General features: G+C 46.2%; 2 protein-coding genes across 4 annotated transcripts in view; both read left to right on the forward strand.

The window, feature by feature from the left end:
• Nucleotides 1-2,044: 2,044 nt before the first annotated feature.
• Nucleotides 2,045-40,177, forward strand: LOC144670858 (transmembrane protease serine 13-like). 3 transcript variants are annotated; one of them, XM_078533038.1, is made up of 14 exons: nucleotides 2,045-2,298; nucleotides 19,528-19,606; nucleotides 19,640-19,798; nucleotides 23,264-23,374; nucleotides 24,500-24,604; nucleotides 24,706-24,835; nucleotides 27,232-27,330; nucleotides 28,064-28,107; nucleotides 32,513-32,678; nucleotides 33,190-33,368; nucleotides 34,639-34,737; nucleotides 35,744-35,886; nucleotides 36,407-36,559; nucleotides 37,993-40,177. In XM_078533038.1, exons 1-14 carry the CDS (start codon nucleotides 2,284-2,286, stop codon nucleotides 38,005-38,007), a joined length of 1,497 nt encoding a protein of 498 aa, XP_078389164.1. In that variant the 5' UTR covers nucleotides 2,045-2,283; the 3' UTR covers nucleotides 38,008-40,177. The 3 variants fall into 3 exon arrangements, with proteins under 3 accessions (XP_078389164.1, XP_078389163.1, XP_078389165.1); XM_078533037.1 differs by having other exon boundaries at nucleotides 19,528-19,798; XM_078533039.1 differs by lacking the exon at nucleotides 23,264-23,374 and having other exon boundaries at nucleotides 19,528-19,798.
• Nucleotides 40,178-45,962: 5,785 nt separating this feature from the next.
• Nucleotides 45,963-72,089, forward strand: part of fxyd6 (FXYD domain containing ion transport regulator 6) — a 63,274-nt gene continuing 37,147 nt past the window's right edge. The window contains exon 1 of the mRNA XM_078557171.1: nucleotides 45,963-46,168. The gene's annotated coding sequence lies outside the window, so the exon portion shown is untranslated. The remainder of the gene's footprint in view (nucleotides 46,169-72,089) is intronic.

Consider the following 72,089-nt stretch of genomic DNA (forward strand, 5'->3'; position numbering starts at 1 on the left):
AATCTAATATCCTCTTCATCATCAAGACTGCCAACATTCATCTCTGTAATAATGGGCCAAATCTTCCAGTCTCTGGATCTTCAGATGCCGGACTTACAACTGAGACGCACATCAGGATCCTGTGGAAGTTGTGATCTGCGAACCTCCATGGGAATTGCCCATGGGATGGTTCAAGTTCCAATGGGCAATTCCCCTGCTTCTTGGGACCCACTGAAAAAGTTCCCAACTCTGAGTTAGGGTCAGGGGCATTGGACAGTTCTGATTTACTTACCCAGATAGTTACCCAGGAAATGTTAGTCTAACTCTAGGGTAACTGCAGAAATTATTTCCCAATCACTCACGTTGACCCATCCTCCATCCCCACCCAACCATCGACTATCCTCCCAATACACCCAGCTACCCCCTCAAACACCCCCCTGCCCCCCCACCCCCATTACCCTCCCACCCGGTCAGCTACCCTCCTGACCCCCTCCCCAACAATTACCCTCCCGACCACCCAACTGCCCCCTCAAACACCACCCCCCCATTACCCTCCCATCCGGCCAGCTACCCTCCTGACCCCCTCCCCAACAATTACCCTCCCGACCACCCAACTACCCCCTCAAACACCCCCCTCCCCCCATTACCCTCCCATCCGGTCAGCTACCCTCCTGACCCCCTCCCCAACAATTAACCTCCCGACCACCCAACTGCCCCCTCAACTTCCCCAACGACTGGCTGTCCTGGCTGATTACCCCCCCCCACCCTGATCTGACTACCCACCACACCCACCTACCCCCATACTACTTACCCACTCACCCATTCACTCATCCACTCACTAACATTTAAACTTACCACATGCAGCTGCTGCCATAAAAGGGGGTCTTGCCCTGCCCCGACTCGACTATCATCCAAGGGACATCCTGACGGATTCAGAAAACCCTGGCAGGAATGCCGAACAGCATCGGGTCAGGGAGGTTTCCGGACGTCGTGGCAACCTGGTGATGATTGCTGCTGCTCGGATAATCCAGGCCATTACCCGACTCCGCTTAGGCCTCAGTCCAACTGCTGCTGAAACCCTCATCCATGATTTTGTTACAGGACTTGACTTTTCCAATGCTCTAGCTCCACGTCTCCCACTCACCATACACTTGAGCTCATCCAAACTTCCGCTGCTCATATCCTAACTCACACCAAGGGCGGGATTTTACGGCCCCGTTTCGGTGGGGACAGGGCTGTAAAATGCGGCGAGACGTTATAATCCCCATTGACGACAGCGGGAATGGTAAAATCCCACTGCTGTAAAATTCTGCCCCAGGCCCTATTCACTCATCGCCGCCAGGATCACAGACCAACCTTAGCTCTGACTTAGCAGTGCCTTGGATTTAAAATCGTTTTCCATGTGTTCAAATCCCTCCACGGCCTTGCCCCTCCCTTCATCACCCCCTCCCCTCCGCCACCCCTCACCCCCACTCCCTATCTCTGCAACTTCCTCCAGCCTCACAGCCCATCAAGAACTCGGGGTCTCTCCAATCCTGGCTTCTTGATCATCCTTAATTTCCTTCACCACCACCTTCCCCCCACTCCCCATTTGTGGCTGTGCTTTCAGCTGTTTGGGTCTTAAGCTCTTGAATTCCCTCCCTAAGCCTCTCCACCTCCCTACCCCCCTCTCCTCCTTTGAGATGCCCTTTAATACCTCCCTCTTCATCTGTCCTAATGTGGTCCACTGCCAGATTCTGTTAATAATCCTTCTGTGAAATGCCTCAGGACGTTTTTACTGCATTAAAGGTGTTACATAAATACAAGTTGTTGTTATCACCTTAAGTATGGGTTAAATCTTCAACGTGTAGGTTAATTATTTCTGTTGAAGAGTCATACGGACTCGAAACATTAACTGTGCTCCTCTCCGCAGACGCTGTCAGACCTGCTGAGTTTTTCCAGGTATTTTTGTTTTTGTTTTAGATTTCCAGCATCCGCAGTTTTTTGCTTTTCATTATTTCCTCTTTGGTGCTGCCATTCACAAGTGGATATCTAATAGGTGTGGCAGCATTGCACGTCACACAAAAGCAAACTTTTCATGTCAAACTAGTTCATCAACTTTGACTCAGCTGAAACCTAGGACACCAGTCAGTTTCTTACACAGTCTGCAGACATTCTCCTGCTTCTACAGTGTCCAACAGCTATTTGCAGTTCCTGAGTTTAAGGTGAAGCACTGAACGTGAAGCGAGATATTCCAGGTGTCGGGACTTCCTCTGAAACCGTATCTTCAGCTCTAAAAGCCAACGCAGACTCAGGACTTCAGGAATGACTTCATTCCCAGTAGGTGTCTGAACTTGATCCGGTGTCTAATCCAGGGCAAACTCAGGATTGCCCCTTTCCTGTTTTCTTTAAAAAAAAATATTGAAGTGATGCTTTTTTTTACCGCGAAATTCTGCGAGGTTTTGAAGTGTAGGATTTCTGTAGGTTCCTTCTTACGAGTGGCAACGGTCAGTCTGTCATTGCTCATGAAAACAGGGACTGTTGCGTTTGCACGGGACAGAGTTTGTACATGGGGCAGGGTCTGTGTACAGCGGAGAGATCGTGGACAGTCTGTACATGGAGCAGGGTCTGTGTACAGCGGAGGGATTGTGGACAGAGTCTGTACATGGGGCAGGGTCTGTGTACAGCAGAGAGATTGTGGACAGAGTTTGTACATGGGGCAGGGTTTCTGTGTACAGCGGAGAGATTGTACGCATGAGAGGGTCTGAACGCAGGAGAGAGATTGCCCACGAGTAACGGCCTGTGTGATTCGCCAAATTTGTATGTCGCTGCTCCCTCACTCAGATCTTAATTTACAACAGTAGACTGAGCCCCCCCTGGCTGTACATTTCACAGAATCACACAGTGCAGAAGAGGCCCTTCGGCCCATCGAGCCTGCACCGCCAAGGAGGAACCCATCGGCTTGAGGCCTGTGTCCAGGCTGACTGCAAATTAAAATTGAAGCCACAATAGATGAAGGCGGCTCACTCACCCCACTCCATTTAAACCCCTCCCTGAACCTCCCGCCTCAGTTTCTGACCGATTGGGATGGGGCAGAGGGGAGAGGAGTTAAAAACCCAGGCCGCAGGGCACAGTCCGAGTCCTGGCCGCTCAACCCCAGGGGATATAACAAAGAATAAAAGACACTTCCACGGGAAAAGGTGAAATTTCCCCCAAAATTTCCCCTTGCTTTAGGGAAATTTGTGACATTTCAGCAAAGAAACAAACGTGACCAGTCACAGGCCTCAGGCCTGGGTTGACTTCCTCACCCTGGCGGGGAACGTGACAATTTGTAAACCCCAAACCTTGTGGTAGAACAGCTGCCTTCCTGTTTGAGTCAGGTCTTTAATGAGCTGTCAGTCTAGTCTCCCTCCACGGCCAGGAAAAGTTTGATTCAAAAGAAAGAAAAGGAAGACTTGCCTCTATTTAGCACACTTCACAAGCCACCGCAAAGCACTTTATAGCTAATGAATGGCTGTTTTTGAAGTCTAGTCACTGTTGTAATGAAACACAGTGACAAACTCCATCAGCAATGTTATCATGGCCAGCTAACCTATTTGTGCAATGTTGAGCGAGGGATAAATATTGGCCAGAACACTGGCTCCCCTGCTCTTCTTTGAATTAGTGTCATGGGATCTTTTATGTCCACCTGAGAGGGCAGAAGAAGCCTCGTGTTAACATCCCATCCATAAGCCAGGACCTCCAACAGTGTAGCACTCCCTCAGCGCTGCACTGCGATGTCAGCCGCAAGTTTTGTGCTCTGCTCCTGAAGCGGGACTTGACCCCACGAGAATGACCTCTCCGTTGAAGTTGAGTTTGGCACATTGGAATAGGAGGCCACTCAGCCCCTCGAGCCTCTTCTGCCATTCAATGAAATCATGAAAGTACATGTGACCACGCATGAGGATCCCAAAATGAGATTGATTTTAATCGCTCCACCATTGGCGGCCACGCCTTCGGCTGCCTGGGCCCTAAGCTCTGACATTTCTCTCCCTAAACCTCTCAACCTCTCTTGTTCTCTCTCTCCTCTTTTAGGGTACTACTTAAAATCTACCTCTTTGACCAAACTTTGGCCACCTGCCCTTATGAGGCTTGGTGTCAAATCTTGTGTGATACTTGCTCCTGTGAAGCACCTTGAACCATTTTCCTACTATATTAATGCAGGAAAAGTTCTAGCACAGAAGGAGGCCATTCTGCCCTTCGGGTGGATTTTTCTGTGCCCACTGGCATTGAGCGTCATGGCGGGCATGGGCGGACAATGTGGCAGGAAGGCCAAAAATTGGTTTCGCAACATTGCAAAATCAGTTTGCAATTGTCCGCTCCACCCACCACTGCAATGCCGGGAACTCCATTGTAATACATCTGCATGTCATTTAAGCCCAGCTGGCCAGAATCACCCCCCCTCCCCCGCTCCCCGCAGGGTGGATCATCCGAGCACATCAGCATGGCTGCACGCCAACATGTTTTGCAACTGAACATAAACAAGGTGTAACTGGTGAGCTGCACCTTCTCCCAGGACTTCGAGGTTTGTTTGCCTACTTTGCTTCGGGCAGCACTCGCAGTCACCAGCACCAGGCTTCACAGGCAGCACCACATCACTTTTAGAGGGGCTCACGGGCAGGTCTCTACCTACCTGACCAACCGTAAGGCGGGGGTGGCTTTTCACTGGCACTTGCTTAGGGAAAGGGGGACAAGAGGCTTCAGGCAAGGGAAGAGGCTGCAGGGTGAGGGTTGTACTGGGGAAGGGGGGCATCCCAGGGTGTGGGTGTGTGTACATTTTGATCTGTGCGAGTGGCCTTAAGATGGTGAGGGCTGAGGAGGCAGTCTCCAGAGGCGTTGAGGCCAGATGGAGATGTGAGGGTTTGTGTGTGAGAGAGTGAGTGGTGATGTCCCTTGAGCTGGTAGTGAGTAAGATACCAGTGAATGTCTGATGGGCTTGTGAGTGTGAGTTTAGAGTGATGAGATGGTTGCCTTACCCTGGCGGCACGGATGAGAACATTCATCCTCTATCTGCACTGGATGGCCAACATCTGTCAGCGCCTCCCAAGCTGGAGTAGTGAGATAACTGGGCCTCCTGCGGCCAGAACTGGGACATCACAGCGGGCCTCTGAAAGACATTCCAGTGATGGGTCACTGAACTCGTCTTGGTTTTCAGGGCCTTGTAGTCACTGGAACAGTCCTGGGCTGCAAGCATTGAGAACTGTGTGGGCAGCTGCAGTTTAGATATGTCACCTGGAGTGAGGAAATGGTGAGGTAAGGGCGTGGCGGGCAATTCAGAGGGCACCTGCCAGCGAGATGTTTCCTGTGGCTGCAGAATTAACGAAGTGGGATTGAGACGATACAGCGTGAAAAGCCACCATTGTGGTCAGCGGGTAAAGCATCCTTTTTGCCATCTGCTACTGCAATTAGTGAAAATCTGGGACGATTCTGCCCATCGTGTCTGCACTGGCCGCAAATGAAAAAATAAAAAACTAGTCACCCATTCTAATCTCACCTTCCAGCATCTGCTCCGCAGCCTGGCAGGTTACAGCACAGGTGCAGATCCAGGTTCCTTTTCAATGAGCTGAGGGTTTCTGCCTCCACCACCAAACCTGGCAGCGAATTCCAGACACCCACCACCCGCTGGGTGAAGAAGTTTTTCCTCATGTCCCCTCTGATCCTTCAACCAATCACCTTAAATCCATGTCCCCTGGTAATTGACCTCTCAGCTGGGGAAACAGGGTCTTTCCTGTCTACTCTGTCTCGGCCCCTCATCATCTTGTACACCTCAATTAAGTCACCCCTCAGCTTCCTCTGTCCTAAGGTAAAAAAACCCTAGCCTATCCAAATCTTTCTTCATAGCTGCAATTTTAAAGCCCTGGCAACATTCTTGTAAATCTCCTCTGCATTCTCTCCAGAGCAATTATGTCCGTCCTGTAATGTGGTGACTAGAACTGTACACAAAATTCCAGCTGCAGTTTCAATGAGCCTAAGAAGGAGACATTAGGCCGGGTATTAAGGAGGGTCTTAAAAGAAGGGAGAGAGGTTTAGGGAGGGAATTCCAGAGCTTAGGGTCTAGGCAGTTGAAGGCACTACTGCCAATGATGGAGCCAATGAAAGGAAATTGGGGAGGTTCAAGAGACTAGAATGGGGTGAGTGCAGAGATCTCTGTGGGTTGTAGGTATGAAGAGGGTTACGTGGATTGGGTGACTCATGTATCTTAGGACAGAGCGTTGTCTTGTGCACGTCATTCTTGATGTAAAAATAGAAGTGAGGTGAAATATAAGCTGGTTTAAGGGTGGGTGGGACAAGTAGAGCTGGATAGAGGGCCAGTGATAGGTGGAGATTGCCAAAAGATTTCACAGACATAAGGACAAAGCGGTGTTGAAGGTGGTGATATTATCTAAGGAATGAGCTAATTAATGGTAGAAAGCAGGACAAGCAAGGTACAGATAGTCCTAGTGGAGGTGGGGTGAAGGAATCAAAAAAGGCTAAAAGGTAGAGATAAAACAATAGATGGAAATACATTTAAAAGTAGGTGGGAAAAGAAAAATCTATATAAATTATTGGAAAAAACCGTGTCCGGCCCATCTCCCGCGCATCCGCCCTCACACCTTCCTCTCCCTCCCAGAAACATGATAGGGTCCCCCTTGTCCTCACTTATCACCCCACCAGCCTCTGCATTCAAAGGATCATCCTCCACCATTTCTGCCAACTCCAGCATGATGCCACCACCAAACAAATCTTCCCTTCACCCCCCCTGGCGGCATTCCGCAGGGATCGTTCCCTCCGGGACACCCTGGTCCACTCCTCCATCACCCCCTACACCTCAACCCCCACCCACGGCACCTTCCCATTCAACCGCAGAAGGTGCAACACCTGCCCCTTTACTTCCCCTCTCCTCACCATCCAAGGGCCCAAACACTCCTTTCAAGTGAAGCAGCATTTCACTCGCACTTCCCTCAATTTAGTCTACTGCATTCGTTGCTCCCAATGCGGTTTCCTCTACATTGGAGAGACCAAACGCAGACTGGGTGACCGCTTTGCGGAACATCTTTGGTCTGTCCGCAAGCATTACCCAGACCTCCCTGTCTCTTGCCATTTCAACACTCCACCCTGCTCTCATGTCCACATGTCCGTCCTTGGCTTGCTGCATTGTTCCAGTGAAGCCCAACGCAAACTGGAGGAACAGCACCTCATCTTCTGACTAGGCACTTTACAGCCTTCTAGTCTGAATATTGAGTTCAACAATTTTAGATCATGAACTCCCTCCTCCATCCCCACCCCTTTCTGATTCCCCCCCAACTTTTTTTTAGTTTTTTCCAATAATTTATATAGATTTTTCTTTTCCCACCTACTTCCATTATTTTTAAATGTATTTCCATCCATTGTTTTATCTCTACCTTTTAGCCTTTTTTGATTCCTTCACCCCATCCCACCCCCACTAGAGCTATCTGTCCCTTGCTTGTCCTGCTTTCTACCCTTAATTAGCACATTCCTTAGATAATATCACCACCTTCAACACCTCTTTGTCCTTTTGTCTGTGACATCTTTTGGTTACCTCCACCTATCACTGGCCCTCTATCCAGCTCTACTTGTCCCACCCACCCTTAAACCAGCTTATATTTCACCTCTCTTCTATTTTTACTTAGTTCTGTTGAAGGGTCATTCGGACTCGAAACGTTAACTGTGTTCCTCTCCGCAGATGCTGCCAGACCTGCTGAGTTTTTCCAGGTATTTTTGTTTTTGTTTTGGATTTCCAGCATCCGCAGTTTTTTGCTTTTATCATTCTTGATGTGTTGCTCATACAGTCTGTAATGGAGTGCTGGCTTCTGAACAGTGGGGGCCTGAGGCACTGTAGTGTGAGGTTACTATACATACAACAAGGTAACCGGACAGCACTAGCTTGAAATGCAGGGGTGGTGAAAGAAGAAATTGTATCTTAGGCAGCTGATCGAAAGTAGAGATTCTAGTTTTTGATGTTAATGTAGAAAGCTGTTGTAATTTGGAGGTGGGGGATGAGCGGGGAGGGAAGAGAAATGGGCGGAATTTTTCAAGATCTGTACATACCTAGTGATTGAGCAGGTGTCAGAGGGAGTGACAGCCTGTGGGACATACTAATTTGCCTGTGGTATCTGAAGTAACTCTAGGGTTTTTAGTTTTCTGGTGGCTCCCTGTATTCTTTATTTAATAGGTGTGTTGTGCTTTCCAATAAGAACCCTTAAGCTTTTTTCCCACGATGACAAATATATAACCATTTGTTTACTTTTTTCCCACCATGACAAATATATAACCATTTGTTTACTTCCCTATTTACTAAGACCTCAACTGTGGCTCAGAGGCAACATACCCACCATCCAGCCTAAAGGTTGTGGGCTCGATACCTGCTCCAGAGACTTGACGGTATAATTTAGGCTGACACCCCAAGGCGGAACTGAGGGAGTGCTGCAGTGTCAAGGGAGCTGTCTTTCTGATGTGACATTACACTGAGGCCCTGTCTGTCCTCTCAGGTGGATATAAAAAAACCCATTGGCAGATTTTGAAAAAAGTGGAGTTCTCCCTGATCTCCTTGACCTCAACTAATTTCACTAAAAAGCACATGATTGATTTGATTAATACCAGGTTGTTTTCTTTGTGGCTGTACACAACTTGGTTGCCATGTTTCTCAATGTTACAACAATGACTACGTTTCAGAAGTACCTAACTGACTATAAAGTGCTTTGGAAGGTCCTGAATTAGTATAAGATACTACATTAATTCAAGTCTTGCCTATTTTTCATGGACAGAGCTGTAACTGTGGGTTGTGGGGGGTTGGACCAACATTTTGAAAGCTATGTTCAGTTGCCTCTGGGGCCTTCTCTTGTTCCCATGCTATTAACTTACTTCCAGGGCTCAAGTTGGCCATGCCGAATCTATGACAGGGTAAATACCGCAGTATTTGGGAGAGGTTAAATAAGTTACAGCATTCCCTTGGTTTAAATAGACTCCTACGAATGGCCAAAGACAGGCTACAGTGTAAACAGTATAACAGTGTCTCTATTAAGGGGTATTGGATTAAGGGAAGGTAGAAAATTGGATTAAAAAACTGGTTAGAAGGGGAGAAACAAAATTGGAGTTAAGCAAAGTATCTCACCGCCACTGTTCACTGTTTACATCAAAGGTTTGGATGCAGAGCTAAAGGGAGTAGCGTTCAAATTAGTAAATGATGCCAAAAATAAGAGGCGCAGTAAATAATTCTGACAAACCAAACAGTTGCTGATTAGATGAAATGTACAAAAGTGTGGCAGATGGAATTCAATGTCAGGAAATGTGAATGATACACTCTAATTTTAAAAAAAGGAAAAAAAATTATACTTTGTTTGGAGGGGGCATTGGAAGAAGTGAACTGAAACGAAAAGCTCAGCTTTACAGAATCGTTGAACGACAGAGACCAGGAAGAGGCCTGTCAGCCCATCAGACCTGTGCTGGGTCTTTCTTATTCCACAATCCTATCATCCGTTGGGTGAAAACTAACGTCGTTTGTTATTTTGTTTCAAAATAATTTGGAAAAAAGAAAAAATTTTTACAAAAAAGAAGGGGACCCAGAGAAAACAGAGGCCAGCAAGTCCTGCGCCCTCTCGGACAACTGTCTTCCTGTGCAGCAAACGCAGTAGAGGCTGCACGGCCAGAGTGGGGCTGGCAAGGCACGCCAGCCGATGGCTAATAGCGTTGACCACCACGGCACGAGCCGCCATCTTAAGAGATGGAAGGCTGCCAACTGGAGGAGGTTCCTTGAAGTGGAAGAGCGGGAGGGATTAGAGAATTCAGACTCATAAGATATTGAAAGAAAATGGATGTGACCATTAAAAAAAAAGCAAATGGAATCATGGGTTTTGTGGCAAGGGGCATAAAATATGGAAGTCAGGATGTGATGGTGAATCTGTACGAAACCTTAGTAAGGCGACACTTGGAGGACCGTGTGCAGTTTTGGGCTCCACATTAAAAGGAGGGCATTGAAAAAATAGGGAGGGTACAGCACACATTCACAAGGTTAGGGCCTGGCCTGAGGGGAGACCAAGATAGACTTGACAGATTGAGGATTTGATTGAGGTTTTTAAAATGATGGTGACATGGGTCAGGGTAAATGGAAACAGGCTGTATCAAGTGGTTATGGGGGGTCCAGAATAAGGGGACAAAGATGTTAGATTAAATGATAGGGAATTAGGACATAGGGCAGGTGAGACCATGTTTATTAAACACGGAGGAATATTGAGACGCGGAGTTCACAAGCGTCGCCATTGTCGTTGTCGGCTGCCTCCCTATTCGAGGATGATGCCTAATCAGAGTCATGAGTTTCTGCCATGGATCTTCATGTGACTGAACAGGCCGATTCTCAGCCGCAGATCTTTGGATACATGGGGCAGGGTGTTCCACGGGGGTAATGGGATCCTTTTCTGTAGCCACTATGCCTCATCACCAAGATGTTGGGATTCAAAGCAGCTCGATGGACATATTGCTGGCACATTGAGCGACTGGTTTCAAGCTCCCCCGAGTCAATAATGTCAATGCTGCCACGCTTCAAGGAGAGCTTCAGAGTGTCTGTGAAGCGTTTTTTTCTTTATATTCCCCTGGAATGTTGGCCACTTGAGAGTTGAGAAAACAGGACATGGTGGGGAAGATGGTATTCATCCATCCGGACATAGCGTCCAGTCTTTCGAAGCTCATTTTGCAGGAATTTGCCTGAGTTCTTGTGGAATTGGCTTCAAGAAGGGAACCAGCGTTCGTTCGAAGGCCCTCCCGTTGAATCTGGAGGGTGCGGTAGAGGCATTGCTGGTGGAATTTCTATAGCGCTCATTCGTGTCACTGATAGGCAGTCCTGATCTCCCTGCAGTACAGGACAACAGCTGCTCTGTACATGAGAACTTACACAAGCAATCAGTGACTGAAGCAAGAACCATGTCAACATCTAAGAATAGGTTGGATAGATGGTGCGAGGAAAAGGGAAGTAAAGGATTAGGAGAACAGGATGGGCTATATGGGATTAGGATACTGCTTACGTGGAGAAATGACGACACAGTTCTATTTTATCCACTAATGTTGTGTTTCATTGCTAACTATTACTCGCTGAGGGGTGACTTGGTGGAGGTCTTTAAGATTAGGAAAAGGTTTGATGGCGTAGATGTAGAGAAAATGTTCACACTTGTCGGGGATTATTACTGATAAAGCCAATGGGGAATTCAGGAGAAACCTCTTTACTCAGGTGTTTAAAATGTGGAACTCACTATCACAGGGAGTGGTTGCGACAAATAGCATAGCCGTATTTGAGGGGGAGCTGGGTTAACACATAAGGGAGACAGGAAAAGAAAGACATGTTGATGGAGATGAAGAGGGGTGGGAGGAGGCTCATGTGGACCATGAATATTGGCAGGGATCTTTGGGGCTGAATGGCCTACTTCTGAGTTATAAATACGATGTAAAATATAGTCCATTCCAAACCACGTAGGCATCAGTCCATGTTTTCTGGCTGATTGGATCATTAGCGGGTAAGTTGATTCAGTGCAGAATATGTTTTTAATGATATTTCCCCCATCCACAGGAATCTTCGTACTGTCCAAGGATCCCAAATACCTGCCAACCCCATGGAGGATCTGTAAAAGCTGTTAGTAGCTGCTTAACACTCATTAGGGGACAGTCAATGAACAACATTTACATAACACCTTGGTCACGACTCACTGGGGATAGTGCGCTGTAGTGTCCAGCCCCACTGCTCCCAGAGCTGAGACAAATAGGAGAAGTTTAATCAGACCATCGCATTGCCCCAATTCTACCCAACTGTCTAGTTTACGTTAACAGAATACGAGCTCCAGGTTTGTAAACTTACTAAGTAAATAACTGTTTATTAAACAAATTGTCTGTAACCAGTGGCAAAAGAAAGAAATATGAACTGCTAACTTTTAACTCTATGGGCAGAATATGATGCTCAGCGTGTGGGCATGCACCCAACGTGCCTGAGTGTACAATGACGCGCGATGACATCGGGCATGCATCCCGATCGCGATATTTTGTTCGGCAGGCGTGCACTGGAGTCAACTGCACGCCCACCGATAATTCAAAGGCCTATGAAGGCCATTAACAAAGTAATTAAGTTGAAGTTTACGCTGCTCATCCAATCTAACACTAGGTGAGCAGGCGAAAAGGCCAAACGGCCTTTACATTTTTTAGGAAACCTCATCCACAAGCGGGATGAAGTTTCCTAAAGCAAATAAACATTAAATAAAACCTTTGTTTTGGAATTAAAAGCATGTCCCATCTCAAATGACAGAGTCACATGAGGGGACGTGTTATATTAAACTTTTCCTGTCTTTATTAATGTTTTTATAAAACGCTTCAATCGCCCAGAGGTAGCTCTGTGTCTTAGGAGGATTGAAGCGCTCTTTCGTGTGCATGCACAAACTGTGCACTAGGCCCAGCTCACCCTCCTCCCCCCCACCCACACAGGCAGCGCTCAGCACTGCCGCTCGCGATCCACACAGAGCTGGCCTTAATTGGCCCGGCCCGCATGAAACCGTGGGGCGCAGCTGATCGCGGGCAGCAGTCGTCTTCCCAACTGCCCCCGCCTGTTCCCGCCGAGCACACCCGCCAAGGGCAAAATCCTGCCCTATAACTTAAAATCTGCCCCTTCTTAAACCCCTATACACAAACACACACACACGTACACACACACACACACGTACACACACACACACGCACACACACACACGTACACAAACACACACACACGCACACACACACACGTACACACACACACACACACGTACACACACACACACGTACACAAACACACACACACGTACACACACACACACACACACACACGTACACAAACACACACACGCACACACACACACACACACGTACACAAACACACACACACACGTACACACACACACACACACACGTACACACACACGTACACAAACACACCCACACGTACACACACACACACACACGTACACACACACACGTACACAAACACACACACACGTACACACACACACACGTACACACACACACGTACACAAACACACACACACACACGTGCATACACACACGTACACAAACACACACACACGCACACACACACGTACACACACACACACGTACACACACACACACACACGCACACACACACACGTACACACGCACACACACGTACACAAACACACACACATGCACACACACACACATACACACACACACACGTGTACACACACACGTACACACACACACACGTACACACACACACATACACACACACACACGTACACACACGTACACACACACACGTACACACGCACACACACGTACACACACGCACACACACACACGTACACACACGCACACACACACACACACACGCACACGCACGCACACACACACAACATGGATTTTAAGGCCGCGATAAAACTGTGCAATAGCACCAATCCGGAGCTCAGGATTAGATGGGTTGACTTTGATTGCTTTCTTCCAAATTCCTTGCAGGTTGTTGTGGCTGACACGAGGTGGTCTCCCAGCACTTGCAGTCTGTGGTTCTCTGGCTAAATCTTACTTTTAAAGTTTCTACTGGTGATTTTTCCCCTTTTCCCCCAGGCAGGGGTTTCGCAAAGAAAGCAGGATACAGCGATGTGAGGAATAGCCAGCTCGCTACTATGGCAGGATTACTGGACACAGGAGAGGGAGGTTTCAGGCCTTTTCTCTTTTCAGGCTAGGAGCTGATCGACTGCACTATCCTCGCGCAGAACCTGGCCACTTGGTCAGGAGCCAATCAAACTGCTGTCCCTCATTGGGGTGGAAGTCCCACGCTCTGGAACGGCCGGCCAATCTGATTGGCCGGCAGCTCCATCGGTCCTGACAGAGCCAGGGCGGCGGCAGTAGCAGCTGCCGGGACTGTGGGTGAGGAGTGGAGCCCAAGGCTTAGGATCCCCGGAGCAGGTACAGCTGGGCTCTTGGGCTGGGAGGGTTTGGGAACGTTACAGAGAGGGGCAGTGGGGGGGTAGGAAGGAAGGGTTCGGTCTAAAGGGGTGCCGCCCCATGATTGGCAAAGGGCAGTTCCTGAAGACCCTTCCTTCCTGCCCCTAAAATGTTTCATGTAAAAAGAAAAATCTGGATTCCCGCTCCCGTCCCTGCTGCCCAAACTCAATGTTTTATGGTGTGGGCAGCGTATTATCACAGCCGATTGACTGGATAACAGGCCTAACTGACCCTTAAATTGTTTATTTAAATATGGTGGGCGGGCGCTGATTTCAACCCATTCTCTGGCCATATTTTGGGGTGAGTTTGGAGGTGGGTGAGAATGTGGTGGCATGGGCACCTACCCCACTTTACATGTCCCACCACCAGAGACACACGCCCGCCAGGGACACATAAAATTACACTGAATGAGTGTGACCAGGTTCTCTGTTAATGAGTGAACCACACAGAGTGTTGCCAACTCCGGTTGAGTCTATTCCAGGTGGTTTTATTCCATGTCCTTCCAGTCCCGCCCTCACCCTCTCACCACTGGTTGCCGAACTCATCAATCCTCATCGTGCCTCACTTCCTTATCTGAACAGAAAACAAAGGGACCCTTGTTACCCAACAGGATTCATTTTAACTGTCAAACAAATATCTTTCATAATCCCAATCTCAATCATTATTTCAATCACTGCCACCCTCTGCCCTTCCTAATGATTTTTTCCCAGAGCAGCATCCCGGAGATTAACCTTTAATCCTTTGGAGATTCTAGGCTAACCTGGGAGAGTTGGAAGCCATTCTCGTAGTCAGAGTGTGTTTATATTATGACATGTAATGTATATTCCTAAAGTGTTTGTACATCAACTCTGATGTACAGAGCAAGGCGTGTCCACTTGGACTGGCAACTTGAGACAATGGCTGGGGTAACTGCAATGTGAGCTCAGTGTAAATTTCCACAGTTCAAGCTGAAAGGTCATCAATATGTGTCAGGTGGTGAATAGTTTGTCACTGTTCTGGGTTTGTTTGTCACTTTGTTTGTCGTCGCTGTTGTCAAGTGAAGTATCCCTGGGGAGTTTAAACTCCCCGGTCAAATATCAGCAATTGTGAGTTTCTATGTACCTTAACATCTTTGGAATCTTTATACTTAATTAACAAAACTCAAGGCAACTGCTGTTCACTGTGATCTCAGCTAGCTGCACACGTTTCACTTGAATTTTTTTGCGTTGGCAGTTGTGTGAGGACTTTGGAACAGAATTTATGAACACCTGTGAAAGAATAAGCCCTTCTGACCGCTGCCATTGCAGGTTGACCAGTAAACTCTGGTTATAACTCTGGCAATAATCATGGGTGACTTTTAATCAACATGTAGATTCGGCAAATTGAATTGGCAAAGGTAGCCTGGAAAGTGAGCTCATAGAGTGTATTCAGGGCATTTTCTTAGAGTAGTACTTTCTAGCACCAACCAGAGAGCAGGCTATTCTAGACCTTGTAATGAGCAATGGGTCAGGGTTAATCAATAGCCTTGTTGTAAAGGAGCCTCGAGGTGACAGCGATCATAACATGATAGAATTTCATGTTCAGTTTAGAGGTGAGAAGTATGGGTCTAAGACTAGTGTTATAAAACCTAAATAAAGGTAATTACAAAAGCACGAAGGCAGAGTTGGCTAAAGTGGACAGGGTAACTAGGTTAAAATGTAGGACAGCATAGATACAGTAGCAGGCTTTTAAGGGGATATTTAATAACTCTCAGCAAAGGTTTATCCCAGCGAGAAAGAAAGGCTCTAGGAGAGGGATGCATCAAATCTGTGAAGGTCCGTGGTAGGTCAGAAGTTCGGACAGGTTTTAAGAGCCAGTGAAGAATGATTAAAATAATAATAAAAGAGCAGAAGTTAGAATATGAGAGAGACCACATCTCGAGTACCGTGTACAGATTTAGTCTCCTTATTTGAAAAAGGATATAATTGTGTCAGAAGCAGCTAGCTGTAAAGTGCTCTGGGGCATCCTGCGTTTGTGAAAGGCGATATATAAATGAAAATTCTTTCTTGCTTCTTTACACAGGCTGGGATTTTCCGGCCCCATCGCAAGCAGGACCTGCCGCAGGAGATTGGGTGGCTCGGCCAAAAGCCCATTGACTTTCGGCGGGACCGGACATTCCCGGCAGTGGGTGGGTCGAGTAAATCCCACCCATAAGGTGGGATATCAAGCTTGCAGAGGGGGGAGGATTGGAGGCCTCCAGGGGATCACTGGAAGAGTCATCAATTGAGGTGATTGCGGCACAGGTGAAGGTTTCCACAGCTGATTGACTGAAGCAGGGCTGGAGGTGGGAGATGATAGGGAGGCGCAAATAGGTGTTTTTTGGTGGGTGGAGAAGACATTGAGTTAGAAGTTCAACTAAGGTGAAATGGAAAAAGGAACTTACATTTACATAGCGCCTTTGACAACCACAGGTGCTTTACAGCCTGTGAAGTGCCTCTGAAGTGTAGTCACTGTTGCAATGTAGTGAATGGCAACAGCCAATTTGCAGCAAGCCCCCACAACTAGCAAGAAGATAAATGATCAGCTAGCCCATTTTGATGATTAGCCAGGACACCAAGGAGAACTTACCTGCTCTTCTTCAAAATAGCACCATGGGTTCTTTTATAGTTTAGTATCTCATTTGGCAAACAGCACCTTTCATTCAACCTAGATTTTTGCGCAGAAGTTTCGACAGTGATATCTGACCCTACGACCTTTGGACTCAGGGGAAGAACTGCCACTGACCGTGGACTTGGCTGATTAGTAACCATGTTAGTTCCCTCAACTATGAGGAGTTGTATTTAAACTCTTTCGAGTTATCAACAGTCACAGATTGCAACTCTTTCGAGTACAATCACAGTTCTTGGTTTCCGGGAGTGGGACGTGAACCTACAACCCTCTGATTCAAAGGCGAGGGTGCTATGAACTGAGCCACAGCTGATGTCAGACTCCCAAGCAATCGAAATATAACATAAACAGGATTTCATCCTAGAAACTTGACAAACCCAATGTGTCATAAGGCCTAACCTAGAACAGGTGATCATTCCAACAACCTTCAAAGCTCAACTTGTAGTAACTGGTTCCTACCTCCTCGTTCTTACCTAGATCAGTGTCATCTGATAGAAATTATTCACTAGCCATGGGTATCACCATGGCAACACTGATTTAACCAGCTAATTTTAATATAAAATGCCTTTTACACAGCGCAGGTAAATGTATTTCACCTGTATGTATTTAGGGTTAAATTTTTCATGCGTATACTGTGCGAATATTGAGAATCGAGATTGGATGATCAGTGTCTACTCTTCATTTTCCTATTTACTGATCAGAATTGCAGTTAGCTCCATAGTGGTTAGCCTACTGGACATCCTACACTGGACTGACATTCCCTTTCGTATACAGAATTTAGAATGAATTAACGTACTACAGCAAGTGTCTGATACACAACATAGAGTGAATCAATGCAGCATAGTTAGTTGAGTGAATTATTATTAATGTCTAAATTTTGTCGCATTTCATTAAGCTTTTTAAACCATTAGAGACTGTCCCTTGGTTCAAAACTGAGAGAGATATTTTTTCATTACAATTTACCACTGCTTCTCAAAAAGAAAGATTCACAGTTATATTGGTCCCAAAGTGCTTTGCAGCCAATGAAGAGCTTCACTGTTGTAATGTAGGAAATGCAGCAGCAAATTTGCACACAGCAAACTCAAACCAACAGCAATGAGATAATGATCAGATAATGTCTGTTGCTGATGTTGGTTGAGGGATATATATATTGGCCAGGACACCAGGGAAAGCTTTCCAGCCTTTCTTTGAAATAGTGCCATGGGATCTTTTACATCCACCTGAGGGGGCAGACAGGGCCTTGGTTTAGCATCTCATCCAGAAGACAAGGCCTCTGACAGGGCAGCACTCCCTCAGTAGGCCACTGGAATGTCAGCCTGGCGTTTCTGCTCAAGTCGCTGGAGTAGGGAGGGAACCAACACCCTTCTGGCTCAGAGCGCAGAGAGAGCCATGGCCGGCACTAAGGGCTCCTTTAGTGCAGTGCTCACACTCACCCCTGCGGGCTGAGTAATGTGGGTTCCTCCAGCCTGGTGACCAATATTATAGTTGTGTCAGTTTATAACTAATCTCCTGCAGTCACCGAACAAAGATTCACCCACCATGGTCTAGGATTTATCTTTATGAAAACACCAACTCAATCTCACTTATCGCTAGTATCTAATTAGATGTATTGAGTAACTGCTGTTAGTTACTCTGTTACAGGCTGGTCTCGAGCCCCCAGGTGCTGAAACCAGGTCCCAGCCAGACAGACGGAATGAAAGCCACTTCTTTCTCCTGATTGTATCTCTATGTCATCAGTCCACAGCACAAAGCTGCTCCAATCTATGGAAAAGTTATCAATCTTACTCAGAAAGGCTGAAATGGGCACAGAAAGATGCCATATTTGTGGGGTAGAAGAAAGGCTTGTATTTATATAGCTACTTCCAAGGCCCCAAAATGCTCCACAAACAATTAAACACTCTTGAAGTGTAGTCATTGCCTGTAATGTAGGAAATGCAGCACCCAATTTGCACACAGCAAGATCCCACAAACGGCGATGACCAGATTATCTGTTTTTGTGATATTGGTCCGGGGATAAGTAATAGCCGGGACACTGGGGAGAGAACTCCCCTTCTCTTCTTTTGAGATCGTGCCTTGGGACCTTTCTACATCCACTTCAGAGGTCAGATGGGGGCCTTGGGTTTAATGTTCTTCCAAAAGACGCACTCCTGACACTCCCTCAGTACTGCACTAAATTATGTGCTAAGGTCACTGAAGTGGGACTTGAAACCACGACCTTTCAAGTCTGTAATTTAGCAGGGCCTTTTCTCTCTATCTAACCCATGCTGTACCTGACCAGTGAGTGCTTGATGTTGACCCTGGCCACCCACAATGGAATAATGTTCCACTTTTTACTCTCAGCATCACTCACCCTGCCATGCAAAAATATTCACAATTACGTTACAGGATTTGCTGAGAGCTACCACAATCCTTATAAATATGTAGCAACTGGACTGGCAATCAGGAGGCCCAGGTCAATGCTCCGGGATCAAGGGTTCAAATCTGACCACGACAGCTGGTGGAATTTAAAATTCAATTAATAATCTGGAATTGAAAGCTAGTCTCAGTAATGGAGACCATGAAACTATCATCAATTGTTGTAAAAACCCATCTGGTTCACTAATGCCCTTTAGAGAAGGAAATCTGACGTCCTTACCCAGTCTGGCCTACAGCCATGTGGTTGACTCTGAAATGACCTCTGAAACTTGCAAGGCAGTCAATTGAAGGGCAGTTAGGGATGAGCAACATATACTGACCTTTGCAGCGACGCCCACATCCCATGAAAGAATACAACTTTAAAAAAGTCTGTGGGTGAGATACCATTGTGACAAGCAGCACGTACCAGCATCACATTCTTTTCTCTTGCACAGCGGAGCCTGGTGTGAATGCAGTGAGAAAGTTTTTTTTCTTAAGTTGAATTTCATTCTTTCATTGCAGAATATTTATGAGAATTATTTGCCAGAGCACGTTCAACCATCTGCAAACCGCAACACACCAGGGCAGTACCCACCGCGACCTTACCCCAATGCAGGAGGACACCGAGCCCCACCTTACCCCAATGCAGGAGGACACCAAGCCCCACCTTACCCCGGTGTTGGAGGGCATCCAGCTCAGCCTTACCCCAATACAGGAGCAGGAACATACCAGCCCTATTACATTCCTACTCCAGGCCCTGCACTGCCTCCAACTCATGTCACCCAGAGTAATGGTAGGTTATCTTATACACGTGTGTGAATGCACGTTAGTCTATTTGTGTGTGTTTGTGTATATGTTAACCTGTGTGTTTATGCATGTATTAGTCTGTGGGTGTGGATGTGTTGTGTGTATTAGTCTGTGTGAGTATGTTAGTCTGTGTCTATGAATAAATTAGTCTGTGTGTGTGTGAGTATGTTAATCTCTGAGTGTACGATTCTGTACGTTAGTTTATGTATATGAGAATGTTAATTGGTGTGTGAGCACAATAGCCTGTGTTTGTTTCCGTTTCCATGCAAAAGTGTGCTCCTGTATGTTAGTGTGAAATGTTTGTGTGTCCATAATTGAATGTGCACCTGCTTGTGAGGTTGTGCATGTGTTTAAGTCTATGTGAATGTGTGTGATTGTGTGTGTTTTAGTGCCTGAATGTAAGTATGTGTTCCTGATTATAGCTGTGTGCATGTTAGTTCCTGATAGTGAATGTATATATGTGTGAATATATGTACGCCTGATTGAGTTTGTGTACATAATAGTGGTTATAAGTAGTTATAATGGGGGACTTTAATTATCCACTATCGACTGGGATAGTAGTAAAGAGCAGAAAGGGGAAAGTGTTCCTAGAGAGTGTTCAGGAAAATTTTCTACAGCAGTATGTTTCCAGTCCAATGAAAAAGGAGGCACTGCGAGAGCTGGTTCTTGGGAATGAGGTGGGACAAGTGGATAAAGTGTCAGTTAGAGAACATTTAGGAGACAACGACCAATGTATTATAAGATTTAGGCTGACTATGGAAAAGGACAATGAACAACCCAGTGTAGAAATAATTAACTGAGGAAAGCCAACTTCAATGGGGTAAGAGTGGATTTGGGCCAAATAAACTGGAGTCAAAGCTTGGCAGGAAAATGGTCACTGAACAGTGAGCTACCTTCAAACAAGAGACAGTTCAGCTACAGTCGTCAAGGTATAGTCCCTCAAAAGGGAAAGGTAGGGCAAACAAATCCATAACTATCTGGAATACAAAAGAGATAGAAATTAAAATAAGGAAGAAAAAGTGAGTTTATGACAGAACAAGAACAGAATTACCTGGAAAAACTCAGCAGGTCTGGCAGCATCGGGGGAGAAGAAAAGAGTTGACGTTTCGAGTCCTCATGAAGGGGCCATGAGGACTCGAAACGTCAACTCTTTTCTTCTCCGCCGATGCTGCCAGACCTGCTGAGTTTTTCCAGGTAATTCTGTTCTTGTTTTGGATTTCCAGCATCCGCAGTAGTTTTTTGTAGTTTATGACAGATGTCAGGTAGAAAATACAGTTGAGATCCAGGCTGAAGATAGAAGGTTTAGAGGGGAGGTGAAAGAGCAAATACGAAAAGTAAAGAGGGAGTATGGAAATAGACTGGCAGCTAACACAGAAGGGAATCCCAAAGTCTTCTATAGGCAGCTGAATAGGCAAAGGGCAGTAAAAGGTGGAGTAGGGCCGATCAGCGATCAAAAAGGGAATTTACACATGGAGGGAGGCAGAGGGCATAGTTGAGGTTTTAAATGAATACTTTTATTTAAAAGACATCTGTCTTTACCAAGGAAGAAGTTGCTATTCAGGACATGGTGAAAGAGGAGGTGATTCAGACATTAAAAGGGTTTAAGATTGTTAAGGAGAGGGTATGGAATAGACCATCTGCCTGTACTTAAAGTTGATAAGGTCCGAGGACTGGATAAAATGCATCCAGGGATACAGAGGGAAGTGAGAGTGGAAATTGCGGAGAGTGGAAATTATGGCAATGGCCATAATTTTTCAGTGTTTCTTAGACTCAGGGGTGGTGCCAAAGGGCCTCATTGCAAATGTCACACCCTTGTTCAAAGAAGAGTGTAAGTACAAGCCCAGCAACTATAGGCCAATCAGTTTAACTTCAGTGGTGGGGAAACTTCTAGAAACAATAATTCAGGACAAAATTAATAGCCACATTGACAAACGCAGGTTAATTAAGGGAAGGCAGCATGGATTTCTTAAAGGAAAATTGTACTTAACTAAGTTGATGGAGTTTTTTGAAGAGGTAACAGAGAGGGTGATGAGGGTAATGCTGTTGATGTGGTGTACATAGACTTCCAAAAGGCATTTGATACACCACCCAACAAAACAACAGACTTGTGAGCAAAGTTAAAGCTCATGGAATAAAAGGGAAAACAGCAACATGGATACAAAATTGGCTGAATGACAGGAAACAGCGATTAGTGGTTGATGGATGTTTTTTGGGCTGGAGGAAGGTTTGTAGAGGAGTTCCCGAGGGGCCAATGTTGGCCAGTATTCCCATTCGAAAGGGAATATATATTAATGACCTTTATTTTGGTACACAGGGCACAAATTCAAAGTTTGCGGAAGATACGAAACTTGGAAACATTGTGAACTGTGAGGAGGATAGTGTAGAACTTCAAAAGGACATAGACAAGTTGGTGGAATGGGTGGACAAGTGGCAGGTTTAGTTCAATGTGGAAAACAGTGAAGTGATTCATTTTGGTGGGAAGAACATGGATAGACAACATAAAATAAAGGGTACAACTCTAAATGGGATGCAGGAGCTGAGGAACCTGAGTGTATATGTGCATGTACACCCAGGCAGCAGGACAGGTTGAGAGAGTTAGTAAAGCATTAAGTATCCTAGGCTTTATTAATAGGGACATTGAGTACAAGAGCAAGGAGGTTATGTTGAACTTGTAGAGGACACTAGTTTGGCCTCAGCTGGAGTATTGTGTGCAGTTCTGGGCACAGCACTTTAGGAAGGATGTGAAGGCATTGGAGAGAGTGCAGAATGGTTCCAGGGATGAGGAACTTCAGTTACGAAGATAGGTTGGAGAAGTTGGGTAAAAGCAAAATACTGCGGATGCTGGAAATCTGAAACAAAAACAAAAAGTGCTGGAAAAACTCAGCAGGTCTAACAGCGTCTGTGGAGAGAAAAACAGAGTTAACGTTTCGAGTCCTTCAGAGCTCTGAAGAAGAGTCAAACATATCTTCACACACTTTTTCCTCTTTGGGGAATAGTGGGAAGGATTCACAGGCTGAGTATCAGCCCATTGAACCACATCATGAACACCCCTTTCTTGGTCAACAGGTTCCTGACATGGGACTTGAACCTGGAGCATCTGGCCTAGAGGTAGGGACACTAGCTTTGCACCACAAGACCTCTATTTTGATGATGTACGGTGGGAGGGTGAAGCAGTGGGCCGAATGGCCTGTTTCAGTGTTGTAAATTCTATGTAATTTTGCTAGGCAGTAGTTGCCCTTGATGGACTTATGGGTGAACTTCCATGGTGATTTTCCCTCTTATCGCTGTAACTTTACAAGTTTTTTCCAGGGTTTTCATGGCACTTACATCAAATGTATGTCAGATAAATGGGAAACCACCACAGGGGTTCAACCACCCATGTGTGAAATGGACTTGGAATGATGTTGCTCCTTGGTGTACCTCCCTCATGTTTCTCCACTCTTTCTTTCAGTCCCGCACAGGAAGCCTGCTAAATCCTGTAATCCAAAGCAGAAGACCTACTGTTGTGTCATTTCCCTCTTCTTGGTCTTATGTGTGTTGGGCATTGGAGTTTGGATCGTTTGTAAGTAACCACAGCAGCCAGTGCCATTGGTGAAATGTGCACCTCTGGGTGGAAGCAAAGGCCACTAAAGGTGGGGGTGTGGGGAGGTGGTGGGGGTGTGGGGAGGTGGTGGGGGTAAAATAAAATGTTTAAACTCTAGAGAAAAACTCCAACAGTCCCACAGATGAATCTAACAGGCATTGTATAATGGCAAAGGGGATGAGTTAGGAACGGGGAGGCCATTCAGCCCTTAAGTCTATTCTGCCATTGAAACAGATCATGGCTGATCACAATGCAACACACAATAGCACTCATCTCATTGGCTCACAAGGGCTACTTACCATATTTGTTAATGTGTAATCATACTATGTATTGTACCTTGATATATTTCGATTTAAAGGCATCATATAAATAGAAGCAACTATTTTTATGTCTCTTTCAATGACTAAGCAATGCTAATTGTGGAGAGCAATCTTCCAATGTCTTGTCTACAGTCAGTTAAGGGATATAACATTTTTTGTATGTTATGGATTTAGGACAATTCAGAACCTCATGTTGCAGTGCCAGCTATAATCCAGACCCTGCAACAATCACATGACAGACAATCTGCAAGAATATTTACAGATAGGAGGAGGCCATTCAACCCTTCATGCCTGTTCCACCATTCAATTAGATCATGGCTGATTTGTACCATATCTGCATTTATCCACATTGGCTCCGTAACCTTTAATTGCCTTACCAAACCAAAATCTGTCAACCTGAGTTTTAAAATTTTCAATTGTCCCCCAGCTTCAACAACATTTTGGGGGGGAGAGTTCCAGAGCTCCATTGCCCTCTGTGTAAAGAAGTCATCACCCCTGAATGGCCTGGTTCTAACGTTTATGTAATGCCACCCATGTTCTGGACTCTCCCAGTAGAGGAAATTGTTTCTCTCTATCAACCCTGTTGAATTGTTTAGTCATGTTAAACCTCTCAATGAGATCTCCCCTTAATATTTTGTGCTCTAGGGAATACAAGCCTAGTCTTTGCAACCAGTCCTAATAACAACCTTTTAACCATGTTCTTTGCATAATCTCCAGGCGCATGTACGTCTCCAAGTCTGTTGATTCTAATTGAATAGGTTTTTGTTTTGCTTCCTCCTGCTAGTTAAGTTTGTGAAGGACGTTCCAACACGCCATCACTGCCCGTCCACGGTGACCACTTGCGATGGAATCAGTGAGTGTACAGACAAGAGTGATGAACTGGGGTGTGGTAAGATCTCTCAACCATCAGTGACTTAACAACCATGTTCCATTGCAATGAAATTCGATAAATGAACCACTACCTGATTTTGTCTCCACCCCACACTGCAGTACGATTCAGTGGGACCAGATCACAGCTAGAGGTCTATGGGTGGCAGTCCAAGCAATGGTTACCTGTTTGTTACACAGCCTGGAGCACATCTTTGGCAAAGAATACATGTCAACAACTGGGGTACAGAAGGTATGCATGTCAATAGCTTGAAACTAGGGTACCAGAGGTATGAACGTCAAGGGACTATTAATGGGGTATGGGGGTATTAATAGCTTGAAAAAGGGGTGTGGGTGGTATGTGCATTGAGAATCTATAAATTGCCCACAAGAGATAGATAATCAAGGGTCACTCAAAGCAAGAACTTTTTTTGGACCAAATTGGAAAATAAAAGTGGTTCGATTGTTTGGTCTTGATCTTTGTCACATTAACCAATCATCACCACTGGGAAAATGAAGTAAACTGGTCACTATGCAGTGCCTGCTGCTGGTAAACATGCATATGTACAAGTTGGTAAAGCCCACTAGACCCAAACACTGCCAACATTCACTGTGTCAGTTTACAGGTGAAAATTACCATAACGAGTGTGGTGGGCACCATTTAGTCTTAACCCCAGGAAGAGTCCATGGCCAGAATTTTCTGCCCCCACTGCAGTGGGTTCCCCCCCCACTGTCAGATGCAAAAACTGTGCCAACGTCCATTGACTTCGGCGGGACCGGAAGATCCCACTGGTGGTGGGGGGGGGCTGGAAAATTCCAGCCCATGTCAACTCTAAGGACCTGGACTTCTCAAATGAATTGATTCTGTTGCTAATGATACAGGGATACTGAGCCAAGTCAGGGAAATGACATTGAGGCGCAGGTGAGCCATGACCTAGTTGAGTGAGATCACGGCCGATCTGTATCTTAAATTCGTCTACCCGACTTAGTTCCATGTCCTTTAGACTCTAGCAAAAATCCATCAATCACTGCTTTAATATTAATAATTGAGCTTTTTGTGCGGGAGTGTTTCACACTTCTACCATCCCTTGTGTGAAGAAATGTTTCCAAACTTCTCTCCTGAATGACCCGGCACTAGTTTAAGTTTATGTTCATTTGGCCTGGATTCTTACATCAGCAAAAAAGGTTTCTCACTATCTACGATATCAATTCCATTCTAAATCTCACAAACCTCAATCAAATCACTCCTTAACCTTATATATCCCAAGGGATACAAACTTAGTATGTAACCTCTCCTCATAATCTAAACCCTGGACCCTGGATAACTTTCTGGTGAATCACTGTTGGACTCCTTCCAATGCAAATACATCCTTCCTAAGGTGTGGTGCCCAGAGTCCTTCAGTTGTGGTCTAACCAGAATTTTATATCATAGCAAAGCCTCCTCTCCTTTATACTCTAGCTCTCTTTCATGCTCCGTTAACCGGTATCTCCTTCCCTGCAGTGACAGATTCTAAGCAGTAGATTAAAACGAGGGAGGAAGGATTATTCGGGGATGCTAACGGGAACTTTCTCACCCGGAAGAGATTAGAACTGTGGAACCAGTTAGGAAAGTACTTTGAACTTGTTTGAAAGTCCAGAGTTAATTGGGGAAGGAAAGGGCTGACAGTTATGATAGGAGGTATGGTTAAAATTTAAGTTAGGACTTTTATGTCCCTTCAGCTCTCTCTGTCAGACTAAAGTTCTAAGTCACATGGTGTAGAAGAGCATGAGGTGCTAGAAATTTACTTATTTCTTTTATCATTTGAAACACTTTTGATGTTATCATCATCCAAGACTCATTCTCCGACACACATTCCAGGTCTGGCAACACCTCAACTTCCCAATTCTGATTCTTGTTTTTTAAATCCATCCATAGCTTCATCCCTCCCTATCTCTGTATTCTCCTCCAGTCTCACAGCCCTCTGAGATCTCTGCACTCCTTCAATTTTCATCTCTTGCACATCCCCAATTTACATAATTAATGTCCATGCTTTCTGTCGCACAAGCCCTAAACTCTGCAATTCCCTCCTGAAACATCTCCACCTGTCTTCTGCTTTCTCCTCCTGTAAGATGCTCTTAAAACTGTCATAGGTAATCTCTGCTAATGTTTCCTTATATGACTTTGTCAAATTTTGATTATTAATGAATTTGCGAAGCACTTTGGGAATGTTTCCACTCATTGGGGACAAGCAAAATCAGGGGCCATCGTTGTGGGGTAGTCACCAACAAACCCAATAGGGAATTCAGAAAAAACTTTTTTTAAATCTGAGAATGGTGAGCATTTGAAGCAAATGGTATAGGTGCATGTAAGGGGAAGGTAGATAAGTATATGAGAGAGAAGAGAGTACAAGGATAGGTTGATAGATTTAGATGTGGAAGGATGGGAGGAGGTTTGAGTGGAGCATAAACGCCAGTATGGACTGATAGGCCGAGTGGCCTGCTTCTATCCTGTATATTCTATGTAATTGTAAGTTTTACTATGTCATAAGCATTATATAAATGCCAGTTTTTGTTGTAAATAAGAGGGACTGCAATATTTTATAGGAAGAGGACATGGCAATGTCTTGCCTCCTGAGCCAGCAATGCTCAACTTGTGTAATTGTTTGACAGTTTTTACCAGACTGATAAAATGACCGAAGAGCAGTCTACAAGCCTTGTGGTCAACTCGACAAAGCAAGGGACCAAAATCCAAAGTCTCCTGAGCAGCAGGTATGTCAGTGGATATTAAAGAAAACGAGGATTGGGGCTCAAGGGCAGAGCTGTAGAGGTTTGGGAGAAGCCTTTTGGAGTATTACTGGGTAAGTTAAAAGAATTAACAATTCACATCAGTAACCACAAGAGGTTAAGTTATCCCCATGAGCATCCCAACAAGTCAGGAGAGTGGGACTTGAGCCCCACAGAGACGAGGAGAGGGCTGGGCTGGTGTGGGACTGAGCCTTACAGAGAGCAGTCAGTTTCAGAATCAGTTTCTGTTTGTAGAGCAATAGGTGAAGTTCACTGAAACAGTGCTCCCAGTGATCTCAGAGGCTTTGTGTGTGTGAGTCCAGGATAAGGTGGCAGACACGGGTTGGACTACATTCTGTGACCGCCCTCCTCGCTGTCCATGTTTGTACATCAAGATCGAACACGAGCCTGAGGCAGATAACTGCAGCCCATTGAACTGAAATCCAGGAGAATCAGTTCCTTCAGGAAAGGAGGAGAGGAAAAGGGGAGAAAAGTATTGGGGAAGTAAACAGATTCCTTCTTATGACAGACATCTTGGCACAGTTTGAATTGGTGTTATCTTTAGGGCGCTCAAAAATGATTGAACTTGATTTTCATTTTGGTTAAAAGAATCCAAGGCTACATCAGGCTGATTTGCAAGGACCTTTCTCTGTGATTTTGATCTGTAATGGCCTGTTCATATGTTTTGCTGATTTAATGAGCAGTCTTTGTGTTTCAGCCCCGGATGTCCCACCAAAGATACCGTCTCTCTCAAATGCATGGGTAAGATTAATTCTACATTTGTGTTTATTCTAGAGTATCAGTGCTGGAGAATTGGATCCTTTCAGGCTTTGAAGTACAGTGCTAGCAACAAACACTCCCAGGGCAGGTACAGCACGGGGTTAGATACAGAGTAAAGCTCCCTCTACACTGTCCCCATCAAACACTCCCAGGACAGGTACAGCACGGGGAGAGATACAGAGTAAAGCTCCCTCTACACTGTCCCATCAAACACTCCCAGGACAGGTACTGCACAGGGTTAGATACAGAGTAAAGCTCCCTCTACACTGTCCCATCAAACACTCCCAGGACAGGTACAGCACGGGGTTAGATACAGAGTAAAGCTCTGTCTACACTGTCCCCATCAAACACTCCCAGGACAGGTACTGCACAGGGTTAGATACAGAGTAAAGCTCCCTCTACACTGTCCCCATCAAACACTCCCAGGACAGGTACAGCACGGGGTTAGATACAGAGTAAAGCTCCCTCTACACTGTCCCCATCAAACACTCCCAGGACAGGTACAGCACGGGGTTAGATACAGAGTAAAGCTCCCTCTACACTGTCCCCATCAAACACTCCCAGGGCAGGTACAGCACAGGGTTAGATACAGAGTAAAGCTCCCTCTACACTGTCCCCATCAAACACTCCCAGGACAGGTACAGCACGGGGTTAGATACAGAGTAAAGCTCCCTCTACACTGTCCCCATCAAACACTCCCAGGGCAGGTACATCACGGGGTTAGATACAGAGTAAAGCTCCCTCTACACTGTCCCCATCAAACACTCCCAGGACAGGTACAGCACGGGGTTAGATACAGAGTAAAGCTCCCTCTACACTGTCCCCATCAAACACTCCCAGGACAGGTACAGCACGGGGTTCGATACAGAGTAAAGCTCCCTCTACACTGTCCCCATCAAACACTCCCAGAACAGGTACAGCACGGGGTTAGATACAGAGTAAAGCTCCCTCTACACTGTCCCCATCAAACACTCCCAGGACAGGTACAGCACGGGGTGAGATACAGAGTAAAGCTCCCTCTACACTGTCCCCATCAAACTCTCCCAGGACAGGTACAGCACAGGGTTAGATACAGGGTAAAGCTCCCTCTACACTGTCCCCATCAAACACTCCCAGGACAGGTACAGCACAGGGTTAGATACAGGGTAAAGCTCCCTCTACACTGGCCTCATCAAACACTCCCAGGACAGGTACAGCACGGGGTTAGATACAGGGTAAAGCTCCCTCTACACTGGCCTCATCAAACACTCCCAGGACAGGTACAGCACGGGGTTAGATACCAAGTAAAGCTCCCTCTACACTGTCCCCATCAAACACTCCCAGGACAGGTACAGCACAGGGTTAGATACCAAGTAAAGCTCCCTCTACACTGGCCTCATCAAACACTCCCAGGACAGGTACAGCACGGGGTTAGATACAGAGTAAAGCTCCCTCTACACTGTCCCCATCAAACACTCCCAGGACAGGCACAGCACAGGGTTAGATACAGAGTAAAGCTCCCTCTACACTGTCCCCATCAAACACTCCCAGGACAGGTACAGCACGGGGTTAGATACAGAGTAGATCTCCCTCTACACTGTCCCCATCAAACACTCCCAGGACAGGTACAGCACGGGGTTAGATACAGAGTAAAGCTCCCTCTACACTGTCCCCATCAAACACTCCCAGGACAGGTACAGCACAGGGTTAGATACAGGGTAAAGCTCCCTCTACACTGGCCTCATCAAACACTCCCAGGACAGGTACAGCACGGGGTTAGATACAGGGTAAAGCTCCCTCTACACTGGCCTCATCAAACACTCCCAGGACAGGTACAGCACGGGGTTAGATACCAAGTAAAGCTCCCTCTACACTGTCCCCATCAAACACTCCCAGGACAGGTACAGCACAGGGTTAGATACCAAGTAAAGCTCCCTCTACACTGGCCTCATCAAACACTCCCAGGACAGGTACAGCACGGGGTTAGATACCAAGTAAAGCTCCCTCTACACTGTCCCCATCAAACACTCCCAGGACAGGCACAGCACAGGGTTAGATACAGAGTAAAGCTCCCTCTACACTGTCCCCATCAAACACTCCCAGGACAGGTACAGCACGGGGTTAGATACAGAGTAAAGCTCCCTCTACACTGTCCCCATCAAACACTCCCAGGGCAGGTACAGCACAGGGTTAGATACAGAGTAAAGCTCCCTCTACACTGTCCCCATCAAACACTCCCAGGGCAGGTACAGCACGGGGTTAGATACAGAGTAAAGCTCCCTCTACACTGTCCCATCAAACACTCCCAGGACAGGTACAGCACGGGGTTAGATACAGAGTAAAGCTCCCTCTACACTGTCCCCATCAAACACTCCCAGGGCAGGTACATCACAGGGTTAGATACAGAGTAAAGCTCCCTCTACACTGTCCCCATCAAACACTCCCAGGACAGGTACAGCACAGGTTTGGATACAGAGTAAAGCTCCCTCTACACTGTCTCCATCAAACACTCCCAGGACAGGTACAGCACGGGGTTAGATACAGAGTAAAGCTCCCTCTACACTGTCCCCATCAAACACTCCCAGGACAGGTACAGCACGGGGTTCGATACAGAGTAAAGCTCCCTCTACACTGTCCCCATCAAACACTCCCAGGACAGGTACAGCATGGGGTTAGATACAGAGTAAAGCTCACTCTACACTGTCCCCATCAAACACTCCCAGGACAGGTACAGCACGGGGTTAGATACAGAGTAAAGCTCCCTCTACACTGTCCCCATCAAACACTCCCAGGACAGGTACAGCACAGGGTTAGATACAGGGTAAAGCTCCCTCTACACTGTCCCCATCAAACACTCCCAGGACAGGTACAGCACAGGGTTAGATACAGGGTAAAGCTCCCTCTACACTGGCCTCATCAAACACTCCCAGGACAGGTACAGCATGGGGTTAGATACAGGGTAAAGCTCCCTCTACACTGGCCTCATCAAACACTCCCAGGACAGGTACAGCACGGGGTTAGATACCAAGTAAAGCTCCCTCTACACTGTCCCCATCAAACACTCCCAGGACAGGTACAGCACAGGGTTAGATACCAAGTAAAGCTCCCTCTACACTGGCCTCATCAAACACTCCCAGGACAGGTACAGCACGGGGTTAGATACCAAGTAAAGCTCCCTCTACACTGTCCCCATCAAACACTCCCAGGACAGGCACAGCACAGGGTTAGATACAGAGTAAAGCTCCCTCTACACTGTCCCCATCAAACACTCCCAGGACAGGTACAGCACGGGGTTAGATACAGAATAAAGCTCCCTCTACACTGTCCCCATCAAACACTCCCAGGACAGGTACAGCACGGAGTTAGATACAGAGTAAAGCTCCCTCTACACCGTCCCCATCAAACACTCCCGGGACAGGTACAGCACAGGGTTAGATACAGGGTAAAGCTCCCTCTACACTGTCCCCATCAAACACTCCCAGGACAGGTACAGCACAGGGTTAGATACAGGGTAAAGCTCCCTCTACACTGTCCCCATCAAACACTCCCAGGACAGGTACAGCACAGGGTTAGATACAGGGTAAAGCTCCCTCTACACTGGCCTCATCAAACACTCCCAGGACAGGTACAGCACGGGGTTAGATAAAGGGTAAAGCTCCCTCTACACTGGCCTCATCAAACACTCCCAGGACAGGTACAGCACGGGGTTAGATACCAAGTAAAGCTCCCTCTACACTGTCCCCATCAAACACTCCCAGGACAGGTACAGCACGGGGTTAGTTACCAAGTAAAGCTCCCTCTACACTGTCCCCATCAAACACTCCCAGGACAGGTACAGCACGGGGTTAGATACAGAGTAAAGCTCCCTCTACACTGGCCTCATCAAACACTCCCAGGACAGGTACAGCACGGGATTAGATACCAAGTAAAGCTCCCTCTACACTGTCCCCATCAAACACTCCCAGGATAGGCACAGCACAGGGTTAGATACAGAGTAAAGCTCCCTCTGCACTGTTCCCACCAACACTCCCAGGACAGGTGCCGCATTTGGTTAGACACAGAGGGAGACTCCCAGATGTAGAGTCAGTCTCCCTCTAAACCCATCAAGCACCTGCCACAAGGGAGGGTATTTAATTCCATATATGATTCTAAGATAAATGATTAGTGAACAGAGGCTCATCCTCCATGAACATGAACTCTACTGAGGGCCACCATGAAGGGACATGTGTCCCAGGTTGTATTATGTACGACCTCCTGGAATATTCCTTCAATTTGGAAAGATCTGTCCGAAAATCCTGGCTGCATTTAACCCTATCGATTGTAGTAGGAAAAATCTCCGACAACAATGAATAAAAACAACCTTTTTTATGAGCATCATTTTGAATACAATCTCTTTGCATGTGTGTAGACTGTGGCAAGAGGGTCAAGACCACATCACGAATCGTGGGTGGAGTGCCAGCCCAACTGGGCAAGTGGCCTTGGCAAGTTAGTCTCCACTACAAGTTGCGGCATGTGTGTGGTGGAACTATCATCTCGCAGGACTGGGTCATCACTGCAAGTCATTGCTTCTTCGAGTGAGTAAGACTCCGGGGTCTTTTTGAAGAGACAGCCGTGATGTTAGCCCTCAGCTATAACACTGAATGGGCAGTAGTCCAAAGGGCATTGTTGACGTGGTGAGGAGGGATTTTTGGGGGTTAAGGAAAGATCCAAGGTAATCTTGTGGGGGCTGGACCTGCGCTACAGGGGAACTTAATAAAACTTCTCAAACTTATCTTTCTAAGCCTTTTCTGGCGCTCGATCCAGTTTGTGGTACGTCTAGCCTGGTGGGGGTGACATCACTGATACTTCACCCACCCCCCCCGATTCAGACCTTGAGCTAAAATAGCATATTAGGCCCCAGTGATGTGATTGGAGGCCAATGTGATTGGGGTGTAGAGAGGAGCTCACAGGGTGGGGCAGTGCATCCTCGCTGTTTCCAGTCAGCCAGATCAAGGCAGGAAAGGAAGGTGGAAGACAATCACTAGGCTGCAGAGAGGAAGTGAAAATCTGTAACTGTGTCTGTAACTGATCTTCATTTGATTCCAGGGGTGATAGCTACAAGCCGTCTAACTGGAAGCTGTTCAGTGGTTTCATTTCTCAACATCAGCTCCTTGGAGCCACTAGAAGTTACGTCTCAAAAATTGTCACTCACAGCGGCTACAACTCAGACACCGAAGGTTACGACATTGCTCTGATGAAGCTCAAGAGGCCTTTGCAGTTTACAGGTAATGTCACGTTGAGGATGCTTGGCCCTTAGCAATGTCTTCTCTGTTACCATTATTATAAACTCTAGACCATTAAAATACTGCAACATGACACATCCACAGGCACCAGATTTTTACACAAACCTCTGAAGTCTCATTCACAATATGCCCAACCCCCTGAATCGATTGGATTCTTGGAACAAAACTCATGCTTGTAAATATTTTCCATTCCCATGAAGCAGACTGGTGTTAGTGCTGCTGAACCCACTTTCCATTCTTTGTTGTAGTCATCCTTGACACCAATTCAGGTGCAGCACGGGGTTAGATACAGAGCAAAGCTCCCTTTACGTTGTCCCCATCAAACACTTCCAAGACCGGTACAGCCTAGGGTTGGATACAGAGTAAATCTCCCTCTACACTGTCCCCATCAAACACTCCCAGGACAGGTACAGCACGGAGTTAGATACAGAGTAAAGCTACCTCTACACCGTCCCCATCAAACACTCCCAGGACAGGTACATCACGGGGTTAGATACAGAGTAAAGCTCCCTCTACACTGTCCCCATCAAACACTCCCAGGACAGGTACAGCACGGGGTTAGATACAGAGTAAAGCTACCTCTACACTGTCCCCATCAAACACTCCCAGGGCAGGTGCAGCACGGGGTTAGATACAGAGTAAAGCTCCCTCTACACTGTCCCCATCAAACACTCCCAGGACAGGTACAGCACGGGGTTAGATATAGAGTAAAGCTCCCTCTACCCTGTCCCCATCAAACACTCCCAGGACAGGTACAGCATGGGGTTAGGTACAGAGTAAAGCTCTCTCTACCCTGTCCCCATCAAACACTCCCAGGACAGGTACAGCACGGGGTTAGATACAGAGTAAAGCTCCCTCTACACTGTCCCCATCAAACACTCCCAGGACAGGTACAGCACGGGGTTAGATACAGAGTAAAGCTCCTTCTACACTGTCCCCATCAAACACTCCCAGGACAGGTACAGCACGGGGTTAGATACAGAGTAAAGCTCCTTCTACACTGTCCCCATCAAACACTCCCAGGACAGGTACAGCACGGGGTTAGATACAGAGTAAAGCTCCTTCTACACTGTCCCCATCAAACACTCCCCAGGGCAGATACAGCTCATGCAAGATACAGAGAAGCTCTCTTTGTGTGTGGGAGCATGTGCCTGTGTTTGAGATCCCTGTGTGTGTGAGACTTGGGTGTATGAAATCATTTTGATTGCTTGACATTGATTTTCGTGCTGTGACAGAGTTTAATATTTTACAGATAATGTCAGACCTGCCTGTTTGCCAACCTATGGTCAACAATTTCCTGAAGGGATGACCTGTTGGATTACCGGCTTTGGCTATACACATGAAGGTGCACGTAAGTAAAAGTCTGGCTGTTGGTGGGTCAAAAGATTGTTGTGAGTGGGTTACCCTTCCCTGGTGTCCTATTGCTGGAGCTCGCACAGAATCAGTCACTTCCACTTAACACCTGTACACATGAACTTGAATTCAATGAGACAAACATTGTCCTCAAAATAAAAACAGAAAAAGCTGGAAAAACTCTGTTTCCGTATTTTTATCCTAGATTTCCGGCACCCGCAGTATTTTGCATTTGTTTTATTGCCCTAAAAACCTTGTTGGAAAGCTGGTGGGTCCCTGACATCACGACGGGAAAGTGTTACATTTCCTGTGGGGTTGCAGTAAAATCTCGTCCCTCGTCATCTTCATTCGATCGAGACCTTAATCTTACAAAGAAGTGAAATTTTCGTTATACAAAATCCTCCCTTTTAGACCGGTGATTGAAGCCTCTGGGTCATGACAATGTCATCAGTGCTTCACTGGCAAAAATATGCGTTGAGAACTTTAGTTGTAAAATGCCTCCACATCAAAGTAAAGGTGACTGGGTAGATTTTTACCTCCTGTCCTCTCACTTTCTGAGATCCCTGCGCTGCTCCAATTCTGGCATTTTGAATATTTCCAATTTTAATTGCTCCTCCACCTGTGGCTGTGTCTTTAGTTGTCTGGGCCCTAAGCTCTGAATTCCCTCCCTAAACCGCCATGACTCACTGCCACTTTCCTCTCTTAAGATGTCTCTTAGATTAACCCTATGACCAAGCCTTTGGTTACCTGGCCAAATACCTCTTGCTGTTGCTTGATGTTAAATGTTGATTAAAAGCACCCTTGGGATGTTTTACTATGTTAAGGACCCTATGGAAAAACACATTACTGTTGTCGGTAAGTGGCAGTTCACGTGGGTACGGTCTGAATTTCAGAAATTGTTGGACGGGTCACCCTGAAACTGTGCCCTCTACTTCAGTGTCAGGGCTGAGTAGTGAATCCCATCATGACATCCTGAACTTAACCATCTGCGCAATGCGTTTCAGCTTCAACTTCAAACATCCTTCTAGAAGCTTCCATCAACATCATTGGCAGCAACACTTGCAACCAGAGAAGCTACTACAACGGAGCAATAACACGGAGTATGATCTGTGCTGGAAAGCCTTCCGGGGGAGTTGATTCTTGTCAGGTGTGTGACTATCAGAAACCAGGATATCACCCACTCACCTCTGGGGCCCTGGCTTGGAATCGGGTTCAGATCGATGGGCTGTCATTCGGACCTGCCCGGTGTGCAGCAAAGGTTCCAACTGAATCGAATCTGAGCAGTGCCCCAACCATAATTGTGCTGCCCATTATCATAACTACCTGCAAGTGGGCAGCCTCATCCACAGAGATGGGCACGCTGTAAAATGCTAACTCATGTATTATTAGGAGGGGTGAGAGGATGGCTTGAGGGGGAGGGAGACAGATTATCTTTCTGACTGGAAGATGGCACCTCTGACAGTGCAGCACTCAGTACTACACTAGGCTGCCAGCTAGACATTGTGCTCAAGTTTCTGGGAGTGGGAAAGGTACATCCTTCAAACGCAAAGACAAGCGTGCTCTCCACTGAGCTATTCCTGCAAGCTCCAAGGCTTTGCACGGGGATTGTGATCTGTGCTCCGACCAGCTTTCATCTTCACTGTAAAACTCTTCTCTTTAAACCCTAGGGTGACAGTGGGGGGCCTCTTGTATGTGAAGCATCTGGTACCTGGTACCTGGCAGGAGTTACAAGCTGGGGGATTGGCTGCGCTCGGAGAAACAAGCCTGGTGTTTACGCCCGGGTGACGGAACTCACCAACTGGATCTTCACACAAATGGAGGTAATGATGATGCTCACTTTTATAGTGGCTGGAGAAAATATTTTGTGACCAGAACAACTCTTAACAGTAAGAACTTTTGCATTTTAGTTCCGCCTTCAATGTAGGGAAATGTCCCAAGGTGCTCCACAGGAATGTAATCAGACAATGGTGGAGCTGAGGAATTCAGAGAGGCCAGCGAGGGGCATGGAGATCTCGGAGAGATGTAGGGCCGGAGAGGTTGAGAGGGGGAGAAACCATGGAGGGATTTGAAGACATGCAGAGAAACTTAAAATTGAGGTGTAACCAATGTAGGCCAGTAAATATAGAGGTTGAGAAGGGGACCTGGTGTGAGCTAAGAGGACATTAGCAGCAGAGATTTAGATGAGCTCAAGTTTATGCCTGTAAGAAATAAGAGCAGGGAAAGCCATTTAAGGATCTTGCTCCAGAATTTCTTTATTTTAACTTTATTTTATGATGAAGTTGGGAGACTACATAAACTCATTCCACAGTGCCAGCTATAGCTTAGAGTCTGTAATGTTTTGCTTTAGGGGTCTACATAGGAATGGGAGGAGGCCATTCAGTCCCTCAAGCTTGTTCTGTGCCATTCAGTTAGATCATGGCTGATCCCTTAATACCCTTACCCAATCAAAACAAATTTTATTCTCAATTTTTACATGGCCAGTTTTAATGTTAAATATTGACATAAATGTGTGACCAAAAATCACAATGAAAGGAAGGCCTTTATAATATATTAAATAAGCAAGCCCACTATCTGTGTCATTAATTCGGCAAATAGGTGAAGGTGATATGATGGTCATCTGTGATGAAGGGCTGTGGAAGTCATGGGTCAATCAGGGAAATGGATAATCAGAAGCTTAGGCCATTAGATTTCAAACAGAGGGTCAACACTGAAACCTAGGTAGTTCATGGGGTGAATCCAGGCCATCTGATTGCACTATTTTCCCATCCATTGACTTACAACAACAACTTGCATTTACATTGCACTTTTAACATAGTAAAGTGTCCCAAGGCACTTGACAAGAGCATTATAAAACAACGTTTAACACCAAGCCACCTAGGGAGATATTAGGCCAGGTGACCAAAATGTTGGTCAAAGAGGTAGGTTTTAATGAAGATCTTAGAGAAGGAATAGAAAGGATCAGGGAGGCAATTCCAGAGCTTGGGACCTAGGATAGAGGTCACTAACAGAATCAGTATTTGTGGGAATGTGAAGGGGAAGGGTCCTCTGTACAGAAAGATTGGGAAACCACTGTAGTGTGAGATCACCATAGTCTGTAGTGAGTTTCTTCTGGGTATTATTTTGTGTGGCTCACTCATTGCCAATCTGTAAAGATGGGACTATTTTATAAACAAGGGAAAATTGAGTGTTTAAAACGTAAACTATTGAGTAGTATTCTCCTCAGACCTAATGTCTTTTATTTGATTTTTTACAGGCTAACAGCAACTAATGAAAAGGATGGGCACTGACCACACAGTCTAGTGCGATCAAGGTTGTTAGCTCTGGTCTATACTGCATGTCTAAAAGACAGACATCGAGGAGGCTGGTTTCTCCCATTGCTCATTAAAGCACTGGAAATGTTTATTAAAAAAGAGAGACAGTAGCTGTGCAAAATGTAACTTTGCTAATCAACGTAGGGATAAATTATTCATTTATCAGCAGGTAACCTCAACCTGCTCTTCAGATCTTTCTTGTGCGGCGTTCCTCCATTTTAAGTTACTTTATTGTATACGTTCCCTCAGATCCTCACGGTTTACATGGGTAGAGTTTTCATATACTCTATGTGTGCACTGGCTCCATATTCCTTTCAGAAGCCCCAATAGAGATTTTCAGATTGAGATACAGGGATAGAATCTCTGCTTTGGGCGCAACTCAGGGGAAAATTGCACCCGAAATTGCACCTCTTTTGAGAAGTGTTTAACTTCTTGGATTTCCCCTCAGACCCACTTGCACATTGCCAAACACAAAATCTGCCATGTCATTCTTAAAAAAACGTTTGCTTTAAAAATATTGCTTGATATATTTGAGTGGTAACTTGATGCAATTTAATTAGTTCAGCTGAAAATGTGTTTATCGCCAAACAAAGCATTGTTAATCAGTGTTTGTCCACCAGCTGCAAGTAACCTGATTTTAAATGGTTAAATATGGCTTTTTTAAAAAAAAACAGAACTACTTGCTCATCACTTTGGGATACAGTAATCAGTTCCTTAGTAGTATTTTTTTTAAAGAAATACTTTTTAAAGCTTTTAAAATGTGCCCTTGGTGTCCTTGTAGCCAAAAGAACCAGTTTAATTTTTACAACCTGCTCAAAACCTCATCGCAGTGACAATTTGATCGAGGTGTGGACAGGGGCGGACTTCAGGTGTGCTGTTTGTTAAACTAACGCGAAAGATTGCAGAAACTCAATTTACACTTAAAATTCTGCAACATTTTGTGCGAGTGACACGGATTTCAGGTGAAATGCACTAAAAGAAACAGTGGCGACTAACAAGAAACATAAGAATAGGGGGAGGCCATTGAGCTAACATGGACATTTTGACATGTCATCCCGACTGTTAACATTTGGATAGAATCATAGAAAGTTTACGGCACATAAAGAGACCACTTGGCCCATCGTGTCTGTGCTGGCTGGATGATGATAACACTAGTATAATTAAGCTATGCAAGTGAAGGGACTACTATGGGTGAGGACAGAATCGTAGGAACAGGAGGAGGCCATTCTGCCGCTCAAGACTATTCTGCCATTCAGTGAGATCCTAGTTGATCTGTATCCTAACCCCATTTGCCCATCTTGGCTCCACACCCCTTAATAACTTTGGCCAGCAAAAATCTATCAATCTCATATTCAAAATTACCAATTGAGCTATAGCATCTACACTTTTACCACCTTTTGCATGAAGGAGGATTTAATGTCTTCTCTCCTGAATGACCTAGCTCTGATTTCTATGACAACCCACTCTCCCCAGGTGAATTCAACTTTCTGTGGGTGTAGGTAGTGCCCAGAGTTATGAAGAAGGGATGCGATTCAGTTGTTCTGTGTTTGGTTATGTGAGTCTGGTAAGTGATCTATGCTCATGGTGCTTGTGTGGTTCAGTATGAGTGTGGACACAGACCAAAGTAAACAGGCATTACAGAAGCTCCTAGAAGCTGAGCTGTAAGCACGAGTGCAGACATTTTGTGATTGCAGAGATATTTTAAAACTCTCGTGAGTAAACCTGTTGCACACTTTTAGAAACTAGCATCATCTCTCCATGCTCTGAGATATATAAGATAGACAAAGATATTGCATGATGTTTGTTAAATGCTTTTGAGGTATTTCCCTAATCACTGAAGTACAGAAAAATAGCTAATGTTTCCTTAAAAGTAAAGGGAGGAGGAATTAGATAGTTTAAGCAATAGAAGTTGAGATCTTGGCTTCCAAACGTAGTGTACAGAGCGCTGAACTGCATTCATTGATGGCCAATAACCCTTGGAAAGCAATAACTGGAAAGAACAATATATTTGAAATGAACCCAATCAAACTTGAACATTGACATAAATCTGATTTATTATAATTATTGAGATGGTGAATTGAATTATGTTTTTCTCTGAAAATAAAGTGAGATATATTTTCATTCATATTTAATGGGACTTTTGCTCATCGATGAGAAGATGTGAAAATGTTGTCCAGGTTTATGCCAGTAAGAACAAAGCACGTTCCATTCCTTACAAAAACAAAAAAAGCTGGAAAAACTCAGCAGGTCTGACAGCATCTGTGGAGAGAGAAGCAGAGTTAACGTTTCGAGTCTGTATACGGACATGAAGCATTAACTCTGTTCCTCTCTCCACAGATGCTGTCAGACCTGCTGAGTTTTTCCAGCATTTTTTGTTTTTGTTTCAGATTTCCAGCATCCGCAGTATTTTGCCTTTATGTTCCATTCCTTAAGTTGTTATTCTCTCTGTCCTTTGTCTCAAAAGAAACCCTAAGTCTCTGGCCATGCTACAGCTCCTAGGCCCTTTGGCACTGCCTATATTAACATTGTGAATGGCCTTCTACTGTACTAATGGGCCATTCAGCCCATCAAGCACTTTCCACCATTTAATTAGGTCATGATTAATTTGTATCTTAACTTTACTTGCATTGGTACCATAATCCTTACTGAACAGCAATCTATCAATCTCAGCTTTGACATTCTCAATTGACCCTCCGCCACTATTAGCCCCCACCCACTCTGCCATCCTCGGTAGCTTTTTGGGAGAGAAATTCCAGATTTCCACTACCCTTTGTGTGAAAAGATGCTTCTTGACATGGCCGCTGTATAGCCGAGCTCGAATTTCTAGGTTATGCCTCCTTGTTCTTGACTCCTCTCACACCCTCCAGAGGCAACAGTTTCTCACAATCTATACCCTATCAAATCCTTTAATCAGCTTACACATCTCAATTAGATCACCCCTTAGGCTTCTATGCTCAAAGGAATACAACTGTAGTCAATACAACCTGGATTCATAATTTAACCCTTTTAAACCCAGTATCATTCTGGTGAATCTATGCTGCCCTCCTGAGTACATCCTGAGCGCAGAACTAAATGCAGTACTCCTGATGGGATCTAACCAGAGCATTAGACAGCTGTAACATAACTTCCATCCCTTTGTATTCCAGCCCCCATACTTTAAAGGCCAATATCCCATTAGCTTTTTGAGTTTTTTTTTGTACCTGTCCACTAGTTTTTACTGATTTCTGTATTTGGACTCCCAAATCTCTCTGCTCCTCCACAGTTCCGAGCTTTTCAACATTTAGATAGTCCTCCCTAATCTATTTTCCTCAGATCCAAAGTCACTCCTCTTTCTGGGTTAATTTTGTGGCAATGCTTCTCACAGCCTCCCACAATGCATGTGTGACTTTGCAAGCTCAAACATGGACTTAGAGCTGATGTGCTAAGGGAGACATTCCCCTACCGCTCGAGCTTGGTGCAAGTAATTGACCATTTCAAACGTTTTAGTGGTGCATGAATATCGAACACAACATGTCGCCTTGGTATATAAGATTGTACTGTCTGCTGAATCTCTGACCTCTTACTCTAATTATGGAGGGAGACCGAGGTGATGCTGAGTAAATCGATTGGAGATTGGCTCCTACTTCATAGTCGCTGATTCTCTGATGGCTGGCTGGGGGACTCACCAGCAGAGACTAGGGTACACCTTGTCCAGACTTCCTTCTCCACTGTGAGTGAGGAGTGGGGAGGAGTACTGTGCTTTCCACCTTGGCCTACACTCTGGACTTCTCTCCCTCAATCTCTCTGCCCTCCTTTATAATCCTCCTTTTAAACCCAACTCTTTGACCAAACTTTTGGTTACCTGTCCTAATATGTCCTTCTTGGGCTTGGTGTCATTTTTTTTGTCTGATTACACTCCCGTGAAGTGCTTTGAAGGGACATTATAGTAATAATGCTATTTATCATATTGTCACACACAGAATGTATGTGTTCCCTTGTTGTCCGACATCAGGATGTTTTGTGCATAAAGAGGTGTGTATTTTCTTACCCATGGAGTGTGTATTCTAATTAAATAATTCAGCAACAAGTTGTGAGTTTAAAAAAAAAGTTATTTATTCTCTCACACTTACCCTGAATTAAACGCAACCTTAGAGGTACTCGGTCTCACTCACGCACCCCAGACACGTGAAGATTGGATACAGATATAGGTAATGCACTTTTACAGAATGCAGTTCCCTCAGTCTCTGTTTACGAGCTCTGGTCTCCCATGTAGCAGGCGTGTGAACTTTTGAATGGATTCAATGATTGAAAGTTGAAGTGAGGGCCTTGTAAAGTGAAGTGTTCACAGATTGTGGGGTTTCTTTTGTCAAATAGCTAGGAGGTTAGTTCTCAGGCGAACTTTAAACTGGAACAGGTTATGTATTTTGCCTAAGATAAAAGCAAAATACTGCGGATGCTGGAAATCTGAAACAAAAACAAAAATAAAAATAGCTGGAAAAACTCAGCAGGTCTGACAACATCTGTGGAGAGGAACACAGTTGACGTTTCGAGTCCGTATGACTCTTCATTCTGATGAAGAGCTGTCAGACCTGCTGAGTTTTTCCAGCTATTTTTATTTTTGTTTTTGTTATGTATTTTGCCTACCTGATGCCTCGCGGCTTATTTCCAAGTCTGGTTCACTAGCCGGCTGAGCTGATCTTCTAATGGCTTTGGTGAAACCACCTGCACACAGTTCATAGCTGACCTTTTAAACAGACAAAGAAAAAATGGCTGTCTTCATGTGGCTTTTCACAAGTTCTGTATCTTTTCAGAATGAGGTGTGCTGTTAATGTTGATCCCACACCTTGAGTTGTGTGTTAATACCTCTGAGGTCCATCCAGTCAAGTTTGGGGAATACCATGGTGATACAATGGGAGGTTGATAGTGGCCATTCGCTTCTACCTGCCACAAATTGAGTTTCGGCTTTTCCTTTTATCCAGTATGAGACATGTGGAGAGGCAGTCTGGCAACTCCATAGTCTTTTGTGTTGTCTTATCCTTTGACAAAGAAATGTGTGAATTCCCCGGATGGCTGTGGATGTCCATATTTAATTAGGTTTTAGATTGTGACTTACTACTCTCTGTAGCCCAAATGCCAAAACTCACCTGATTTGTGGCAGCCATCTTAACAGCTTGTTTGTGTCCAATTTTTAAAAGTACATGCTGGTATTGCACCAGAGAAGAGGAAAATACTTTATTATAGAACATAAAAAATAGAAGCAGGAGTAAACCATTCTGCCTCTTTAATATGATCATGACCTTCTTCCATAACTGCAATTTGTTGCCCACTCCCCATATCCCTTGATACTTTGAGAAACCAAAAATCTATCGAACTCAGCTTTGAATATATTCATTGACTGAGCATCCACAATCCTCTGGGCTGGAAAATCCCAAAGTTGTACAACCCTCTGAGTGAAGAGATGTCTCCTCACCCTAAATGAGCAGCCCCTTATCCTGAGACTGGGCCACATGTTCTAGATTCCTCAATAGGGAAACAACCTCCCAGTGTCTTTTCTGTCAAGCTCCTTCAGAATCCTGCATGGTTCAATGAGATCATCTCTCATTCTTCGACACTCCAGAGAACAGAAAAGGCAGAATTCACTGTAAAAACCAGACTCCACCTCCACACTATTTGTACCTGGATTTTTCACACAATTTTATCATCCAAAGTGGAGGGAATGAATCAGGTTCTATTGGATACGCGAGTAAAATGGCAGATGACTGACAGAGTTTGCATGGCCCAGAAACTTGAGAACTATACTGAAAGCCAATGTTCAGTGATTGCCAGAATGGGCTGTACTGACAGCTGATAGCTGGTGTCTGTTTGTGCCAGCACTGTTGCAGTATTTAGCTCTGAGTGTTCCACTAATGCAGGCAATCTGTCTAACCCATTTCCACCAAAGCAAAACAGTGTTCCTAGAGTCGCACGCAGACACACAGGTAAGCTTATTGCCTTAAACTCGTCCCAGACCCCAAGGTAGTTTCTGTTCTTTTGCAGCATTAGAACATTAAGCCTTTCTCTGAAGATAATTACTGCTGCTCTTTAGAGGGCTGGGTTCCAATGTTTAATCGAGTGTCTGATGCACTGAGATCATAACTTCCTCTTTAGTTTCAAAAGACTTTCCATCTACGTGTTCCCCATCCAACCATACTATTAGCTGTGGCTCCACCAGGAGCACTTTTGCCTCTGTGTGAGAAGCCCCACAACAAGAGACTTGTGCATAAAGCCTAGGCTGCCACTGTCAGTGCAGCATTGAGGGAGTGCTGCACTGTTGGAGGAACTGTCTATTGGATGAGATATAAAGCTAAGGCTCTCTGTACCTGCTTTGGGCGATGGAAAAGATCCCATGGCACTATTTTGAAGAAGTGCAGGAGAGTGCTCCCCAGGGTCCTGGCCAATATTTATTCTTTAACCAATATCAATGCTGGTCATCATTACATTGCTGTTTGTGGGATCTTGCTGTGCGCAACTTGGCTGCGGTGTTTCCCACATTACAGTGACTACACTTCAAAAGTACTTCCTTGATTATAAAGTACTTTGGGATGTCCTGAGGTTTCTGCCACCTATCTTGAAGGCACTGACAACACCTGCTGATGCACAGCTACCTCGATACCTCACTCAAGGGACAGATCTCAAGTGGAAATAAAGAGTGAGAGTTGCTAGGTTGTTTCATTGTAATGATGGAGAGATTTCAGCCCAGTTTAATCCTGTCACCCACCAACTCCTCCTCGACATCCACACTTATCCAGTTTGGGGCACTGCTCAGAGGCAGTGGCCCTGGTTGGTTTCTGCTGCCCTCTCCAACACTTTCTAAGTCAGCAGTGCTGAGACTAGGTGCAGCATCACCATTGCTGATACCAACCAGCTCCCCGCAAACTGTGGGGTCTTCCTCGGGTTCAGTGGCTCAGTGCTCACACCATTATGCCACTGAGACAGAATTTCTTGAACTAATATCTTGAGTCAATCTCCCTAAGGCATGTGGAGTAAAGTTGTTTAAGCAGTTGTGTTACTGGACTCCAGAGAATGTGAGTTTAATTCAATTTGATTTCAGCTTCTAAATTAAGTAGAAGGAAGTTGGAATCACTAAAAGTGACCACGAGATATTGGATTGTTGTAAAATTCCAGCTGGTTCATTAATATCCCTTTCCAGAAGAGAAACCTGCCATTCTTACCTGCCTGGCCGTCTATGTGACTCCAGTCCTACTTTAACGTGGTTGACTCTGAACTTCCCTCTGAAATGGCTTATAGGTTGTATCAACCCGCTGTCTGAGAGGAAGATATTTAAAGTTAGCCTCAGGAATGGTGACTGTGACAACTGTTGCTGATTTTTGTAAAAAAAAAACCCATCTGGTTCACCAATGTCCTTTAGGAAAGGGAAATCTTCTGCCCTGACCCAGTCTGGTCTGCATATAACTCCAGACCCACAGCAATGTGGTTGACTTCAACCGCCCTCCGAAATGACTCAGCAAGACACTCAATTCAGCCCTAGTCACTGATGCTCACATCCCGTGGAATAATAAAGAAAAATCTGGTAGATTTAGAGGAGGAAAGATGGGAGGAGTCTGGCATGGATTGTTGGGGGCTGTTTCTGAGCCGTATATCCTATGTAAACAAGTATATCACCCCACACTCAAGTGAATATAGAAACCAGAAAGGAATAATGCCAAAAGGGGAGGGGAAATTATGGCTACAAGGATAGACTCTATCCCTTGGAGTGGAGAGGTAGCAAAGCAAAGTGTGTAAAAGGGGGTCTGTCAATGGTCAGTTTAGCATTGCGATTCCCCAGCTAGTGGGGAGTCTCCTGCTCGCTGTGCAATGAGATAAGCAACAGCTGCGGAGGTCACTGACTGTCTCCCTCTCAGCTCCCTGCCTCTCTCCCTCTCTCTCTCTCTCTCTCACAGTCACGGTCTGTCTGGAATGGTAACTCCACCGGCAAGACACCGAGCGAATCCCAGCCGAGCAGCGGGGCTGAGAGAGTTAAGATCCCGGTTAGCCACCCTCCCCTGTTCACACACAGGCAACCCGTGTTACTAGCCAGCATCCAAAGGTGTCTCTCCCTCCCTCCCTCCTTCCATTATTCACAGAGGGGAGTGTACAGCAAAGGTAAGAAATCTTTTCCAAATTGAGAAATAAAAAAAAGGGGAAGAGAAAGAATAAAATTGCACCGGTTTAATTTCATGCAATGGGGATTTATTTAACATTCGGGTTTCCGCTACAATGAAGTTTGTGTTGAGTGTGGGTTTGCCTTTGGGTGTGTTTGTGTGTGTGTGTGTGTTGGGGGTATCGGTTCACGTCACTAACACTCGGTAGCGGAGAGATGCTGGTTAATTTATCGCCTGCAATCCTGAACCGTTTTATAAATTATTGTCACAATGGTTCCAGTCCAGGTTTCATGGGCTGGGTGGGTGGGTTGCGTTGTGGGGGGAGATGAGGGCATATTTCTGGGCGATTGTGTGACAGTGTCGGATTGTAAAGGTTTCACAAATCCCCACAATGACATTTTGCCACCAATGTGATCGTTTTTACCCCCTTTCCTTTTGCACAAAGACAAATTTCCATTGATCTTCGATTCAGTTCAGACCAGCCTCTCCCTCTCTTTCCCTCTCTCTCTCTCCCCCTCTCTCTCTCCCCCTCCCTCTCTCTCCCTCTCCCCCTCTCTCTCTCTCTCCCTCCCTCTCTCCCTCCCTCCCTCTGTCCTAAAGGGTGGCGCCTACACACGCGGTGTAAACAAGGGCTCTCTCTCGCTCTGGACATGATTTACATCCAAAGAAAACATCGAATGGATGGGGAATGTGTTCATTTGGATCACGTATTGTTCCCCACACCCACTCCCCACCCCTCCCTTTTTTTTCTTGGAGAAGTGGCAAACCCTTGTGTGTAAATGTCTGCCCTGTGGACGTGACTGGCGGTGGATGTGATGAGACATTGGAATATTGGCATTGACTTTCACAAACCGACATGGTGGAACTCGCGGGGTCTTTATCCCATCTGCTCTGGGACGTGTTGGATTTGTACCGATATCCTGTTCAACTGGAGATTGAACAGATCTCTCCCCCCCCCCCGCCCCAATTTCCATGTGACAACCTGTTCCTTTTTCATTATCACCCATTCCAACCCCCCACCCCACACCCCACACCCATACCCTTCCTCATCCTCGGATTCTGCAGGACGCTGACACGTTAATACGTGATGTACTTGGAAGAATATTAAAAGGATGAAGACATGTTTCTCTTTGCTGATTTGGGAAATATGACTGGTCAGGAGAATAAAAATGTCACTTTGTATTAATTACTACCTCCCAGAAGTGTGTGTGTGTGTGTGTGTGTGTTTTGAAGCTTATCAAGCTGAGAATTACCATTCAGACAATTGAATGTATTTCCACATTGGGCTCCTAGTGTCATTAACTAGCTCCTTGGGGCAGGTTTGATGTGGGATTTATCCTGGGGTGGCAGTACCTGTGTTCAGGGTGTTCCTGTTCATTAAGGTCAATGTGACACTGGAAATGACCGCAGACAAAGATCTTCACATAAATGTTGACTGTGAAATGAGTGAATATATTTTGTTCCTCTCAGCGCCGCCGATGAACTCATTTTTAAACTAAAAGGCTGGAGTGTTTCCTGTTTTTTTTTTAGAATTTTAGGATGCATTCCAAAAGTTGAATGGATTCCATTGGTCTGGTTGTCCAGGAAATGTTATCGTCAGTCCCTCTCGCCTGCCTCCCCTGTCACTGAATCAGTCCCTCTCGCCTGTGGGTTTAATACAGGATGAAGGATCCCCCAAAGCCCTCAAAAGGAGCCTTTGCCATAATCGCGCCATTCGCAAACATTCCTCTCCACTGTCTCCCCACCACACCAACAGCAGCAATGTGACACCCTCCTCCCTGACACATCTGTTCCCAACTGCACCCCTTTGCCCTCCCCCCTCCCTCCTACCCCTTCCCCCCATCCCTTCTACCCTTCCCCCTCCCTCCTACCCCTCCCTCGCCGTTTCCCCACCCCCTCAATTCTTGTGGCTGACTGGGGCTTGCTTCCTGTGGGGGTGGATCCTGGGAACTGGGCTATCATCAACAGCAACCTGTGTTTGGGTCCAGACTTCCTGAAATGTATTTCACACTGAAGACGTGGCAGAGAGAGGAGACATTGTCCTTTCAGTCAAGGCTAGAATCTTGAAGGGAAAAAAGAGCCTTTGAATCCTGTGTCCAGGCAATTTTTGTGATGTAAGAATTTGTGCTGCTTGATGAAAAGTCACTGAGGAATGAGGAGGCAATGTGCAACCTTCCAGGGACAGGACTGGGATCGTTCACTTCCAAACACTATTTAAAGCCCTATATTGCTGGGTGTAAGTTTAAGGTATAGAGATGGGAGGGATCATGCAGAGACTGCAGGGGGAATGAGGGCAGCAGTTCAGTCCGGAACTGCCTGGTACCACGTCAGACGCTGCTTGGAACCTGACAGGATCGAGTTTCTATTGAAGAGCTGTGACCAACAGGGCTTCAGAGCTGGTTCAGGAAGGTGGGATTAGAATGGGTAGCTCTTTGTAGACTGGCATGGACATGATGGGCCAAATGGCCTCTGTGCTGTACATTTTCTACCATTTCTAAGCCTTGGACAAAGCAAAGAAAGAATAGGAACCAGTACCCTCAACACTTAACACCAACAAAAAAACTTCACTGAAAACTCATTATTACAAATAATTCTGATGGTTTTCTGACTTTTACTCTTTAAGATTATATCTTTGAATTTTAAAAAAATTGTTTGAATTTCCTGAGCTGAGCAGGATATATTTTTGGGTTTTAGTTCAAATGACTATCCATCATCAGTGGTGACTGTGGACATGGTATTTAACCCTGAAACCCATCCTGTCCTCACTCAAAACCCAGCTGATTATGTGTCCCCCTCCTGCCCTGAGTTTCTGGGATCAGAGCGGTAACAAATGGTACCCTGAGCCCACCTGACCCCAGAGCAGGTCCGTGAGGCTACATCCTCGTTCCTTGTGTGACTTGGCAATATTGTAAGCGCTACCCGGGAGATGATCTCAACTTTCGAACTCTTTAATCTGATTAACTGTGCTCTCAGCAGTTACCAGTCATCCACAACTAGTGGCTTGCGCTCAATAATCCTGGTCTATTTAATTCTTGCACCAGGCACCACCTCTCCCTACACCCAAGTCACTCTTTTTATTTATCCTTCTAAAGCACAATAAAAGTGTTTCAGTTCCTCCACGTGAAAAGTGTTGAATAGCATCTCAGTGTACAGATACTAAACCAGGTGGTTCCTTATTCATTATTCTTTCACAGGGTGTGAGCATTGCTGGCTAGGCCAGAATTTTTGTTGTCCATCCCTAGTTGCCCTTGAAAAGGCAGCGGCTCACCATCACCACCTTGAACTGCTGCAGTCCATGTGGTGTAGGTACACCCACAGTGCTGTGAGGGAGGGACTTCCAGGATTTTGACCCAGCGACAGTGAAGGAACGGCGATATATTTCCAAGTCAGGATAGTGTGTGGCTTGGAAGGGAACTTGCAAGTGGTGGTGTCCCCATGTATCTGTTGCCCTTGAGGTGGTAGAAGTCATGGGTTTGGAAGGAGCCTTGGTGAGTTGCTGCAATGCATTTTGTAGATGGTACACACTGCTGCGACTGTGCATTGCTGGTGGAGGGAGTGGATGTTGGAGGTGGTGGATGGGCAGCCAATCAAGCGGGCTGCTTTGTCCTGGATGGTGTTGCACTTTGAGTGTTGTGGGAGCTGCACTCACCCAGGCAAGTGGAGAGTATTCCATCACACTCCCGACTTGTGCCTTATAGATGGTGGACAGGCTTTAGGAAGTCAGGAGATGAGGTACTCTCTGCAAAATTCCCAGCCTCTGACCTGCTCTTATAGCCACACTATTTATATGGCTGGAGCACTGGGCTCAGTGTAGAGGTGCTGCTGAGTCATTGTGTCTCTTCCTGCGTCATGATCAGAATAGGTAAGGATTAAACATGCCTGATGCTGCCTCTATCAGGGATTTGTACACAGGGCCTTTGTATAAAGACCAGCTGGTCCATCATACCACGATGGTCATAGCATCATTCTGAGTTGGCTCCTTGCACATCTTCTATTTCAAAAGTGATTTCAGTCAAATAGATAAACATAGATCTCCCTCTACACTGTCCCCATCAAACACTCCCAGGGCAGGTACAGCACGGGGTTAGATACAGAGTAAAGCTCCCTCTACACTGTCCCCATCAAACACTCCCAGGACAGGTACAGCACGGGGTTAGATACAGAGTAAAGCTCCCTCTACACTGTCCCCATCAAACACTCCCAGGACAGGTACAGCACGGGGTTAGATACAGAGTAAAGCTCCCTCTACACTGTCCCCATCAAACACTCCCAGGACAGGTACAGCACGGGGTTAGATACAGAGTAAAGCTCCCTCTACACTGTCCCCATCAAACACTCCCAGGACAGGTACAGCACGGGGTTAGATACAGAGTAGATCTCCCTCTACACTGTCCCCATCAAACACTCCCAGGACAGGTGCAGCACGGGGTTAGATACAAGGATCTTTTATTCTGTCTGAGAAATTGCATTAAGGTGAATATCAGATACCTCTGGACAGGGGTAATACAGATATGGATGTGAAGGGTAGTCCAGGACAGCTGCCAGAACATATTGCTTTACATACAGGGTAATCAACAGCTGGATTGGGGTTAGCAGGCATGGCAGATTGGACTCACACAGCTTCATGCTGTGATGAGGGAAGGGTTTGGGCTGGAATTATGGAAATACCAGTGGAGTTGAGCCTCCCATTTCCCTTGTCAGTCAATTCTTGCAGCCAATCTGAGTGTGATTGACAGTTGCAGATAGATGTTTGGCAGAGTGATGATTGAGTTCATACCCACTGAGAGCTAGTTGCCTTTGAGAAGGTGGTGGTGCCTTGAATCCAACTGGATCGCTTGCTTGGCCATTTCGGAGGACAGATAAGAGTCAGCCAATCACATGTTGACCAGACTGGACAAGGACAACAGATTTCCTCCCTAAAGGTTATTGGTAAACCAGATGAGTTTTCACAACAATTTGGTAGTTTCATGGTCACCATTACTGATATTAACATTTTATTCAATGTTTGTTTAATTAACTGGATATTACTTCCCCTAGCTGCTGTGGTTGGATTTGAACTTGTGTCTCCTTAGTCCAAGCCTGGATTATGATGCTAGTCTAGTAATGGGAACCATTATGTTACTAACTGTCTCAACCCATTCTGTTGAGGAGCATGATCCTTGTGATAAATCCATGTAAATCAATTGGTCTGGTCAGTAGAATCCAAAGCCACTGGTGAGCCATTCTTTTTCTGTTAGCTGAAAACGAGAGTGTTTCTTCCCAGTTGTCTGGTTTGAAATTAGATCCTAGCATTAAGTGGAAAATGATCCCTCCCGTCCCTTCACATTTAAAAATATCACGTGTGCCACATACTGTTCTATTTTTACCAGGATCGAGTTCTGGACTCTCAGGGTTTCTGTTACTGGTTCAGTGAGAGCATTTCCAAACTCCATACTGACACATCTCCAACTACCATTGGAAAATCATTTTCTGTTACCTACTGATGAGGCTGTGGCTGCACTGATCACTGGCATCTTTCTCCATACCTTTCTGCTTGTCCTTCCATGTGAAGCACGCAATCCCCAGCTGGGAGGACGAGCAGGCGTGCCCACTGCTTTACTGCCAGCTGTGACGAGATAGCTCTTCCTGTTCCTCCTTTGTATTCTGCTGCCGCAGCACCCCCCCCCCCCCCCCCCCCCCCCCCACCCAGCAACCTGACTGAGATAGGGAACTCTGAGTGCAGAGGATCACAGGAGAGAGTCTGTGCCTTTGAGCTGCAAAGAAATTCAACATGGTGCTACAACACCTTAACCTCTAAAGCACTAGCAAACTATGTGGGATGCATTTAGTTGATGAGTCTATGGTTAACTCATAATCATTGTTAATTTAAGAAAATACCTAATCTTCTCAAAGGAGCCAGGTTGTTAAATTTTTTTTTTAATTTGTTTTTCAAATGACTGGGTACCCTTATCCCACAGGAGGATACTGTTCCGTGATTCTGTGATTTTAATTGCTCCCCCCATTGGTGGAATTCCCTTCCTAAATCTCTGACTCTCCTCCTTTAAGACGTTCCTTCAAACCTACCAACATTTGGCCACCTGCCCTATTATTGTCTTACATGGTTCACATCTAATTTTGCTTTCTAATGTTCCTATGAAACACCTTTTAGATGTTTTATTATGTTAAAGGTGCTTTATAAGCACAAGTTATTGAAAATGTATGTATCACGTTCCTGCAGTTCCTTATTTGGTGAAAGAGGTGTGTTATTGAGTCACACAGATTGTCAAAAAATTGAAACTGTTACAGCTGTGCTTGGTAGAAATGAGTGAAGCAAATCTGGTGTTGGGATGTCTTAAAAAGTCAATGTAGAGCTGACAAAATGAGGTAATCCTGCCACTTTATAAATCATGGATGTAACTGCACTTAAAATGGAGTGCACAAATCTCTTTGTCACTGTACTAGAAAGGATATTACAGCTATTGAAAGGATAAAAAAAAGAGTGACCAGAATGATTGAGAGGTTGGAGGGATTAGATTTTAGGGAGTGATTAGCATCCATGTGCAATTCCAGCAAGGATCCTGGATTGTGGTCCAGTTTAGTCAAAATTCCCTCTCGCTAACAAAGAGCAGTATTCTTACAACAACAACTTGCATTTATAGAACATCTTCAACATTGTAAAATGTCCTAAGCTGTTTCGCAGGAGAGTTATCAAACAAAAATTTGACACTTGAGACACACAAAGAGATATGAGGGCAGATAACCAAAGTTATGGTCAAAGAGGTGGGTTTGTCCATTCTGATGAAAGGTCATTGACCTGAAACATTAACTATGTTTCCCGCTCCACAAAAGCTGCCCGATCTGCTGAGTATTTCTACCATTTTCCGTTTTTATTTCAGATTTTGCTTTTATACTGGGGGTTTTAAGCGGCTTCTTAAAGGAGGAGAGAGAAGTGGAGGAGATTGTAGATTAATGGAAGTCACAGAGATGCCAGGAGTGGGCAGGAGTGGGCGGGAGTGGTCGGGAGTGGAAGAGTGGTCGGGAGTGGAGGAGTGGTCGGGAGTGGAGGAGTGGTCGGGAGTGGAGGAGTGGTCGGGAGTGGAGGAGTGGTCGGGAGTGGAGGAGTGGTCGGGAGTGGAGGAGTGGTCGGGAGTGGTCGGGAGCGGAGGAGTGGTCAGGAGTGGAGGAGTGGTCGGGAGTGGAGGAGTGGTCGGGAGTGGAGGAGTGGTCGGGAGTGGAGGAGTGGTCGGGAGTGGAGGAGTGGTCGGGAGTGGAGGAGTGGTCGGGAGTGGAGGAGTGGTCGGGAGTGGTCGGGAGTGGTCGGGAGTGGAGGAGTGGTCGGGAGTGGAGGAGTGGTCGGGAGTGGAGGAGTGGTCGGGAGTGGAGGAGTGGAGGAGTGGTCGGGAGTGGAGGAGTGGAGGAGTGGTGGAGTGGAGGAGTGCTGCAGAGCTGGAGGAGGTTACAGAGATGGGGAGGAGAAGCGAGACCCCGAAGGGCTTTGAAAACAGGGATGAGAATATTAAAATTGAAGCACAGGGAGCCAGTGTAGGTCAGAGAGCACCAGGACGATGGGTGAACAGGACTTGATGTGAGTTAGGAAAAGAGTGTCAGAGTTTTGGATGCATTGCAGTTTGTGGAGGTGGGAGGTCAGCCTGACCTTCACCCCCAGCTGAGACACGAGACATTCCTGTTACTCAAAACACGGTAAGTCACCAGTTAGCCTGGTCTTGGAGTATGCTTCATTACATTACATTGTAAACAGCTAAACTCTGATTCCATTTGAGGGCTGAGTGCCACAGAGACCTGGCGGTGACAGCAACTGGGTGAGTGTGGTTGTGAAGAAGTGTATCGTTAATTGGTGATCAGCAATAGTGAACACCCAATGGAAGTATGTTTCTCTGAGCTAATGGATAGGTTTGAGGCTACATAATATTGTATCTCCTTGCCTCTTCCAAATCCTGCTTATTCGACCAGAGTCTGCAGTGAGACAGACACAAAGCAAGGTGACTCCAATGACACTAAACTCCACTCTCACAGAGGCACTAGGATGAAATGATTCAGTAATTCAAACAGTCGCTCTTTTTTATCGTTTTAATTCTATATTTGTGAAGGACAATAAAAATGAATTAGTACATGGTTCAGTAGTGTTGCAAATTTTCTGGACAGTCAGTGTCTCCTATTAAACCATACAGACTGAACATAATGTTATATATCTCTGTAACCACCTCCGGCTCTACAACCCTCCGAGGTCTCTGCGCTTCTCCAATTCTAATCGCCAATTTTAATTGCGCCTCAACTGGTGGCCATGACTTCAGCTGCAGGCTGCCCAAGCTCTGGAATTCCTTCGCTAAACCTCTATGCCTCTCCACCTCTTTTGTCCTTTAAGACGCTTCTTAAACACTTTGTCTGACCAAGCTGCCCTCAACATCCTTGTGTGACTTGGTTTCAAATTACGTTCACTCCCGTGAAGCACCTTGGGGCGTTTAGGATGCTGTTTTTTTTTATTCGTTTATGGGATGTGGGCGTCACTGGCTAGGCCAGCATTTATTGCCCATCCCTAATTGCCCTTGTTCAGAGGGCGTTTAAGAGTCAACCACATTGCTGTGGGTCTGGAGTCACATGTAGGCCAGACCAGGTAAGGACAGCAGATTTCTTTCCCTAAAGGGCATGAATGAACCAGATGGGTTTTTATGACAACCGGCAATGGTTTCATGGTCATCATCACACTTTTAATTCCTGATTTTATTTTTTATTGAATTCAAATTTTACCATCTGCCATAGTAGGATCTGAACCCCAGTCCCGAGAACATTACCCTGGGTCTCTCAAATACTAGTTTAGTCACAATGCCACCACCTCCCCCCAATGCAAGTTGTTTTTGCAGAATCTTCTCAATAACCTTCCATCTGTTGCTAAATTCATCGGTTCTTTAGGTAAAAGCAAAATACTGCGGATGCTGGAAATCTGAAATAAAAACAGAAAATGCTGGAAAAACTCGGCAGTAAAGAAGGGACTCGAACTGTTAACCCTGTTTCTCTCTCTCTCTCTCTCTCCACAGATGCTGTCAGACCTACTGAGTATTTCCAGCATTTCTATTTTGGTTAATTAGGTGTCAGCTTGGCGCTGAACACCCACTTTTGCCTCTGAGCCAGAAAGTCATGGGTTCAATTCCCACTTCAGAGACTTGAGCACGAAATCAATATATCCGTGCAATGTAATATAAATGTAATATACCTAATGATTAGATTAGAACATTCAGCTTGTGTCTTTGTTCAAAAGTGTTGACCATGGACTCCCATCAATGGTCAAGTGTGAACAATCATCCAGGACGTGAGGAACTAAAGATAAATAATACCTTCATCTCTTTTTGTACCATTTCATTCCTTTTCTGTCCTACAAATAACCTGGAAATGCACAACAGGTCAGTCAGTCCATGAAAGGGAGAGGACAGGTTAGGAGTTTGAGCCAGACCCTTTGTTGTTCCCTCAAAGGGTGGTCTATTTGCGCGGCCCCACCCCCCCCTTGGTCAGTCAGAGAGCGCGTGTTGCTGTTTTTAATCTGCGCTTTGTGTTAGACAAGACTGAAAGCACCAGACCTAGTGTGTGCGTGTGCAGCAATCAGTATTGGGTCTGAGGCACAATTTTTCATTCTAAGCATCTGCCAGTTTTATTTGTTTCAGAACCCGTGGCACAGAGAGAATATGTACTGTGATCGTCTGACATAAGACAGGGCCATTGATCGGCCAACTGTCAGGCTTGTCTGGGATGTTTGGATATATTGTAGCTAAATTGCCCATTAAGCTGAATGATATTCCAGAACTAATCAATAAATTGCTTAAGGACCAGTCTCTGGAATCCTACCAAATGGACAGTGCCAAATGTGGGAAGTTTTCCCCATCCCCTCAACTATTGCATCCCTTTCCTTGATAAGGATAAAAGAACAAATGAAAGCAATTCTTCTGAATGATGCTTTATCTAAAACCCATCACAAACTCCAGCGTTGTTCTGTATGATGATCCTGCCCTCCAGTCAATCCCATTGCCCCTTCTCTCCCGGGGGCAATCAAGTTTCAACTCCCCGTCAAGTTTATTTTGCTCATCCAACTTCCTTTTGAAATCATTGGATCATCTCCACTTCCAACATCCCTTGTGGGCAGGTGAGTTCCAGGTCATGACCACTCGCTGCGTTTAAAAAAAAAAGTTCTTCCTCAAATCCCTTGTCCCAAACCTTAATTCTATGAAAACGCTTCACATTTTGAACACTTCCATTCAATATTTTTTTTTAAATGTATTTTTGCACAGGATGTGGCCATCCCTGGCCTGGTCAGCATTTGTTGCCCATCCTTAATTGCCCTCGAGAAGGTTTTGTTTAGCTGTAGCAGATCTTCTCCCCCACTATATTTTAGCTCTCCGGTTATAAAGAACTAGCTTCCTTTTTGATTATGTAGATACCTTTCTCTCTCCAGAAACACATTTTGAGGAAAAGTGGAGTGCTATGTACCTTTAAGAGAATGTAGTTAGTTGACCATGTGACTGTATTGACCAATTGCTACACAGCGCTGGCTTCTTGGGTAACTGTAATTCTAGAGCTGGAGGTGATTGTAGAAGCACACATGGTGTTAGTGCTCTGTTCTTAGTTCCAATAAACCACCAGTGTTTGTTCAGTTAACCGGTCTCTCTGCCTGTATTGTTTTAAACACCAACGAATGTGTTAATATCAAGGGCACAGCTAGCATTCGCCAGACAAAGCGAACCTGATAACTAAAAACATAAAACAGGCGATGAGGATAAACCGGATCAATTGACGACAATCAAGAAAGCCGTGATAAGCCAGACACGTTACTTCGTCACTACCTTGGAAGCTGTTTGAAAGCGCGGTCTCCTTAGTCATCGAGTGCGCCGAGGGTTTGGGCATCTTGAACCATTTGACCCCGTTTCCGATGACTGGTCTCATTACATCGATCGCCTAGCGTTCTTCTTTACTGCTAACAACATCGCGGGGGAGGACAAGAAGAGGGCGATTCTTTTGTCCGCGTGCGGGAGAAAAACGTGTGGGCTGATCCTCAGCTTCACGTCACCTCACACCCCCGATACGAAGACTTTCAACAAGTTAGTAAACATTGTAAAAAAACCTCCTGAAGCCAAAGCCCTCGGCCACTATGCAGCATTTTAAATTCAATTCAAGGAACAGGCTTCCAGGAGAGACAATCGCTGGCCATGTAGCTGCTTTAAAGGAATTAACGGGATATTGTGAGTTTGGAACTTCAATTAATGACATGTTAAGAGACTGATTGATCTGCGGAATCGGGGATGATGCTATTCAAAAGCCATTGCTCTCTGAAACTAATCTAAACTTCAGTAAGGCATTGGAATTGGCAGCAGCCATGGAGAGGCTGTTAGAGACTCGGAGGCAATAAAAGACACACAAAATGGCGCCGTCCATCTTGTAGGGTGGGAGGGGCCGGGAAGAGAAGGTGTGAAAATATCGGACTCCACAGAAAGGCGGGGAACGCCCACTATGTACAGACCATTGAAGAACAGCAGCATTACAGTGAAAACCCACAACATTAATGAGAGAAATGCAACCAGGCATCCTGCAAGCGATTGACATTTCAGAAATATCGAATGTTTTTTCTGCCACCCCAATGGTCACATAATGCGACACTGTCAAGATCGGCTGAGACAGCATTTTAAAAACAAAGGTAGAAATCGCAAACTCTGCCTTGTTGAAGAACCAGAGGAAGCAGAATCTGACATCTATTCATTATACAACCTGAAAGTGGGTAGAACTGAGCCAATCCAGGTAGTTATTAGAGTCAATGAACAACCCATCCAGATGGAGGTCGATACTGGGGCATTAATGTCCATCATAGGAGAACATACATTCAGACACTTGAATAAAGGAGTCCATCCTTTAAGTTGGGAACAATCGGACACTAAATGAAAAACATATACGGGTGAAGAAATAAGAGTGAAAGGGATATGTCATGTCCTGGTGCAGTTTGGTGATCAGTCTGCAAATTTACCCCTTTATAGTAGTAACTGGGGTTGGCCCCAGTTTAATTTGTTGCAACTGGCTCAAAAAGATTAAATTGCAATGGGCCGAGATTTTTCAAATCAGAATGAGAAACTTACAGGAATTGTTACAAAAGTACGCTTCCACTTTCAGTGACGAGCTAGGAAGGATTCGTGGACTACAAGCCAAAATCCACATAGACCCTCACACAACCCCCAGATTTATCAGAGCCAGACCAGTCCATTATGCTCTACGGGACAAGGTTGAGACCGAAATAAACAGGCTTGAAAAGTTGGATATCTTACAACTGGTGCAGTTTTCTGAGTGGGCAGCATCCGTAGTACCTGTACTGAAACCAGACCAAAGTGTTCGCTTATGTGGTGACTATAAGTTAACCGTAAACAGAGTGGCCAAACTTGATAGACACCCGATACCGAAGGTTGACGAATTATATTTGAAATTGGCAGGGGCATCACATATTCCAAACTCGACATGAGCCACATCTACCAGCAGGTAGAGTTGGACGAAGGCTCTAGGGAATTCATGACCATCAATACACATCAAGGATTGTATCAATATAATCGACTACCCTTTTGGGGTCTCATCAGCGTGTGCTATTTTCCAAAATCTGCTTCAGGGACTGCCCCATGTTTATCTGGATGATGTCTTAGTCACTGGATGAACTGACGAAGAAAGCTTAGCTAATTTGGAGGAGGTGCTGAAACACTTCTCACAAGCAGGGGTGAGCTTGAAGTGAGAAAAATGTCTTTTCCAAGCTAAGGACATAGTTTACTTGGGCCATAAGGTCGACACACAGGGCCTGCATCCCATGGAAGAAAAGGTTAAGGATATTCGTGAGGTACCTGCACCGAGAAACACTTCAGAACTAAAGGCCTTCTTAGGCATGATAAACTCCTATGGGTTATTTCTCCCAAATCTACCAACCGTACTGGCTCCGATATACACATTGCTCCGATATACACATTGCTTAAGAAAAACCATAAATGGATTTGGCAAGCTCCACACCAGGATGGGTTTCTGAAGGTAAAGCAATTGTTAAGATCATTGGCTCTACTGGTCCACTTTGACCCAAAGAATTGATTTTAACTTGCGACACATCCCCTTATGCAGTAGGGGCTGTACTTTCACATCGGGTAGTGGATGGCTCTGAACGGCCCATTGGTTATACATCTCGCACACTCAGTGCTGCAGAGCGACAATATTCTCAAATTGAGAAGGAGGCTTGTCTGTTGTGTTTGGTGTTCAGAAATTCCATCAATACCTCCATGGTCACCATTTTCACATTATATCCAACCACAAGCCTCTGCTGGGATTATTTGGAGAGGATAAGACAATACCCCCCATCACATCTGCTCACATCCAGAGGTGGGCACTGATATTGGCCACTTATAAATATACTTTAATTCACCGATCGGGAAGCCAGATCACACACGCTGACGCACTGAGCCTCCTCCCCCGCCAGGTAACAACGTGAAGGTTCCGATTCCCCAGGAACTTGACCTAGTAATAAATTTTTTAGATTCCTCCCCTGTCCAGGCCAAACAAATCCGTGAGTGGACAAGCCAAGGTCCACTTTTATCTCACTTCCGGGGGTAGGTCTTGAATGGATGGTCAGGCGAGCCCAAGTCTGATGACATGAAGCCCTATTTCAATCACAGATATGAGCTCACCTGCCAGGACAGCATATTGCTCTGGGGAACCCCCGAGAGGGCGAGGGTCAAATTACATAGCGCTCACCCTGGCATTAGTGGGATGACGATGCTCGTGCGCAGCTACTTGTGGTGACCAGGAGTGGACGCGAACATCGAAACCCTAGTCAAAAGTTGTCTTCAATGCCAACAGGTACAAAAGCTACCCCCATCCCCCCTTAGCTCCATTGCATCCCTAGGAATGGACAGGGCAGCCATGGGTGCACCTCCACGTCGACTACATGGGGCCCTTCTTGGGCACAATGTTCCTTTTACTAATAGACGCCCACTCCAAGTGGATGGAATTCTACGAAGTCCGGTCACCCACGTCTGCTGCCACCACAGGCCATTTGCGACAGAGTTCTGGCAGTGCACATGTTACCAGAGGTTCCTGTGTCAGGCAACAGGACTGCATTTACCAGCGGGCAGTTCCACAGGTTTACAACCCTCAATAGAATAACTCATATCAAAACCTCGCCTTACCCATGCCGCCTCTAATGGTTTGGCTGGGCGGGCGGCGCAAGTTTTTAAGTCCGGGATGAAAAATCTGGACAGGGATTCTGTCAGCACCAGGTTGTCACGGTTCCTGTTCTCATACTGGACGACACTGTACATGACCACTGGTATCGCCCCCGCTAAATTACTAATGAAGAGATGTCTCTGCACCCGCCTAACTCTTATCAGGCTGAATTTAGGGGGGAGGGTGGAGAGAAGCCAAGAGGCCCAGAAGGCCAGACATGATGGCCATGCTCATGAAGGAAATTTCACGGTGGGAGAGACAGTCCTCGCGAAGAAGTTTGGAGATCTGTGAAGATTGCGGTCCTGCCGATGTGAAGGGAGATTTCAATGTCTCACCGGCCAGCTCACCGGGGGAACCACCACGGAGGGACTGGAAAAATTCCGGCCAATGTTTCAGATCGATGAGCTTTCAAATGGAATGAACTTACTTTCATTACCTATCACCAGTGTAAAAGTTGGTTCGAGCTGAATTTGTAGCTGTAGCAAAGATTAAAATTTTAATCCTGTCGCCCAGATTATTTGCAGGTGACATCGAACAAGCTCTGCTGTCTGAGCGAGGAGATCTTCTTCTTAGCATCAAACTTTATTGCTCAGCACTGAGATGGTGGGAGCGGGTTATTTGGTGGGGGGACAGAGGGGAGCGGGTTATTTGGTGGGGGGGCAGAGGGGAGCGGGTTATTTGGTGGGGGGGCAGAGGGGAGCGGGTTATTTGGTGGGGGGGCAGAGGGGAGCGGGTTATTTGGTGGGGGGCAGGGGTAGCGGGTTATTTGGTGGGGGGGGCGGGGGGAGCAGGTTATTTGGTGGGGGGCAGGGGTAGCGGGTTATTTGGTGGGGGGGGCAGGGGGAGCAGGTTATTTGGTGGGGGGGCAGAGGGAGCGGGTTATTTGGTGGGGGGGCAGAGGGAGCGGGTTATTTGGTGGGGGGGGCAGGGGGAGCGGGTTATTTGGTGGGGGGGCAGGGGGAGCAGGTTATTTGGTGGGGGGGTGCGGGGGGAGCGGGTTATTTGGTGGGGGGGGCAGGGGGAGCGGGTTATTTGGTGGGGGGGCGGGGGGAGCGGGTTATTTGGGGGGGGGCAGGGGGGAGCGGGTTATTTGGTGGGGGGGGCGGGGGGAGCGGGTTATTTGGTGGGGGGCAGGGGGAGCAGGTTATTTGGTGGGGGGGGCGGGGGGAGCGGGTTATTTGGTGGGGGGGGCGGGGGGAGCGGGTTATTTGGTGGGGGGGGCAGGGGGAGCAGGTTATTTGGTGGGGGGGGCGGGGGGAGCGGGTTATTTGGTGGGGGGGGCGGGGGGAGCGGGTTATTTGGTCGGGGGGGAGCGGGGGAGCGGGTTATTTGGTGGGGGGGCAGGGGGGAGCGGGTTATTTGGTGGGGGGCAGGGGGAGCGGGTTATTTGGTGGGGGGGGGCAGGGGGGAGCGGGTTATTTGGTGGGGGGGCAGGGGGAGCGGGTTATTTGGTGGGGGGGCAGAGGGGAGCGGGTTATTTGGTGGGGGGCAGGGGGAGCGGGTTATTTGGTGGGGGGGGGCAGAGGGGAGCGGGTTATTTGGTGGGGGGCAGGGGGAGCGGGTTATTTGGTGGGGGGGCGGGGGGAGCGGGTTATTTGGTGGGGGGCAGGGGGAGCAGGTTATTTGGTGGGGGGGGCGGGGGGAGCGGGTTATTTGGGGGGGGGCAGGGGGAGCAGGTTATTTGGTGGGGGGGGCGGGGGGATCGGGTTATTTGGTGGGGGGGCAGGGGGAGCAGGTTATTTGGTGGGGGGGCAGGGGGAGCGGGTTATTTGGTGGAGGGGACAGGGGGGAGCGGGTTATTTGGTGGGGGGGCGGGGGGAGCAGGTTATTTGGTGGGGGGGCGGGGGAGCGGGTTATTTGGTGGGGGGGCGGGGGGAGCGGGTTATTTGGTGGGGGGGGCAGAGGGAGCAGGTTATTTGGTGGGGGGGCAGGGGGAGCAGGTTATTTGGTGGGGGGGCAGGGGGAGCAGGTTATTTGGTGGGGGGGCGGGGGGAGCGGGTTATTTGGTGGGGGGGCGGGGGGAGCGGGTTATTTGGTGGGGGGGGCAGAGGGAGCAGGTTATTTGGTGGGGGGGCAGGGGGAGCAGGTTATTTGGTGGGGGGGCAGGGGGAGCAGGTTATTTGGTGGGGGGGCGGGGGGAGCGGGTTATTTGGTGGGGGGGCAGGGGGAGCGGGTTATTTGGTGGGGGGGCGGGGGGAGCGGGTTATTTGGTGGGGGGGGCAGAGGGAGCAGGTTATTTGGTGGGGGGGCAGGGGGAGCAGGTTATTTGGTGGGGGGGCAGGGGGAGCAGGTTATTTGGTGGGGGGGCGGGGGGAGCGGGTTATTTGGTGGGGGGGGCAGGGGGAGCGGGTTATTTGGTGGGGGGGGCAGAGGGAGCAGGTTATTTGGTGGGGGGGCAGGGGGAGCGGGTTATTTGGTGGGGGGGCGGGGGGAGCGGGTTATTTGGTGGGGGGCAGGGGGAGCGGGTTATTTGGTCGGGGGGGAGCGGGGGAGCGGGTTTTTTGTTGGGGCAGAGGGAGCAGGTTATTTGGTGGGGGGGCAGGGGGGAGCGGGTTATTTGGTGGGGGGGGCAGGGGGGAGCGGGTTATTTGGTGGGGGGGCGGGGGAGCGGGTTATTTGGTGGGGGGGCAGAGGGGAGCAGGTTATTTGGTGGGGGGGGCAGGGGGAGCAGGTTATTTGGTGGAGTGGGCTGGGAGCACATTCATCAAAAGAATTCGAGGATTTTGCTGTGTTAATGCTTTCAAATGTCAAATATGCCTCTTGAATTTTGATTTCAGAAGATGGGATAGATAAAATATTAAGTAGGCAATACTCCCGGATTGCTGATGGACTGACACTGTAGGATTAAGGCTCACTATACAGCCTTGGCTTGCCTGCTCTCTCTTTGTATTTTGTTCCCTCAATGCCAATAGCTGGAGCCCTTCATCATCCTATTGAGAGAGGCTATTCTGTAGCAAGTACACAAAACACAGCACGAAGGCTGCATTGTGCATTGTCACATTAAATGATTCCTTTAAGAATTGTACTCGCTAAACATCGTGTTCAGATTCTAGTCTATATAATGGAGGGGGCAGTGTAGTTCACATCAGATCTCTTGCCTTAGCAATGTGTCTGCTTTGTTAGAAACCTAAGCCAACAATGCAGTACCCAGCTGTTACATTCAGAAAGATCCCATTGATACCTGACGGAGTCGAGTGCAGTCTTGCTTGGAGTAACATCCGACCACTTTGTAACACTGGATCCAGTGTTATATTGGTGCATCAATGGTGATTATGTATAGTCAAAAATTTCAATTTCCTGCTCCTCTTCCCCCAGCCAGGATGGATTCATCATTAATGGCACCTTTCCATCTGCGTAAGACGATGGACATGCAGCAAATCGAATCCATTGCAAATGGGGGGTAGCTCCATACACTTCTGCTGATGGTTGAAGAGACCAACCCATGAGAGGCAGCTTCTGCCGCAAGTGTCAATATGAAGTAGTTATCAGGTGTCGTTGGGAGCTGTTGTTTTCGGTGTCGGTGCCTGTTGGAAAGCTGCTGTGGCCACAGGTGATGATGCCATTTCCCTCTATCGTCAGCTAGTGTCTCCTGGGTGCGAGAATCAATGTGTAGGGTCTTCATGTCACTTGTGAGCATCCTTGAAGTGGAGCTATGGACATCCAACTGGTCGTCTGGCTCTGGCTACCTCACCATACAGAAACTCTTTGGGTATAAGTTACTGGGGGTCGGCATGAACATGCAGTTGAGGCCATTGAGCAATCGGCCACGATCTTATTGAATGACGGAGCCGGGTCCAGAGACCGAATGGCCTACTCCTGCTGCTAAATCATATGTTCGTATAACAACCATCCTCCATCCTGCAAACGTGCCCAAGCCAATAAATTTGCCTCTGCTTGATGAGCACCAACATCCTTGGGAGATTTGCCTTTAGGGGTACTGCTGCATTTGTGGTTTGTCCTTCCATGTGACGCCAAAAATGTGCTGCAAACAGCGAAGGTGAATGTTGTTGTGTTTCCTTTCTTGATAGCTGTAGGTCAACCATGTTTCACAGCCATAAGACAAGATGCTGAGAACAAAGGCCTCATAAACCGGCATCTGTCTGGCTTCACATGATCAGTTCCAAATCTCTAATTTCTGTGTAGGAGCATTTGAATCTGACAATCAAATATGGTTTGCAACTTAATCCTTTTATTGTGTTTAACTTAATGCAAGGAAATAAATGGTATTACTCCATTTCCCCCCCCAAATATAAATGTAATTGGTTGTCAATACTTTTAATCCCAACTCTCTCTACAAATGGTTAAGGAAAGCTCGAGATCTTAATAGGTCTCAAGTCACGCACACTGCGCTAAAAAGTGTTATTGTAAACAAAACCCCCAGAAATTAGTTCATACAAACTTCAAAATGTTTAATATGTTTGCCATAAAGCATGCAGTTAATAATCCCGAGCTCATTGTCCTATCTAGTTATTGCAAACTTATCTTTGTTATCTCACTTCACAATGTGGTGACCAAAGGAAGTCAATAGGCGTGAATCACCTGAGCAGAATCTAAACAGCAGTCTGTTAAACTCTACCTGAACACATTACACACAAAAGCATCCTGGGAATGAACAGCTTTAACCATTACATTATTCCTAGCTACTATATAAATCCACAACCATTTATAAACAAAAAGAAAGCAAAAAACTTAACCATGAGATTAAATCAAATCCTAACCCCTATGTATTTATGTGTACATGAATAGGGTATCTTAGACCTAGAATCACGTGGTCTATCAGGCACCTTTGCTCCCACTCCAGCCAGTTCTGCAGTCATCACGTTGAGCTTTGTAATGTCCAACTACTCTTTCCCCAACTCCGTAGGGCTTCATCTCCAAGTAACTGCCAATCAGGGAAGGGGGTGACTGATAGCACATGGAGCCTCTTGGCCCAATGGCAGTGTTTCTTAATAATTGGCTAAAAGGAGTTTTGCTTGTTGTGGTCAGTGTCATTCCTTTGAACAGAGTGGACGGAGTCAAAAAGATATATCTTCTGGGCACACAATTCTCCCCACCCTGACCAAGTTACCAGTCTGCAACTTTTCAAACTTTGTTTCCAACTACCCTCCATGTTGCCCCCTGCACCCTGTCAATTCGCCTCTGGCAAATTGTGCGCTGGGGTATGGCAGTCATTGTCCACTACTTCACTGTGAGTGGTCATTCTTTCGTGGTGTCTATCCTGGCTCAGCTGGTTGCACTCTTGCCTCCTGCATCAGAGGATGGTGGGTTCAAATCCCGCTCTAGAGTCTTGAGCACGGACTCCAGCTGATACTCCATCATGGTACTGACCAAACGGTTGGAGCTGCCGTCTTTTGGGTGAGACATTAAACCGAGGCCCCGTCTGCCCTCAGATGGATGTACTCATCTTGAAGAAGAGCAGGGAGTTATCTCTGGCGCCCTGACCAATATTTATCCCTCGATCCGACCTCACCGAAACAGATTATCTGGTCATTATCATTGCTGTTTGTGGGAGCTTGCTGTGCACAAATTGGCTGCTCCATTTGTTACATTACAACAGTGACTAAGCTTCAAAAAGTATTTCATTGGCTGTAAAGCTCCTGAAATGGCCTAAGCCCACAAAAAGTGCTATATAAATGCAAGTTCTCCTTTTCCTTTGACAGTAGTATTGGTGATATATTCAATACTGAGCCCAATGCTGTCCTTTCCCCAATGCACACCCACTCCCATTTTCCACCACGGGGTGGTGAGTTCCAAACACGAGTTGGGATCCTGGAATTGTCATTTCCCCTATCCCCATGAGACAAACTCAAGTTGTAACGTCAATCCCAAAACAACCTCTGTCTATGTAACATAGTGACATGTACCCAAGTCACTTCACAGGAGTATGGAGAAAATCTGCCACAGAGCCACATGAGATAAAAGGACAGCTGACCAAAAGCTTGGTCAAAGAGGTAGGTTTTAAGGAGCATCTTAAAGGAGGAAAGAGATGGAAAGGTTTGAGGAGGAAATTCCAGAGCCTAGGGCCCAAGCAGCTGAAGGCACGGCCGCCAATGGCGGAGCGATGAAAATTGCACACTCCATTGCTGTTTGATTGGCAAATACATTTACCAACTAAGACAGCAGTGGAGGGAGACAGCTTCTTGGAGGATTCCAGTGTCAGATATTAGTCTTTAATATAATAGATTCTTAAGGACTAGTAAAAGATTAATAATTAGGGTTGCCAACTCTGGATGTATTTCTGGAGGTTTCATCACGTGACTGCCCATCTCCAAACTCCCCGCCCCCATGCTCCTACCATTGGTTGTTCAATATGTCCGTCTCCATAGGGTCCAGCCCCCCTCAATGCCAATTGGGGAGCAGGCAGGCTCTTTTGTTACTCAACTCTTTTGTATTCGCTCATGGGATATGGGCTTCGCTGGCTGGGCCAGCATTTGTTCCCCATCCCTAGTTGCCCTTGAGAAGGTGGTGGTGAGCTGCCTTCTTGAACCACTGCAGTTCAAGTGGTATAGGTACACCCACAGTGCTGTTAAGGAGGGAGTTCCAGGATTTTGACCCAGCAACTGTGAAGGAACGGCCGATATATTTCCAAGTCAGGATGATGAGTGACTTGGAGGGGAACTTCCAGGTGGTGGTGTTCCCATCTATCTGCTGCCCTTGAGGTGGTAGAGGTCACAGGTTTGGAAGGTGTTGTTGAAGGAGCCTTGGTGAGTTGCTACATTGCATCTTGTAGATGGTACTGGGTATTTTTGTTTTTTGGAATCTCGGTAAACATCCTTTTCTCCACTATTTGTATTACTAACAAAGAAACTTTCAAAGAAAAAATTATTTTTTAATGCTGCTTTGATTTTTCTCCTGAATTTTTCTCATGGTTGTGTCCTGGAGATCAATCTCCATTACATGGAGATTCTAGGACAATCCTAGAGGGATAGTGCTCTGTTCATATGCCACAGGTGAAGGCTGTTAATAATGAAGGCACTGAACTGAAGCAGTTTTATCATTGAGTTGAGTCTGGGCAAAAAGCCAAGTCATTTTTCTTATTTAAAAAAATTGATGGCTCCTTTGGAATAGTTGAGGAGACTATTCCATCGCTCATGAATCGTGGCATTCTAATTCAGTACTTTGAGCTCAGTCAAGTGAAGATACAATGGTCTCCCAGCCTAATCGGCCTTTTCATGTACACAAACTGATCCTCTCTGTAATTTTCTGCTGTGTCCTTGATGCATCTCCTCTGTAATTTGAAATGTCCTCTTGCAAATGCAAAAAAAATTACACCCAGAACATTCTAGAAAAGAATATTTTGTCAAACATTAAGAGAAAGCACAATACAAGGAATTATGCTGATGTGTGTCTTTAATTGACCAATTCCAGTGATGTCCTCAACTTGAGGCCCTATTTTAGGTGATGAACAAGATATCCAATTTGATATTTAACCTCTAACCCCTCTCTGCAATGTCCCATCAAACACTCCCAGGGCAGGTACAGCACAAGTTAGGTGCAGAGCAAAGCTCCCTCTACACTGTCCCTATCAAACACTCCCATAGAAGATTTAAGGGGTGATCGAATTGAGGCTTTTTAAATTATAGTTTCTGGCGGTGGTTTGGGGGAGTTGGGTCAGTTTGGGGATGGAGTTCAGAACAAGGGGGTATAACCCTAAAATTGGAGCTGGGCCATTCAAGGGTGATGTCAGGAAATCGTTCTGCACATAAGGAAGTAGAAACCTGGAACTCTGGAAACCTGAAACTCTGTCCCCCCAAAAAGAACTCTGAGGTTGGGGGTGCTGGGGGGGTCAATTAAACATTTCAAAACTGAGATTGATAGGTCTTTGTTATGCAAGGGGTTGAAGGTTACAGAACCAAAGTAGGCAGATGGAGTTAAGATGCATGACAGCCATGATCTAATTGAAGGGCTGAATGGCCTTCTCACGTTCCTAATTTCCTGTCATTCCCTTCATCCTAAAATTTAGAGAGACTTTAAAGATCCAAGTTGCTGTGACATGAAATGCATTTTTTCATTCATTCACGGGATGTGGGCTTCACTGGCTAAGAAAGCATTTATTGCCCATCCCTAATTGTCCTTTAGTAAGTGGTGGTGAGCTGCCTTCTTGAACTGCTGCAGTCCATGTGGTGTAGGTACACCCACAGTGCTGTTAGGGAGGGAGTTCCAGGATTTTGACTCAGCGACAGTGAAGGAATGGTGATATATTTCCAAGTCAGGATGGTGAGTGACTTGAAAGGGAACTTCCAGGTGGTGGTGTTCCCATCTATCTGCTGCCCTTGTCCTTCTAGTTGGTAGTGGTCATGAGTTTGGACGGTGCTGCCTAAGGAGCCTTGGGGATTCTTTGCAGTGCATCTTGTAGATGGTACACACTGCTGTTATTGGTGGTGGAGGGAGTGAATATTTGTGGATGGGGTGATAACCAATAGATTGCTTTGTCCTGGATGGTGTCAAGCTTCTTGAGTGTTGTGGGAGCTGCACTCATCCAGGGCAAGTGGAGAATATTCCATCGCACTCCTGACTTGTGCCTTGTAGATGGTGGACAGGCTTTGGGGAGTCAGGCAGTGAGTTACTCGCCGCAGGATTCCTAGCCTCTGACCTGCTCTTGTAGTCACAGTATTTATATGGCTAGTCCAGTTCAATTTCTGGTCAATGGTAACCTATAGGATGTTGATAATGGGATATTCAGCAATGGTAATGCCATTGAAGATCAAAGGGGTTAGATTCTCTCTTGTTGGAGATGGTCACTTCCTGACACTTGTTTGGCGCGAATGTTACTTGCCACTTGTCAGCCCAAGCCTGGATATTGTCCGGATCTTGCTGCATTTGAACATGGACTGCTTCAGTATCTGAGGCGTCGCGAATGGTGCTGAACATTGTGCAATCATCAGCGAACATCCCCACTTCTGACCTTATGATGGAAGGAAAGTCATTGATGAAGCAGCTGAAGATAGTTGGGCCTAGGACACTACCCTGAGGAACTCCTGCAGTGATGTCCTGGAGCTGAGATGACTGACCTCCAACAACCACAACCATCTTTCTTTATGCTAGGTATGATTCCAACCAGCAGAGAGTTTTCCTCCTGATTCCCATTGACTCCAGTTTTGCTAGGGCTCCTTGATGCCACACTCGGTCAAATGCTGCCTTGATGTCAAGGGCAGTCACTCTCACCTCACCTCCGGAGTTCAGCACTTTTTGTCCATGTTTGAACCAAGGCTGTAATGAGGTCAGGAGCTAAGTGACCCTGGTGGAATCCAAACTGGGCGTCAGTGAGCAGGTTATTGCTAAGCAAGTGCCGTTTGATAGCACTGTTGATAACCCTTTCCATCACTTTACTGATGATGGAGAGTAGACTGATGGGGCGGTAATTGGCCAGGTTGGATTTGTCCTGCTTTTTGTGTACAGGACATACCTGGGCAATTTTCCACATAGCTAAGTAGATGCCAGTGCTGTAGCTGTACTGGAACAGCTTGGCTAGTGGCGTGGCAAGTTCTGGAGCACAAATCTTCAGTATTATTGCCGGAATATTGTCAGGGCCCATAACCTTTACAGTCTCCTTTGCCTTCAGTCATTTCTTGATATCACGTGGAGTGAATCGAATTGGCTGAAGACTGGCATCTGTGATGCTGGAGATTTACGGAGGAGGCCGAGATGGATCATCCACTCGGCACTTCTGGCTGAAGATTGTTGCAAATGCTTTAGCCTTATCTTTTGCACTGATGTGCTGGGCTCCTCCATCATTGAGGATGGGGATATTTGTGGAGCCTCCTCCTCTAGTGAGTTGTTTAATTGTCCACCACCATTCACAACTGGATGTGGCAGGACTGCAGAGCTTAGATCTGATCCGTTGGTTGTAGAATCGCATAGCTCTGTCTATCACTTTCTGCTTGTGCTGTTTGGTACAAGTAGTCCTGTGTTGTAGCTTCACCAGGTTAACACCTCATTTTTAGGTATGCCTGGTGCTGCTCCTATCATGCTGTCCTGCACTCTTCATTGAACCAGGGTTGATCCTCTAGCATGATGGTAATGACAGAATGGGGGATATTCCGGGCCATGAGGTTACAGATTGTGTTAGTGTACAATTCTGCTGTTGCTGAAGGCCCACAGCGCCTCATAGTTGCTCAGTCTTGAGTTGCTAGATCTGTTTGACGTGCCACACAACACGATGGAGATTGTCCTCAATGTGAAGCCAGGACTTCGTCCCCACAAGGACTGTGAGGTGGTCACTCCTACCGCTACTGTCATGGACAGATGCATCTGCAGCAGGCAGTTTGGTGAGGATGAGGTCAAGTATGTTTTTCCCTCTTGGTTCCCTCACCACCTGCCGCAGACCCAGCCTAGCAGCTATGCCCTTTAGGACTCGGCCAGCTCGGTCAGTAATAGCGCTACCAAGCCACTCTTACTTAAGGGATAGGTCAATAGAGGTGCAGTGACAGACATTGCAGGGGATATTTCAGAATACACAGAATAGATACATTCCAACGAGAAAGAAAAATTCCAAGGGGAGGACCCGCATCTGTGGTTAACTAAAAATTTAAAGATAGTCTCAGATTTAAAGAAAAAGCATATAATTGCACAAATATGGGTGGCAGGTCAGAAGATTGGACAGAATATAAAAAACAACGGATGGTAAGAGTTTCTGTAGAGTTTTAAATCTGAAAAGAGTTAATAAAGTAAGTGTTGGTCCTATAGGAAGTGAGTCTGGGGAATTAATAATAGAAAATAAGGAGATGGAAGATGAATTGATAAGGTATTTTGCATTGGTCTTCACTGGACAGGATACAAATAACAACTGAGAAGTAATTGTAAATCAGGAAATGGAAGGGAGGGAAGAACTCAAGAAAATTACAATTACCAGGGAAGTGGTACTGAGCAAATCGTTGGAGCTGCGGACTGACAAATCCCCGAGTCCTGATGGATTTTATCCTAGGGACTTAAAAGAAGTGGCTAGTGAGTTAGTTGGTGCGTTGGTCTTAATTTTCCAAATTTCCCTAGATTTGGGGAAGGTTCCATTACATTGGAAAATAGTGAATGTAACTCCTTTATTCATCAAGGGAGACAGAAAGCAGGAAAGTACAGGCCAGCTGGCTTAACATCTGTCATATGGAAAATGTTAGAAGCTAATATTAAAGATGTTATAGCAGGGCACTTGGAAAAATCCAAGGTATTCAGCCAGAGGTGGTGGCATGGCGGTGTTGTCACTGGACTAGTATTCGAGAGACCCAGAGTAATGCTCTGGGGACCTGGGTTCAAATCCCACCATGGCGAAACTTGAATTCAATAAAAAAAAAATCTGGATGACCATGAAACTATTGCCGATTGTTCCAAAAATCCATCTGGTTTCCTAATGTCCTTTAGGGAAGGAAATCTGCTGTCCTTACTGGCCTGGCTTACATGTGACTCCAGACCCACAGCAATAGGGATCAGCAATCAAGGCATCCATTCAATTTTTAAAAAGACCTGGTTTTGTGAAAGGGAAATCATGTTTAACCAATTTATTGGAGTTCTTTGAAGAAGTAACATGTGCTGTGGATTAGATTTCCAGAAGGTATTTGATAAGGTGCCACATCAAAGGTTATTGTGGAAAATAAAAGCTCAGGTTGTTGGGGGGGTAACATTTTTTTCTATTCATTTACATGATGTGGGCTTCGCTGGCTGGGCCAGCATTTATTGCCCATCCCTAATTGTCCTTGAGAATGTGGTGGTGA

This window comes from Cetorhinus maximus, chromosome 2, assembly GCF_964194155.1.
Source record: "Cetorhinus maximus chromosome 2, sCetMax3.hap1.1, whole genome shotgun sequence".
NCBI lineage: Eukaryota > Metazoa > Chordata > Chondrichthyes > Lamniformes > Cetorhinidae > Cetorhinus > Cetorhinus maximus.

Coding starts and splice junctions, on each gene's coding strand:
- LOC144670858 (XM_078533037.1), top strand. Junction 24,605..24,705: donor GAGTGATGAACTGGGGTGTG/GTAAGATCTCTC, acceptor CCCACACTGCAG/TACGATTCAGTGGGACCAGA. Junction 28,108..32,512: donor CGTCTCTCTCAAATGCATGG/GTAAGATTAATT, acceptor GCATGTGTGTAG/ACTGTGGCAAGAGGGTCAAG.